Raw genomic sequence first — 72089 nt, 5'->3', positions numbered from 1 at the left:
CTCACATAATACCACAAACCATAAGAGATCTCAATACGAGTGCGAATAATCAAACCACCTCACAGCCCACTTGGTATAATATAGATTACACGGGATAGCTGACGACGGGAATAACATCGAAGGCCCGAAGACCCTTCCGAAAACAACGCTATGCTGAGATGAGCATATCCAGCCTGATATAGAGCCCACATTCACATTTAGATCCATCTAGGGACCTCAAACGATTCTGATCATACCATGCTTGGATAAATAGCCTCTCAAGGACCCACAATGACCTATTCACGACACATAAGAACAACCGTCAAATCCGGAACAAACTTCCATGTTCCTCAACCAAATGAACCGAGCGCCCTTCAGGCATAAATTCTCACATTAGCGATAGTACCACAATATCCATACTTAGTTTTAAATTTTTAATCAATCAAGTGACTACATGTCACACTTATACAATCTTTCCCTGGTATACACTCCCACGACTCTCCGCATCAGGTAACAAGTCTGCACATCCATACCACTGGTCACACTAATGTTGTAAAGCAAATCAAGAAGCTGCAAATCAGTACACAAAGCCTCTTACACAGGACACCGATCTCAGGTGATGCTAAAGACAATACCAGCTTACTCTAAACATCCGAATTCTTCCCTGATCATCCGAGCACGTGACATTCTTGTCAACACCGAACCGCAACCTCGATCCTTAGCTTCCAATTTCCCATGCTGCTCGCTGCACCTAACATGCCAATATGTGAGAGTGCCAGAATTCCATAATAACCCCTGATCCACTAATAGGATAAACATTTCATCATATAGAAACCTTTTACTTAGCTCATTTCGAAAGAACCAATGCAACATGCAACCTAATTCCCAAACCGTAGAAAATACAACCTCATGTCGTAATCTAAACTGCCATAACTCTTTCGGAAATCCCTTTACATAACAAAGCCATACGAATCGAATACCTCCCAAATCAATCAAGTTGTGGTGGCACTCAAGCCCAAGTGTACAACCATAAACTACATGTATAACTTCATGCTGGAGAAACTGGCCACTGCCATAATCGTGCTGATTCAACCATTACCAACCGAGCCACTTCTTCTAATTTACTCGGGACTTGCCCTAGAAATAATGATAGCTCCATTCAAAACATCATGAACCCAAATCCGTACTCATCCTGAGTGACCTTATTTCACGAGACCACGTTGTCTCCAAAACCCACAAACCATCTCATACCCTCCTTATGCGCAAATTTGCATCTTCAACTGGTACACCCATTCTGTAAACCCCTCTATGAATCCAAAGTTATTTTCTCTCATTCCTCAAATGACACACCGCATATCGACGATAATGTAGAACACCCCAAGCCACCTTTCATAATTCACTGCAAAAGCTCAAATACTTAATTATACTATTGACTCGAAATCCTTAGGTACCGCACTTTAACTTTTGAATCCACTAGGACCGTTGTTGAGATTCACCCACTCTGACTCGGTCCCAAATACGATCAACTCCAAGGCCCTGCTAGCACAGGTACACCCTCTCGAAAAAGCAACCGACTAAATTCTTTTTCCTTGTACATCACATCCTCACGAATAATAAATTCTGAGTCTTCTCAAAACCTAACATGAATCGATAAGGCTAATTACAACACACATTCCTCAAATCCTTTGCTCAAATTACCACTGATGTTCTCTTTCCTTAGTCATGATAACCCGCCAATACACCGATAACCAGAAACCGAACAAGTTGACAACTATGCAATCCAATCATAGAGGGTGGGGTTCTCCCGCTTAGCTTGAAGCTACCATTGCATAACTCTGGAACCCACCGAGATTCCTTATCCCCTGTTGACATGATCTTGCACAACCACCTCGCCAAATTCCTTGAAATCCTTATGTTAAACATTTCATGAATATTCTGAATCACTAGCCACATTCACATATTCGACCTCTCACTCAAAAGCCAATAAAATTCTTCGTAGAAGCTTCATAAACACCACGCAACCGCTAACCTGCTCACAGGAGATATCCCACCTATAGAAATTCCATGCCTTCATCCTCCAACAACTCTACACCAAGTACAATTACCACGAAACCAATAAACCATCCTGAGCCCGTGCTCATTCACCAGCTGTACAAGTCCGTTCACTCCTCATGGACATCAACTAAAGGTGCGACAATACATTCCAATCTAAAGTCATATTGTATCCTGCTTCATATTAAGTAACTCCCTCTAGTCACACCCAATCTTCCTCAATATAGCAGCCAATATTCCAAATTAAGCCTGTAGACCTAGTCACTGTCCATCATGAATCCCAAATCACTCTAACTTCCCCCAAGGTGTGTGGCTATCCTACCACAGAACTCATATGCTACTCTGCCACTTTGGTCAAACCCTCCACCTTTAGGCAATACTCGACTTTTGTTTTCTTACACTTGGCCTTCTAGAAGTTGAACCACCGCAAGACACCTCCCACATGTGCTTCCTCAAAAATGCCCAGTTGTGGCCGTAAATTAAATCCATCTCTATAGCACTTTGAACCAATAGATTGCTACCACTCTAACCCTCTCCGAAGATCATCCTTCTCAAGCCATCAACATTAGGATTACTGACTCAATTCTGAACCACAGCACACTGTGACATCTGACAGCCGCTTCCCAGGCACCATTCACAATACTCTTCCCCAAAGGCGATTTGAAGAAGGCCATAACACCAGCGAACTTAACACATTCGATCAAGGACGATGATACCACATCTCGAATGAAGATTCCAACACACTCGAAAATACCAAGTCTCTTTACTCTATCAATCTAACCTAAACATTCTTAGTCTGATTGCCTCGACGCATAGACAGGCATCCTACCATTACACAAACACGGTGCGATAACAGCGCACGAATCGTCATAATAATTAATGCCAAATCTCAAAACCATAGGAAGTACTGATGCTGAGCTAAAATGACAGGACGGCCTTCCACAAGGCGACAGTAATAGCCCAATCAAACACGTAGGTAGAGACATCCTGCACCACCTTCGTAGTACCATGACTATTTCTCGATTCCCAATCAATAACAAGTGCTTCTTGTCGCATGAGATTGAATAGGAAAGAAATAAAGGTACAAGCCTCAAAAGAATCAATTCGCACGATGAGGAATCAAGAAGGGAAGTGCTCCTAACAGCCTCTCGATGATAAGTACAGACGTCTCCGTACCGATCCGCAAGACTCTACTAGACTCGCTCATGACTCGTGAGACCTAAGTGAACCTAGTGCTCTGATACCATATTGTGACGACACAAAATCCATAAGGGTCGTGATGGCGCCGGACACCACTGTCAGGCAAGCCAACAATAATTACTTAATTTTATTATTTTTGAAATCATATTTCCCTTCAATTTAAATAGTAAAGAATGGGGATTTACATAGTAAGTAATAATACTTTTAACAAATTCAATACAGAACAACCCATAATCATCCCAAAACCCAGTGTCACAAGTGCATAAACATTAACTAGGAATATAAAATAAAATACAACAGCTGTCCAGAATACAAATTGGAAAGGAAAAATGTAAATACTCTGAAGGAGACTCTGCTGGCTGTGGGTCGACAAATGGAATGCAGCTCACCTAGGTCACCACATGTATACACGCCTCTGCTCTCACATGGCCTCTAGACATATATGTACCTGGATAAAAATGTGCAGCAAGTGTAGTATGAGTATGTAAGCAACGTGTACCCAGTAAGTATCTAGCCTAACCCCAGAGAAGTAGTGACGAGGGGTCGACATCGACGCTTACTAGTGGTCCAATAAGGCACATACAGTAAGAAGTAAAACAGATATGGGGCAGAACAAATACGCGAATTAAATAAATATAAATATGTGGTACAATCTTCCTCTCAACAATAAACTCAACTCTCGATTAGCAGTCACCTTCTCCCCCGGAGTACATATATATATAATGGACCTCACCAGATGGGTCGCCATAATTCAAATCAGGAAAACTCCCAGATACACTGGCCCTTTGTACAATTAATACGCACGATTGCCTAGAAGGAGTTTTACAGAAATACCGAGGCGTACGACCTGATCCCATCATAATCTGGTATATAACCATAGATACATCTATTATATATAATGTCGAGGCGAATGGCCCGCTCCCATGAGAGTATGGTGCATAATCCTGGCGAGGCGAATGGCCCGATCCCATAAAGTGTGCGCACTGCCGAGGGTCGAACAACACGAACCATAGATGTATCTATCCTGCCGAGGCGAACGACCTTCTCCCATTAGAATAAGAAAGCTTTGACGGGTCCTTGACCCCACTCACGAAGGGACGGGTGAGTTTTAGGAAAGTTTTGGGGAAAGCCCTTGGATGAGAACGCGTAACGCGGGGAAAATTTGTAAGAGGAGTACAATTATTCCATGGCAAGTCATAAAGTTCATCTGATCTCTACAATAATGAGTCTACCGCTCTACACAAGTCTAGTCTCATATTTTAACATGTAATAAGGAACCTAATAGGCAAGAGACAACTCAAATAATACAGTTATAGCATAGCATGAACCTGAGTCTACCCGGACAATAGCATGAATATAGCTACGTACGGACTCTCGTCACCTCGTATTTACGTAGCCCCCGCAACAAGTAGCAAATATCAATTACAATACCTAGGGGTAGTTTCCCCCTCACAGAGTTAGAGAAAAGACTTACCTCGCTCCGAAATTCCATAACCGGCTCGAAAGCCTCTCTAACACCTCAAACTGGTGCTCGTCGCTCCAAACTAGTCAATTAAGATGCAACCCAATCAAAATGTACTCTAATACTCATAATTAATCAATTTATAACAATTTCCAACTTCGCTCGAAAAATCAATAAAGCAACCCTCGGGCCCACGTGCCCGGATTCCGAAATTTTTGAAGATAACTATTACCCATAACCTCACGAACTCAACTATATAATTTATTTCCAATTCCATATCCAAATTCATTGTCAAAATCCAAAATACCAATTTTTTAGGTTTTGTATCAAAATCCCATTATTTCTACCAATTTTTATGTTAAAATCCACCCATAATCTATGTATTAAACTCATATTAAGTAGAAATTACTTACCTAACAAAGCTAGGTCGAAATCCCCTCCTTGAAAGCTCTCAAATCGCCCAAGAGTGAATGAAAATGTGATAAAAATGGCCTAAGTCCCGTATTAAATGAATCCTCACTGCCCAGCGATTTTCGCACCTACGGTACTTTGGGCCGTATCTGCGGTCCCGCACCTGCGGCAAATGCCTCGCAGATGCGCCTTTCCCTCACCTAGTCGGGCTCTGAATCTGCGGGCAGGGAGGGCCGCTTCTGCGAGCCTAGCCGCACCTACGACCATGTCTCTCGCACCTGCGCTCACGCAGGTGCGCCCAATCTTCCGCATCTGCGGATTCTGGGCTGCCCTCCATTTCTCGCTTCTGCGGCTCGTGGCTCACACCTGCGGCTGGCCAAGCGCATGTGCAATTATGACAGATCTGGGAGCTTCAGCTATTACTCCAAGCTTCCGACTTAGTCTGAACCTCATCCGATTGATACTCGAGGCCCCGCCCGAACATACCAACAAGTTTAGAATCATATAGCGGACTTGCTCGAACTCTCAGAATGCCCGAAATAACATTAAAACTAAGAATCGTACCCTAAAACTAATTGAATCAAACTTATGAACTTTAAGTTCTTATATTCACTCAAAATGCGCCGAAACGTACTTAGACTACTCGGATTGACGTCAAATTTTGTGTGCAAGTCGTAAATAACATTACGGAACTATTCCTGATCTCAGAATTCTATTTGGACCTCGATAACACCAAAACTCGCTCGGAACTAAATTTAAAGAACTTCAAAATTCTTCAAGAACCAACTTTCACAATAGGCGTTGAAACGCTTCCGGGTCATCCAAAATCCGATCCGGACATACGCCCAAGTCCAAAATTATCATACGAACCTGTTGAAACCTTCAAATCCCAATTCTGAGGTCGTTTACTCAAAAATCATCCAATAGTCAATTCTTTCACCTTAAAGCTTCGTAAATTAGAATTTTTCTTTCCAAAACAACTCCAAACTTCCCGAAATTAAATTCCGACCACGCGTACAAGTCATAATACCTTAAGTGAAGTTACTCAGGGTCTCAAACCGCTGAATGACATGCTAGAGCTCAAAATGACTAGTCGGGTCGTTACACATAGGGTCGGTTGTACTCATACTATACTTCTGTACCTTGCGTGCAGATGTTGGCTGCTGATGTTGCTGTGTTCGATGGGAGCGGGATTTGAAGATGCACCTGCGTCCCGGTTGTAGCTACCTCTTGTTCGTGGTAGCCTTAGATCTATAAAAATTCTGTTTATGTACTTTTCAAACAGACGATGTATTTATTTCATTTCAGCTTTGTAAACTCTATTCTTAGAAGCTCATGATTTGTACTACCAGTCCTTGGGGAATGTATAAGATTCAGATATTTCTTTAGTTAATCGCTTTATTAATTGTTATTGGAATTGATTAGTGGTTAATTGACTTACCTAGCGGGTTGGGTTAGGTGTCATCACTACTAGTGAATTTGGGGTCGTGACAATGATTGATTGATTATTTTTTGGACCAAATTTATTTTTCATTTTTCTTTATTTAATCTCTTTTTTGATATTTGTTTCATGAAATTTTAATTTAAAATTTGCGGTTCCCAACGTTCAAATTCGCGCCTAATAGTATTTTAATTCTGGCGAACAGACACCATTTCAAACAAACAGATATCTTGGCACCTGTTGAAACTCAAATCGTTGGCTATAAATACAGAGGAGTAGCCTCATTTTCACCACCAAAAAATTTGAAAATTCTTCCCTCTTCTGCATTGTTTTTTCAAAAGCAAAACATAAGCATCAGTGTGGTTTACTGCCGTTTGTTGAGTTCGACGAAGTTCTGTAATTTTCATTATCGGTATTACAGAATAATTGTTCTGTTCTATCCTGGGAGGAATTAATCCAATAACCTTGGGCAACAGTGGGGGGATAAAATTTCTTAAGGAAATACAGTTTTTGATTGGGCTTGGAACTTTTATTCTTCTGATTCTATTTCTATTTTGTTTCTGGTTTCGTTTTATTTTGCAGAAATTATTTTTCAAACACAGATTACTAACAAGCTTAAAGAATCTAAATATTTATTCTATGTTCATCTTATATTCTGATTTTGGGAGACTAAAATCCTAGCGATTTTCTACTCCCGCTTTAGAGATTAAAATCTTCGATTGTCTACTTCAGTTTGAGATTAAAGTCTTTGTAACTTTGTATGCAATCCGATATTAAAATCCTTGTGGTTTTCTACTCGTTTGTGTGTATACGGTTTGAAGATATAAAAATTTTACCGACTTACTAATTCTGGTTGTGTCAATTTCTTTTACATAAAAATGACAACAAATACGAAACAACAAAATGGTTATGTTGTGACTACTATTGTTACAATGGCTAATGCATCTTCAAGTCGCCATGCACCAGCGATGGCACCGGCAGAAAAGCCCGAAAATATTTTCGGCGTAGACTTCAAGCGCTGACATCAAAAAATATTCTTCTATCTCACCACACTCAGTTTATAACGTTTCATCAGCGAGGACATTCCAGTCATGGCAGAAGAAACTCTGGATAATAAGCATTTTGTGGTCACAGAGGCATAGAAGCATTCTGACTTCTTGTGCAAAAATTATATCTTGAGTTGTTTGGAATATGACTTGTACAATGTTTATCGTGTCATGGAAACTTCAAAAGAATTGTGGCACGTTCTTGAAAAGAAGTACAAGACAAAAGATGTTGGACTTAAAAAGTTTGTTGCCGCAAAGTTCTTGGACTTTAAAACGGTTGACAGCAAGTCCGCCATAACTCAAGTTCAAGAACTGCAAGTCATCGTTCATGACCTCCTTATTGAAGGTATAAATCGAATCAATATTTTTATTAAGGATATTGATTATATTATTAATTATAAATTTATGATTGTAGGTATGGTCATAAATGAAGTGTTTCAAGTTGCGGCATTTATTGAAAAGCTGCCTTCGCTGTGGAAGGAATTTAAGAATAACCTAAACATAAGTGCAAGGAGATGACACTTAAAGACCTTATTGTTTATCTACGGATTGAAGAGGACAACAAGGTTGCTGAAAATAAGTCCCGTGAAAACTCAACAATAATGGGAGCAAATATTGTTGAAGAAGCGTCTACAAGCAACAAAAAGAGAAAGAAGTCATCTGGACCAAAGAATTACCCGAGCAAGAAGAAGTTCAAAGGTAATTTCCACAACTGTGGAAATGTTGGACATAAGGTTGTGGACTGTCGTGCACCAAAGAAGGACAAGAAGAAGAGTCAAGAAAACATGGTTGAAAAGAATGATGAAATGCAGGACTTATGTGCCATGCTATCTGAATTCAGCTTGGTAGGAAATCCCAAGGAGTGGTGGATTGATTTTGGAGCCACTCGCCATGTTTGTGCTAACAAAGAGTTATTTTCGTCTTATGTTCCCACAGGGCCCGACAAAACTATCTTTATGGAAAATTCCGCCACAACCAAAATTGAATGACTTCGATCAAAGTTGTGACTCTAAAAACTATTCTCCATGTTCCTAAAATTCGCAAGAATTTAGTCTCTGCTGGACTTCTTATCAAGAATGGATTAAGTGTGTGTTTATTTCTGAAAAAGTTGTGACAATGATTGAATGATGAGTATGTAGAAAAAGGTTACCTAACTGAGGGCTTTTTCAAGTTGAATGTAATAACTATTGATATCAATAAAGTTCGAGCTTCTTACTTACTTGAGTCAAATAACCTATGGCATGCACGTTTAAGTCATGTCAACTTCAAAACTATACAAAAACTGGTTAACTTAGAAGTATTTCCGAAATTTGAATGCGATAATTCGAAATGTCAAATATGTGTGGAATCCAAGTATGTTAAACATCCTTATAAGTCAGTTGAAAGAAAATCAAATTCTTTAGATTTAATTCATATAGATATTTATGACGTGAAGTCAATACCATCTCACGATAGGAAAAAGTATTCCATAACTTTTATTGACAACAGTACTAGATATTGCTATATTTACTAGTAAAGATGAAGCAATTGATGTCTTCAACAATATAAAAACGAAGTTGAAACGCAACTAAACAAAAAGATCAAAATAATAAGAAGCGATAGAAAGTTAAAGGAGATGATGAATGTCTTGTTGATAAGTTCTGGTTTACCCCAGAACTTGTGGGGGGAAGCTATTCTTACAGCTAACCGAATACTCATTCGAGTTCCCCATAAAATGCAATCCATTCTATATGAAAAATGAAAAGGTAGGAAACCCAACTTAAAATATTTTAAAGTGTAGGGGTATTTGGCTAAAGTGCAAGTTCCTAATCCCAAAAGGGTAAAGATTGGGCAGAAAATTGTTGATTGCATTTTCATAGGATATGCAACAAATAGTAAGGCATATCGTTTTCTTGTTCATAAACTAGAAAATTCTGACATTCATAATAATACGGTAATCGAATCCGATAATGCTGAATTCTTTGAGAATATTTATCCGTATAAAAATGTGAGTCGTCTAGTGAAAAATCTAAGCTACCTCGAGAAGAAGCAAAAAAAGTACATTTAATGAGAAAAATTCAAGACGTAGTAAACATCAAAGGACAACTACTTCCTTTGGACTAGATTTTCTTATATTTTTGTTGGAAAATGAGCCTCAAATTTTTAAAGAAGTGATGTCTTCCTCGAAAGCACAATATTGTAAAGAGTGAGTCAATAGTGAGATAGAATCCATATTAAATAATCATACTTGGGAATTGATTGATCTTCCTCTAGGAAATAAACCTTTTGGTTTTAAGTAGATTTTCAAAAGGAAAATGAAAGATAATGGCACTATTGACAAATATACGGCAAGATTAGTTTTTAAAGGATTTAGACAACTAGAAGGTCTTGATTACTTTGATACATACTCGTCGGTAATGAGGATTATATCTATTCGGATGTTAATAGCGTTAGCCGTCGTGTATGGCCTTGAAATCCCTCAGATGGATGTGAAGACTGCCTTCTTAAATGGATATTTGGATGAAGAAATTTATATGGAACAACTTAAAAGTTCGTGGTTTCGGGGGAAAAAAAAAGTGTGCCAACTTGTTAAGTCACTTTACGGATTGAAACAAGCACACAAATAATGGCATGCAAGATTTGACCAAATAATGTTGGCAAATGGGTTTAATATTAATGAGTGTTATAAATGTGTTTACATTAAAAACACTCCAAATCACATAGTCATTGTATGTTTATATGTTGATGATATGTTAATAATGAGAAAAGACAATGCGGATATAAATGCTACTAAGCATACGCTTGCTAGTAAGTTTGATATGAAAGACTTAGGAGGTGCTGGTTTAATTCTAGGAATTAAAATTCATAGGACTCCTCAAAGTCTAGAATTGTCTCAATGTCATTACGTTAAAATAGTACTTGAAAAATTCAAGTATTTAGATTTCAAAGTTGCGAAGACCCTAATTGATGTAAATGTTGCTCTTACAAAGAATCTAGGTCAGAGCAGATCTCAATTAGATTATGCTCGAGTGTTGGAAAGTTTAATGTACATCATGAATTGTACACGACCTGATATAGCTTGTGCAGTAAGTAAACTGAGTCGTTACACAAGTAATCCCGACCAAACCTATTGGATAGCAAAACGAGTTTTGGGGTATCTAAAACATACCCAAGATTATGCTTTACACTACAGTAAGTATCATGCGGTACTTGAAGGATATAGTGATGCAAATTGGATCACGGGATCATCAGAAACAATTTCCATAAGTGGATATGTTTTTACCATTAGTGGAGGAGCAGTTTCTTAGAAATCATCCAAATAGACATGTATCGCTCGTTCTACAATGGAGTCTAAGTTTATAGCTTTAGATAAGGCTGGAGAAGAAGCTGAATGGCTCCGTAATTTTTTGAAAAAATTCCATTTTGGCCCAAACCAGTGGCTCTTATATGCATACATTGTGATAGTCAAGCGACAATAGAAAGGTTTTGGAGCGTTATGTATAACAGGAAATCTCATCACATATGACGAAGATATAACACTGTTAGAAAACTACTCTCTAGTAGAATTATAATAATTAACTATGTAAAGTCAAAATATAATGTGTCGGATCCGCTTAGAAAAGGCCTAACTAGAGAGGCGGTTGATAAATCATCAAAAGGAATGGGATTATGATCGAGGACAAGTCATTTTGGCGGTAACTCTACCTAGAAAACTGGAGATCCCAGGATCTAGGTTCAAGGAGATCATACAAAGTCACTAATGACGGTTCAACATTGTCAAATAAAACTTTGATCCATTCTCGTGATGAAGACAATGTTCAGTACCAAGGATAAAACATTAAAGCTTTTTAATAGTTTCTAAGTTTGATACGGAGAATATCAAATAGTGTATCTACGGGATAACACGTTTCGGAATCACCTATGTAAGTGTGAAGTGTAAGCCGCTTCAAGGAGAATCCTGTAAAGCCAGTTCTCTATGCACTTATGAATTAGGCGGTGTTCTTGGCTGAAACGAACACAACAATGAGAACCAAAGACAGTTAAAGGGTTGATTGTGTGACTTGTGACCGTCTAGGTATACACCAAAATTTGACAGATGTGATTAATCCTTGCTTGTAAATCGCACAGCTTTTCATGTAAGCATATTTTCAGATAGCCATTCCCTATTCATGTGGGGGATTGTTGTATTTTTATTTAAATTAATAAAGAGGTGTGAATGAAAAATGGAGAGAAAAGATTTGAAGGGAAATGAAAAGTTAGATGTGTTCCTTTTACTAAGACACTTTGTCCCTCATCAAAAAATAGAAAGGAAATTCTTGTGATTATATAGAGAAGCACATCTTCTAACTCTTAAAAGAGTTGAGAAGAAGTGGTGCCTCGAGCCGTCGTCGCTCGCTCGCTCGGCTCGGTTTCAGCTTCGGCTTTGGATTCGGATTCAGATTCGGTCAATTGATATGATTGATTGATAATTTTTTGGACCAAATTTATTTCTCACTTTCTGTTATTTAATTTCTGTTTTGATATTTTTAGCGAAATGTTAATTTAAAATTCGCGTTTCTCAATTGTCAAATTCGCGTCTAACAGAATTTTAATTCTGGCGAACAAACACCATTTCAAACGAATAGGTATATTGGCACCTGTTGAAACCTAAATCGTTAGCTATAAATATAGAGGAGTGGCCTCATTTTTCACCATCAAAAAATCTGAAAATTCTCCCTTGCTCTTCTGCATTTCTGCATCGTTTTTCCAAAAGCAAAACGTAAGCATCAGTGTGGTTTACTGCCGTTTGTTGAGTTCGACCAAGTTCTGTAATTTTCATTGGCAGTATTACAGAATAGTTATTCTGTTCTATCCTGAAATTAATCCAATAACCTTGGGCAACCGTGAGGGGATTAAATTCCCTTTGGAAACACAGTTTTTTGTTGGGCTTCTAATTCTATTTCTGTTTTGTTTCTGGTTTTGTTTTAATTTGCAGAAATTATTTTTCAAACAAAGATTACTAACAATGATTTCGAGAAATGGTTTGGGAGTCCTAAAGCATCATATGTAATGTGGACTAAACAAAACTAAGATGTACTTTAGAGATTCGACACATTCTTTGAAATTTTCCTGTGAGGTAACAAAGAAGCAACTTGCACACAGGTTTTGTCATTTAAAGATACAAGCGTTGTTTCTGTTGTTATTTTTATTTATTTATTTAAAAAAGAAAGACTACAAGTGGGCTTTATAACCATGCATTGAGGAATCACAGATACATGCTTCAAGTATTAAAACAGACCCAAGCTAGCCATTAAATATAAAGATGCAGTGTCAAGTATATCTTCAAATAGATCTGAAAATAATTTTCCAATATAGGACATATGTAAAACAGAAAGGAGTCAAAATCATGATTTACCTCTAGAAGGTGGAGTGCAATACGTACCAATCAGGATTAATTCCTAAAGCTTGATAACAAATAGACAAAACAAACATCACCAATAGAATTCTGGACTAAATGCACGTCTTATGGTCCAGTCTGCTAAACATCTTAAATTAAACCTTCTGAGATTCAAATGAATACATACGGTTTCAAAAAAAAAAACTATAACTGGTATGGATTTTATTCATTGTTTCCAGCCAAAAATGCAGAAACAGGCCAATCTAGAGCGTAAGCAATCCCGATCAGTTTCTGGATGTCCTTCTACAGGGATACAAGGAGAGAAATATTTCTCAGTTATATTCTGCATTAGCAGTTCTAGAGCAAGGAAAGGAACCATAGCAAAAGGATTGGTTGTTAACCTCGATTTGCTTGATTTCAGAAATTTATAAAGTAGATCAACATTACCACCATTCGCATCAACCTATATCATTAAGAAAGTTCAGCAGTTAGTACTACCACATATTGTTTGTTGCTTTTATTTTTAAAAGAACAGACTCAATATTATTCCTAGCAAAGCATTTCTTTCTGATTATACCCCCTTCAAATTTTTTAACACCCCCTCCCTTTTTTGTGTTATTTGAAGTAATGAACTGAGACACATCACTACAAGAGAAAATAAAGGTGTTTATGCTATTCCAACCTTATCAAATATGGCGAACTCAAACTTGAAGTGAGTGCAAACCATCTGCTTAAATCTTGATATCTTGAATGTTTCTAAACCTGTGTCACATGGGTATATTAACACGTTGGATTCTGCATAAATAACTATGCAGATATCTTTGTAATGTGAATGTTGTCAAGATATATGCCTTCATTGCTTGGGGATTAAATCAAGAGGACTGTCAATGACATAAATTTAGCATAACAACGACATAAATTTTGCATAATTGAAACAAACATTGATCCTTGTACGTAGTTCTTGTTTAATGCATCAGCGTAATTTGAATTTTTTAGGCCACTACATCAGAAAATGAAATCATGACGCTCATCAAACAACATCACAAAATAGTACTCTAGGATGAATCAAAAGGACGACATATGTTAACCATTGGAATTGTGGGCATGAAACCACTAAGTGAAAATAAACAGAAGTCAAGTCATTAGTATGTTGTTCTTTCACTTGATTGATGAATGATTGCTTGTCTATATGAACATCTACTCCAAAAACTTCCAGTCAGTTCAATGAAAAACCATACATGAAAACTTGACCAATTACAAAAAGGGACAAGATTTGCAAAAAGCTTCCGCTAAAGTCTCCTAATACAGAGAGAGAAGATTTAAACATATAATAAACAAAATACTTCTGAAGCATACCTTAGTGATGTGACAATGACATTGATGAATACGTTTCCCTTGATAAGATCCACATTCAGTAATAAGTAACAGAGGTTGTGAACGTTTTGAACATGGAATGGACTCCCCCACCCTTATTCTATCCAATTATCAACCCTAGTACGATCTAATCCTCATATTTATGGGATTGTTGCTTCTTTTAAGTTTATTACATACAAAGCAGAGGAAGCACAAACCAGACGGTAAGATAATGCCTAAGCAACTTCAAGTATCTCTTCCAGACTACCATTAAGGAAAAACCACCCCAAAATCATTCTTGGTCGTCGATCAACGTACAAAAATACGCATAAACCAAATTTTGAACTTCAAATCCTTTATTCCAAAGTACAAAGTCCTTGCCTTTCGAATCGGCTCCCGAACGAGTCAAATCCCAATCCAAAACATGAAAATCCTCTCAAAATCTCTCAAATCCGAGCTCCAATCTCAAAATGTGATAAATGAAATTAAACCCTCGCTCAAAAACTTTTGCTTTTGCGACTCATAAGTCTCTTCTGCGACACATCATCTGCTGAAAAACTATTGCAAGTGCGGAATCCATTTAAGTCCATATTCCACTTCTGTGGAAAAACACCTCACATCTGTGGAACCGCTTTTGCGGTCAAGAATGCGCATCTGCGCCATAGTATTTGCACAAGGTCCTTCGCATATGCGGACCAAGCTGCCTCCCTCCCAACTCCGCATCTACGGCCAACAATCTGCATTAAAATAACTTAAAGGAAATAAAAAATTAAAATTAAAAAAAAAAAGAACGGAGTCAGGGGAGGCTAATAAAGCCTTTGCTTTAGGCTCCACTAAATTTTAGGGTCCGAAAATATTTTTAGTTATGGATTTTCTATCTTATTTTCGTTTAGATTATCATAAAAAGAAGAAAGGAAAAACTACACTGTATAGCCACTCCCAAAATAACGACCGAAAAAATATACAATATATATTTTGTATATTAACATATAAATCTATATATTTTATATATAATCAATTTTTTTTTATATTTGACTAGTGGATGTAATTATTTAACTGACTAGCCAAATGTAGAACTTGCCCAAAAAGAAAAAAGTACAAACTCCTTATAAAAGTAGAAAGAAAAAATGCTTATTTTTTAACAATAAAAATATTTTATAACTTTGAATTAAGCTATTCAAATCTTCACAATGGTAAATAATATTTTTACAATAAAATCCAAGGTAACACATTATAAATATGTGGTTAAAATCTTATTAACTTGAATCTTCCATGGAAATCTTTGAATTTGTAGTAAGTGCTTTCGTTGTGCTTCTCAATTCAGTGTATAACATAATAATGTGTATATCAAAAAAGTATACTAAAATTTTATTTTCCTTCTTTGTATAACACATTTCAGATTGAAAACTCAAGTTCAAGACGACTCAACATGTCTATCCCTTATTGTATCCCATGTATATCTCTATATACATCAGTGATATCTCATGTATATCATGTGTATCTGTGTATATTCATGAAAATTTGTGTTATATATACGATATACAATGTGATACACACCGGAGTTCATAAAATAATTATGTTGTATACACGATATACAGACGTCCTTAAAAACCTATGTGTGATATACACTGATGTACACGACATACAACATGATATACACATGTCGTAGTTGGATTTTTAGGTCTGATTTTTTTACCTGAAACTATTCTAAATCACTTCTAATCTTGCTCAAATTTTGTATATAGCCTCGTTTAGGTATTTCTAACCAATTACAATCATACCCACTCGTTCAATCCAACCAAAAAAAAAAAGGAAGAGAAAAGAAAAACAAAGTTGAAATGCATTTTTTTCTCTCTTAGTTTTGCTTCTGATTTTTTCTAATGTGAGATCAACCTTACCTTTTCATCCACTGATTTTTTTGCATAATTTGCAAGAATTTTTGCTAAACTATGAGAGCGAAAGAGAACATATAGGAGAAGAAATACAAGGAGAGAAAGGGGGACTAGAAGAGAAGTGAACAACGGGGGGAGGGGGGGGGCAGACGGTTTGGGGCTAATTGTTTAAGAGAGAATATATAAGAGAGTAATATTTTTAGGATTTGACTATATAATTCTAATTGTTTGGGGCTATCTTTGCCAAACCTAATATAAGGATTAAAAATTATCAATTCCTGTCATGTGTTGTCACCTAGTGCCATTTTCTCATTTAAAATAGATGTTTAGGGGAATTAAATAGGCCCACGACAAAGAAGTGTATACTGATAGTCTGGTACTAGCATAGGATAGGACGTTAGAAGTAGTTGCCCAATTTTAGCATTTTTACTTATTGAGATCCAAATCGTAAGTGACAACATGTTAAAATATATTTTCCTACACAAAGATGAGATAATTTTCTTCTTTGGAGAGTTGCAAATATGTTGGGAAGGAACTGCTAGTTACGTGAATAGCAGCCGTAGATTAAAAAGTCAAGTTTCCTGTTTCAGCTTTCAGTATCATTTTCTTATCACGCACTAATAAATAGAAAATCATTATACTGCCCCTGATATTCTTTTGCCTTTTAAAGTAGTAAATATCCTACAATAATAAAATCATTACCTTTCCCAAAAATTGATCCCCCTTTTCACATTTGACTACTCTCCGTTCATTGGTTACTTTAACATGTAGAGCTGTTGAAATGCTGCTCTCTGACTATTTTTGGATTCCAGGGTTTAAATTTGCCTGATCAGTTTATTTTGCAATATACAAATGATATTAATTATCCCTCTATCAGCATGTCTAGGAGGAGACAAAGGTCCGTGTTGCTGTAGTTTATAATAATCTTCTCTCAGCAAGTTAAGTGTTCATAGTGGTCAGGTGAAGTCAGCTTTTTTATTTAGACATCTAGTGATCATTCTTTCCCACTTTACTGGACATAGGTGAAGTTAAAGGGATAATATTCATATTGTTGTGAAGCAAGATAACTCAAGTAATTTGTATGGGCCATATATTTGGACAGAGGCTGTTGGGCCAGGGGCTAAACCGCAAAGAGGTCCAAGATTTAGAAAGCCCAACAAGAGATTTGTGTGGTATCCCGGTTAAGGAAGCACATTACTAGGTGAATAAAAGGGGTTATCCTCTAGGTTTTGAAGACTAGGCAAATGTTATGTGAAAAGCTCTCTATTTCTTATCTCTTTCTGTCTAAGCTTCTCATCTCCTTCTTCTATGGTGTATTTCTGTCTTCTCATCCCTCTCTGTTATCTTTCAATTATCCTTTTCTGTTTCATTGCAATTTTCAGTTATTTGTAATTCCGTTCAGTGAATCAATATAGCTAGTTGGTTTGGTTGTTATTCGGTTTGTTTCAGCTTGGAGTATAAGAGACCAATAATTAAACAATTAAATGAAATGTGCAATGCAGACATATGATGGTAGTTAACAACTCAGGTTGTGATGAGTCGATGCTGATTGTATATGCATTACTTAATGTTGGTTCGCGTCCTGAGTTTGATATTGCTTCCATGACATTTAACTTCTGGCACAATCTTCGGATGATTTTGACTGAAATGTAAGCCTCTTCAGTTATTAATCAACTTGAGGTGCTTCAGAGCAAATTTTGCATCTCTTTATTTTCATCATTCAGAGAGTCGTATAGAACTTTCTGCAACGAAACATACACTAAGGCACATAGAGATTGCAGTTTGCAGGTTTTCCATTCATCATCAACGGTTTTTTTGGCTTGATGCTGATATGAGTTGAGCTTGAAGTGAGAATTCATATCGCCTACCCCAACTTTGTTTGGGACTGAAGCGTAGTAGTAGTTGTTGTTGCATCAATTGTTTCTTTGATGAGGTCCTTGCAATAGGGAATTTGCTCATTTCCCTTTCCATTTCAACATGCAAGTTTATAGTTTTTTAGATGCTTATTCTGCAGGGCGTAATATCTTTGAATTAGTTGCACAATATTAACAAAGGAAACAACCTCTAACTTTTCACCCATCAATGAACAAAAGAAGCTGAGGCTTTGCTCGGAGAAGGGAGAGATAGAGACAAACAGTTGCATTTTGAATGTTCATAGTCATGGCAAATAATCAGTGTAACTAGTAAAAACGTGTTTATTTAATAATTTACTACTACATTAATACATGAAAAAAACAAAATTATCTGAAAAACTTTCAGAAACCTGTGTACAATACCAGAACATGAAAACTTTCCCAAATATACTCACACTCATTCTCCTCCATCCATTACCAGCTTGGTAAATAAGAGGAGAAAGGGAGCTGATCGACTAACTCCTACAATTTTCAGCTACTACTATTTTTTGCGCTTATTTATTGAGGTTGAAATGCTTTAACAAGGCTTCCCCTCAATGCAGTTTAGAGAGCCTGAAAATCGTGTCAGGCTGCTCACAAATGATCCTGGCTTGGAGCTGATCATATCAGGACTCCTCAAGAATGCATGATTTGGATTTCCAGATTCTACAAAGAACGCCCCGTTCATCATAAGATCTCCCTGTGATTTCCATACCCAGTTCTTCCACACGCTCTCAGGTGCATAATCCCTTTTGGTCACCTACACATAATAGGAAAATCTTTTGGGATCAGTCTTCTATTGCTGTTCCAAATATGCTAGTCTCTCGATCCATTTCATTTTATATGACGGTGTTTGACTGGATACGGAATTTAAGGAAGAAAACAAAGGCTTTTGGCAAGTACCAAAAGAAAAACTGTTTATACAAAATGAATTTTCTGAATGGTTTAGTGAGAAAATTAATAGTTTTTTCGTTTACCTCTTTGGCGTTTGGATTAGGGGGAGCGATGAAGCGATTTCCCTGGCTAAGGATGGTAGGATGCATGCTTCCTCCAATGGCATACATTAGCCAGTGTGTGTAATCGTTGTTGACAGCATGAACAAATCCCCATCTCACTCTTGGCATCCTTTGCCTCAACCCTTGTCCAAAGTGATTGAAAGCAAGTGTGATTTGCATAATAGAGTCCCTTGAGGAACTATCACTGGCTCCAAACAACATGACCTACAAAAATTTAAGCAAATAAATCAAACGTTTGTCTTCTGTATTCTCATTAATTAGAAAGCAATTTCAAGTGTGTAGAAAACTTGGAATTTCGAGCTAAATATTTACTTCATTATGTTTAGTGAAATGGCAGTTGGAAATGGTAATGGCTGTCGAAGCCTCAACAGCATCAATGAGACCATCTTGACAATTGGACATGGAGACGTGGTCAATCCAAACATTTGTGGATCCAAAGATTGAAATACCATCACCATCACTTTTCGTTCGATAACCATAATGATTGACGGAGTCTCTAATTAGGCCACCATTACCAGCCTTAGTATCATGAATTCGAAGGTTACTAATTATGACATTGTGTATGAACTGTAACATAAGGCCACCACCATGAGCAATGTGCACTTGCTTTCCTCGGGCGTCAATTGTCTTGTTGCTGGTCATGATTAGCTCCTCGTTTAACCTAATTACCATGTTCTTGGCAAATATAATCCAAAGTGGCTGCGGCTGGATCACGGCGTGGCGTAAAGTTCCTGGCTTGGGATTAACTAAATCGTTGTCCGAATTGTCAGTTACTACGTAGCTTTTTCCACCTTTGCCTCCGGTTGTCTTGCGGCCAAAACCAAGGACGCAATCTGCTAGTTTCATTCGGTTTCGAGCCCAATTTGGATCGCATCGCCAGCACTGGTCAATTGGGTTCGTCGCCTTGCATTGACCATTGTACCTGTGCAGGTCCCTTCTTCTGCTATTGCTGCCTCGTACGGCCCTTGAGATACAGAGACAATTTCAAAATTTAGAGTCGGTCGATTCAAAATGTATATAATCTATCATATGTAAAAGACAGTCTAGTGTACTAAGCTACCGTTATGCGCAGGGTCCGGGAAGAACCGGACCACAAGGGTCCATTGTACGTAGTCTTACCCTACACTTCTGCAAGAGGCTATTTTCATGGCTCGAACATGTGACATTTTGGTCACATGGCACTAACTTTACTAATTAGGTCAAGGCTCGCATATGTATGCAGAATTCAATTGTAAGCAATGAGTTCAGTTGACTACATATTTTATGTTGTGGACTTCTGTTCAGATTAATTAGATTAAAAAGTTGAGTTCAACTTGTGCTCTTAAATTTCCTACTCAGCTCCAACTAAAAAGTGAAAAGAAAGAAAATTGAAAGGAAGAAATGAGAGGGAACTTACTTGTCAACTTGGTTGTTAAGATGATCGGCTACAATCTTAGGATTAGGATGATAGGCATGGCGAGCGGCCTTCTTTGCTTGCTGGGCTCGCTTCCGCCACACCTCATCAAACTCCCCAATGTGTGCCTCTATGCTAAGAACTAGAACAAACATAACAAACAAAAACAAATTATTCTTTGTGAATTCCATATTTGATAATTATATATTATATCGTACAAATTATGTTTCTCTTGTAAAATTCTCTCTGTCTCTGTCTCTCTCTGATTGTCTTGTTTTAGCATCCTTTAAAGGGATGATTTGTAATAGAAATGGATAGAGTTCAGTTTAATATATCCTCCACAGTTATGAGGCAATTAGAGCAGAGGAAGTAAATTAAGAAGTTGAGAGGGAAAAGTGGAGAACCGCTTTCACTCTTAACGGTCAACAGTTGGTCTATTTGTTCTAATTTCTTTGACATAATATTATATCCCCCATCTAAATTTGTGATCTTTTTTCATCCCATTCACGAACTAAGAGCGCACAAGCGGTTATAAAAATTCCACGGGAGAAACTCTCTGTTTCTGAATATTGTTGTCTGTAATTCCTTAATATCTACATATGTAAGACCTATGTGAGCATATTGGAGGGACTTTTCGTTTTAATTTTTTAAATTTCTTTTTAAAATTAACTTTGGTAAGCGTTTGTGAGAAATTGCCATCATTACATGCTTATGGCAATAAAATCCAGAGTTACCCGCACTGTCTTCTTTTGTTAATTTGATTAGGCTTTTCTGGAATTATAAAAGCTCGTGTCCACTATTACATATGTTACCAACAATCATAAATTTACAGTTGGAGGGTGGGAAGCTATAATAATACATCTTCAACGCTTATTAGTAAATAGGAAAAGGAACTGGAGTACTCCAAAATAAATAAAAAAAAGAAACACTAGCGTGGAGGGAAACTATTTAGGACGAAACTGTTTGAACAAAGAATATATCACTTGGTTCAAATAATTAAATTTATGTGATTATGAGTTAAACCTAATTAATAATAATATTCCTAGATGTGACTTCCGAAAGCGTAACAGTGTTAAAAAGATCGGGCAGAAAAGTGATAACAATATGCAATAACTATTCCAAGAAGCGTGAGCAATAATGTAGCATTTAACAACAATGAATAACACTAAATGATATTTAAGTAAATAGGAGCAGTGATTCACCCAATAAAGGATGAATTATGGGTGTTTAACGGGCCGGGTTGACCCGGTTCCGGACCGGACCGGTAGGTAGGGGGTCGGGGCAGGGCTGGGTTCGGGGGTAAGGGGTAAGGGGTTAAGCCGGCCAGCTTCGAAATTCCGGTTAACCGGACCGGTCTAAACCGGTAAAGTCAAGGGTGAACCGGTTAACCGGACCGGTCCAACGGCTATTTCAGAATTTAAAAAAAAAATTTAACATGACCGTTGGCAACGGCCAGCTTCCAATATGACCATTGCCCAACGGATATTTTGCAAGAATAGCCCTTTTTGGGACATTTTTTAAAAAAAATAACACTTTTAGTAAATACTAATTTAGCCCATTGAAAAACTATAAATACACCCCTCCCCCCCCCCCCCTCCCTTCTTCAGTTCTTCACTCATCCCTCATTTCTCAAACTCAAATTCTCAATTGTCATTCTCTCATTCTTCACCTAAATTGCAATCAACTATTTGGCTCTCATTTTTTTGGAATTTAATTGATGGTATTATTTGAACTTTGAAAAATTGACGTTTCTTCGTGGTAACATTGAACTTTGGAGTTACAAAATTCAATTTCAAATATTCAAGACTTCAAAAATCATCAAGTGTTCAATTTATCAAGGAATTCAGTGCACTCCCTCCAACTCTTTCTCTTATTTACTATTTTATTTGCATATTTAAATTTTGTTAGTAGTTAAATTTTCACAATATGTTTAATGCTGCAAAAAGAGTTTGTAATAAGGTTGTTAATCGGGGTAATCGGAGAAATAAAAAAAGAGGTACTACTTCAACTTCTAGTAGTAATTTAAATAACTTTACACATGTTTCTGAAACATCACATGATAATAATATAGATTATGAACAATTACAGGAAAATTTCGGTATAGAAGATAATGAATTAGATATTAAAGATGAGACACCACTTACACCTAGTAGTGTTGGAGTTGGTAGCATGGGTGGTGGTTGTGGTGCTAGTAGTAGACCACCTGTGGCCCCGACTAATAATCGAAGAAGGAGAAGTAAAGTTTGAAAATATTTTGAGGAAATAGGATAAGCTGAATGTATTTAATCATGTCATTGAAAATGATCAAACTCTCTCAATTATTTTTGCCTTTTAGCCTGAAAAAACACACAATTCTTCTACCAATTAATGCATTACCCTTTCTATCTCCCCTTGATTGGAATTTCCCTCCATATATTTATATTTCTCTTCTATTATTTTCCTTCCAGATCCTTCATCCTTATTAAAACTAAATACACTCTTCTTCTTTCTTTGCAAACAATGTTAGGTGAAGACAGTAGCAGCAGAAGCGGAAAAGCAAAGGCGCCTACTCGTTTACTAACTTTCATCGTCTTTTATGTCACGACCCCAAATTCTCTCCGTAGGATGTTGTGATGACACCTAGTCTCTAAAACTAGGTAAGCCTATCAATGCGGAATAATAATAAATATCTGAAATAAATAAACTACAATTCAAATAATTTCAACTCCCAAAACCCGGTAGAAATAAGTCACAAGTTTCTAAAAATTTATTCTCTATGTCTCTATACATTAGAGTCTAAAGCAAATAAGGAAAATAACATAGTAAGATAGAAGGGGACTCCGAAGTCTGCTGACGCTGGCAGATATACCTCGAAGTCTTCTCGTACAGCTAATTTACTGATGCGTGGTCTGATAAGATGTACCTGGATCTGCACAAAAAGATGTGCATAAGCGTAGTATGAGAATACCACAGCGGTACCCAGTAAGTGCCAAGCCTAACCTCAGTAGAGTAGTGACGAGGTCAGGTCAGGCCCTACTGGAGAATAAATAATGGCATGGTAAAATATTTAAACAATATTATAAGATAAAATGATAATGTAAATGAATCAAGTAGTATGTCACATTTAATTACATCAAATAATCGAAATTAAATACCTCGTGGAAACAAAACAGAATTATTTCCAACTTGAAGAAAATCACAACAATAATCAAAGGCAACTGCGGCCATAAATCATTATCAACAAGGGCACTCCTGAGGTACCGCCTCGTAGTCCCAAATCATAAATAAGTTCACAATATCTCATTTTTTTATCTCACTGCGGGAGCCTTCACAATTTATTTTAAAGAAAATATTTTTTTCGAAATAGCATCCCGCGTTTTAGCCATCCTTATCACACCGCATGACTTCTAGTAGTTCCTCTACTAGCCACGCGTATCAAGCCACCCTTATCTCACCGCATGCGTTTCAACACCCAGACCTTATACCACCGCATGCGTATCAATATTATAATATATCACAATTTGCAACTCAGGTGCTCAAATAATTTAACTTGCCAAAATAATTCAACAACAATATTTTTCCACAATAAAGAGTTCACGGATCATGTCTTAATAATTCAACAATAATATTCTTCCACAATAAAGAGCTCACGGCTCCATCACAATGAGTATAAAAATATTCAGGAGTAAATAATTTAGGAAAATAATATTTCAAAATCTTTAATACGTTGCTTCAATATCAAGTTTAAAAATGTCAAATACTTCATATTAATAATATTTAATTTAAAGAAAATCAACCTTGAAATAATACACAGAATAAAAGAAACCAGGTTTCAACTAAATAGGTAAAATAATTAGTAAGAAAAGATCAAACAAATTTGAAGTATATATCTCAGATCAATGATGAAGAATATAACAAGATAAAATAATTTAATAAATGCGCAACAGTGATCTACATAATTTAAAAATATAATCTTTCATAATTTAGCCCGAGTACACACTCGTCACCTCGTGTACACGACTTTCAACACATTTCAATAATCACATTAATATCAATTCTAGGAAAAATTTCCCTCACACAAGGTTAGACAAGTCACTTACCTCGACTTGCTCCAATTTAACCAAGTATTATGCTTTTTCCTCGATTTTCCGACTCCGATCGACTCGTATCTAGTCATAATTAATTCGATACAGTCAAGAAAAATTATAGTAATCAATTTCATAAGAAAATATTATATTTTCATTAAAATTCGAAATTAGCTCAAACTTTGCCCGTGGGGCCCACATCTCGAAATCCGGCGAAACTTACAAAATCCGACAATCCATTCAATTACGAGTCCACCCATACCAATTTTACCAAAATCCGATAACAACTCGACCTCCAAATCTTAAATTTTCGTTTTTGGAAAATTTTGCAAAAATCTTGATTTTTCTTCCATAAATTCACGGATTCATGATGTAAGTGAGTATGGAATCATGAAATATAATCAATATAGGATAAGAAATACTTACCCCAATGTTTTTTCGTGAAAATCGCCCAAGAACCGTGCTCCAAAAATCCAAAACGAAATGAACGAAATGACCATTTTTGGTCCTTAAGTTTCAGCCAATCCGTCACTAAAAGTCCATTTTCCGTCACTAAAAGTCCATTTTTTCCGTCATTAAAAGTCCGCCAGAAACTGATCTACCAGCCTTCCTTCAATTGATCATAACTTTATGTACAAATATCTAAATAATAAATGGTTTAATGTTCTGGAAACTAAAATCAACCGAATACAACTTTCATGTTTTGCAACTTTTCTGATTCCTTATGAATTGCAAGATATAAGCTTCCAAAGTCGGCTCCATGCATCAGAATTTCTGGCGAAACTACTCTACCAGCCTTCATTCTATCCATGATAACTTTCTGTACAAATGTCCAAACAATAAATGGTTTAACTTTCTGGAAACTATACACAAACGACTACAACTTTCATGTTTTGACAATTTTTCGATTCCTTATAAATTACGAGATATAAGCTTCCAAAGTTGGCTCCACACACCAAAAATTTCGCCAGAAATTTCTGCAAATTTCCAGCAACCTTCTTTGTCCGAAATCCATTCCGTTTACCTTTCGAATTCCACCCGAGACCTTCAGGACCTTAACCAATTATTCCAACATGTCCCAAAATACAATACGAACTTAGTCGAGGCTTCAAACCACATCAAACAACATCAAAATGACTAATCGCACCTCAAATCAAAATCTATGAACTTTGAACTTTCAATTTCTACAAATAACACAGGAACCTATCAAATCCAGTCCAATTGACCTCAAATTTTGCACGCAAGTCATAAATGATATAACGGAGCTATAAAAATTTTTAGAATCGGATTTCGACCCTGATATCAAAAAGTCAACCCCTCGGTCAAACTTCCCAAAAATTTAACTTTCGACATTTCAAGCCTAATTCCACTACGGACTTCCAAATAAAATTTCGATCACGCTCCTAAGTCCAAAATCACCATACGGAGCTGTTGGAATTATCAAAATTCTATTCCGGGGTCATTTGCACATAATTCGACATCCGGTCACTATTTGAACTTAAACTTTAAATTTTTTATCAAAATTCCATATCTCGGGCTAGGGACCTCGAAATTTGATTCCGGGCATACGCTCAAGTCTCAATTCACGATACGGACCTACCGAAACTGTCAAAATACTGATCCGAGTCCGTTTGCTCAAAATATTGACCAAAGTCGACTCAGTTGTGTTTTAAACATCTAATTCATATTTTAATCCATTTTTCACCTGAAAACTTTCCAGAAAAATTTTTACGGACTGCACACGCAAGTCGAGTAATGGTAAATAGTTCTTAGATCACATAATTAATCATTAAATTTAAAGATGATATTTTGGATCATCACATTCTCCACCTCTAAAACAAACGTTCGTCCTCGAACGAAGTTAGAAAAAGTACCTGAGCTGGTGAATAAGTGTGGATAACAGCTGCGTAAACCATGCTCAACCTCCCAAGTCGCCTCCTCGACCGGATGACCCCTCCACTGAACCTTCACGGAAGTAATGTTCTTTGACCTCAGCGTTCGAACATACCTATCCAAAATAGCCATTGGTTCCTCAACATAAGATAGATCCTTGTCCAACTGAACCGAACTGAAGTCTAACACATGAGACGGATCGCCGTGATATTTCTGAAGCATGAAAACATGGAATACCGGATGAACCGCAGAGAGACTAGGTGGTAGTGCAAGTTAGTAAGCCACCTCTCCAAATCTCTCAAGAATCTCAAAAGGCCCAATCTACCTAGGGCTCAAATTGCCCTTCTTCCCAAACCTCATCACGCCCTTCATAGGCGAAACCCGGAGCAATACCCGCTCACCAACCATGAATGCAACATCATGAACCTTCCGATTCGCATAACTTTTCTGTCTAGATTGGGCAGTACGAAGTCAATCCTGAATCAACTTAACCTTTTCCAAGGCATCCTGAACCAAGTCTGTACCCAATAGCCTAGCCTCGCTCGGTTCGAACCAACCCACTAGGGACCGGCACCGCCTACCATACAAGGCCTCATACGGAGCCATCTGAATGCTTGACTGGCAACTGTTGTTGTAAGCAAACTACGCAAGTGGTAAGAACTGATCCTAAGCACCCCCAAAATCTATCACACATGCACGAAGCATATCCTCCAGTATCTGAATAGTGCGTTCGGACTGCCCGTCCGTCTGAGGGTGAAATGTTGTACTCAACTCTACCCGAGTACCCAACTCACGTTGTACTGCCCTCCAGAACCATGATGTAAACTGCATACCCCGGTCAGAGATGATAGATACCGGTATGCCGTGAAATCTGACAATCTCGCGAATATAGATTCGAGCCAACTGCTCGGAAGAGTAGGTAGTCATCATAGGATTGCAATGAGCTGACTTGGTCAATCTATCCACAATCACTCAAGCTGCATTGAACTTCCTCTGAGTCCGTGGGAGCCCAACAATGAAATCCATAGTGATCCTCTCCCATTTTCATTCTGGAATCTCTAACTTCTGAAGCAATCCACTCGGTCATTGATGCTCATATTTCACTTGTTGACAATTTAGACACCGAGCTACATACTCCACTATGTCTTTCTTCATCTTCCTCCACCAATAATGTTGCCTCAAGTCCTGCTACATCTTCGCAGCACCCGGATGTATGGAGTACCGCGAACTGTGAGCCTCCTGAAGAATCAATTCACGAAAACCATCTATATTAGGCACACATAGCCTGCCCTGCATTCGTAATACACCGTCATCTCCAATTGCGACTTCTTTGGCATCACCGTGCTGAATTGTATCCTTAAGGACAAGCAAATGGGGGTCATCATACTGACGCTCCCTGATACGATCATAAAGAGAAGACTGAGAAACCACACAAGCCAAAAACTCGACTCGGCTCGGAAACATCCAATCTGACAAACTGGTTGGCCAAGGCCTAAATATCCAAGGCCAAAAGCCTCTCTGCTACCGGTAAATATGCTAAGCTGCCCAAACTCTCCGCCTTACGACTCAAGGTATCGGCCACTACATTGGCCTTCCCAGGATGATAGAGAATAGTGATATCATAATCCTTAAGCAACTCCAACTATCTCCGCTGTCGCAAATTAAGATCCTTCTGTTTAAACAGATGTTGTAGATTTCGGTGATCGGTGTAGACCTCACAATGGACACCGTACAAATAATGCCGCCAAATTCTTCAAGGCACGAACAATATGTGCTAACTCAAGGCCGTGGACCAAATATTTTTTTCTCATGTACCTTTAACTGTCTGGACGCGTAGGCAATCACCCTACCGTCTTGCATCAACATCGCGCCGAGACCAATACGCGACGCGTCACAATACACAGTATATGACCTTGAACATGTAAGTAATACCAACGTTTGTGTCGGAGTCATAGTGATCTTGAGCTTCTGAAAGCTCAACTCACACTCGTCTGACCCTGTAAATGGGGCACCCTCTTGGATCAATTTGGTCTTAATAGTTGTTCATAATCAATTACAGAATCGTCATTTAACCTCATGTTAACAAAAATCTCGTTGGGAGCCTTCACAATACTGATAACTAGATGCGAGGCATGAAGACTTCATAATTATTTACCCGAATTAATGAGTCACATTTAACGCCACCTAGGTGGGCACCTACCTCGTAGGTTAAAAATTAATAATTACAACACGAATTTGACAACTATGCACAGAGGATTTCATATAAGTATTTTCAAATAAGTCTAACAGGCATGACTCCCTATTAGTACTATAGTACAAATTAAAATTCACAAGGGAGAACTTAAACACAAGAATTTTCCTCACAAGGATCTCGTCCTTATATAACTTCCATCGCAGCTCGTAGCCCGGTTTAAACATATCAGTTTATATTAAATGCGAAGATCTCGTCCTCAGTTCTGAAATATAAGTAATATGCACATTGTGCCAATTGAAACTTTTCATTTGCTCCTTCTAAATAATTTCCGTTAAATAAAATCACAACACATAATGAACCCCACACCGGTAGGGCATATAATTCACAATTTGCAATTAATTATTCAGAATTTACATCAAAACTTACCGAAATGAGTAACATAAAGCCACATTTAGCCTCGCAGCTCTTATTAGTGACCAACAAGAAATGATAGGCGTAGTTATCTCTATAAAATCTCCCAACAGGGGCAAACACATAAGTAGATTATAGAATTATGAAGCTCACTCATAAGTGGAGCACAACAAGAGGACTCGTTTCGATATTGAGAACCGAATCAAGTTAAGAAAATTATTCCTTTATATTAAATCGAGGTCGTACCTATAACGACTCCATCTGATATAGCGACTTCCGCCATACCGTAAAACAAATATATCAATGGCTGGGTCTCCACCTCTAGGACGCCTTCTACCTGCCTGTCCTCCACCCCTAACTAGTCGTGTGGGTGGTGTAGTAACTTCAATGGGGCACGTAGCCTGAGTGCTTAGATGAAATATGTCTCTCCCAAGTTTGGGACAATTTTCTCATGATGTGCCTAGTATCACCGTATTCATAACAACCCCTTTGCGGGTTAGGCTACTCATATTGAGTTTTTTTCAGATAACTGGAATAACCATTGTAGGAACTCATGTCGGTGGTATATTAAAAGAACTTACTGGAGCACCTTGAGTAATCCGATGTGCGGACTGGGTTGGCCGACTGCCCGAGCCCCCTCCATAATGATTTATACTTGCAGAGTAGAATCCACTGAATCCCCCAGAACCTCGAGACGTCTTGGTCTCCTTAGTTTCCTTTTTTCCTCACCCCGAACACATTCTAATATCTTGGCAATTTGTACAACTAGCAGAAATGAAGTATCAGCTTGTAGCTCCCTAGTCGTACAAAATTTTACGATCATAATTGAGTCATTTAATGAGTTTGTGGACTCGCCCTCTGGCTGTAGGAAGCAAAGTAGGAGTATGACGGGCTAACTTATTGAACTTGATGGCATATTCTGACATCGTCAATGGTGACATGATGCAACCGTTCAAACCCTATGCGCCACGCATTACGGAGAGTCCGGGAAACAAACTCTATCAAAAGCGTTTCTGAGAACTAAGCCAAGTGGGCGGTGTTGCATTGGCTGGTCTGCCCTCTTCATAGGCTTGCCACGAACACCGGTGGAGAATTATCTCTCCCAAGGCAAATTTCTTCTTTTGTTATGCTGACTCAACACTGTTGAGCTGACCCATTTCTTAACATACTCTATGATTCTTCTTTGGGATAACCCTTACCCCTATTTATACACAACGATCACAAAAGTAGAGCTCCATACAGACAAATCTTGCCACGAACCACATAGTCCAAACTCTCGTCAACAAGTGTACTTCCTCCGAAGCACCCCAAAATCCTTTGTAACGTCCACGCTGAGTAGACCTTCTGCAAATTTAGAGTTGTTTCTATAACTCCTTTGGTACTGAAGTACATGATTATTAAGGAGGCAGACATACCACAAATCCCAACCTTATCCTCTACAAAATCTCAGGCCTTAAACATGTGTAAATTTTAGGGAACCTTTCAGTACCACATATATACATTTCAGGGCAAAACTGATATAACATATGACCCCGCAATCCACCCATTGGTAGTGGACTCCCCCCACTTGGTGCGAAGTCATAGGTTACAATGTCTGATGATCCACAATAATAACCTTCACAGCTCGTATAAATCAACTATACGCCAACGTCCGTTGTACCCCCACATGATTCACTAGGTGATCTCTCAATACACCTACATCTTCAGTCGGAACAACACGTTGAGGCAATGTTTGAGCATCTCTGGCTCCCTCGTAGTCCATCTGCGGCATCACGAACTATCGACGCACAACTGATACTAAGTGCGCAATGTCATACATGAGTGGATACAAAGGAATATAAGATATATGTTTCAAGCTAAATCAATGTCGCACGATAAGGAGTCAAAGAAGTGAATATTTCCTAACAGTTCCATAGCCTCTCGAAGATAAGTACAGACGTCTCTGTATCGATCCGCAAGACTCTACTAAACCTGCTTGTGACTCATGACACCTATGAACCTAGAGCTCTGATACCAACTTGTCACGACCCCAAATTTTCTCCATAGGATGTCGTGATGGCACCTAGTCTCTAAGACTAGGTAAGCCTATCAATGCGGAATAATAATAAATATCTGAAATAAATAAACTACAATTCAAACAATTTCAACTCCCAAAACCCGGTAGAAATAAGTTACAAGCCTCTAAGAATTTATTCTCGATCTCTATACATTAGAGTCTAAAGCAAATAAGGAAGACAACATAGTAAGATAGAAGGGGACTCCGGAGTCTACGGACGCTGGCAGATATACCTCGAAGTCTCCTCGTACAGCTAATTTACTAATGCGTGGTCTGATAAGATGTACCTGGATCTGCACAAAAAGATATGCAGAAGCGTAGTATGAGTAAACCACGGCGGTACCCAGTAAGTGCCAAGCCTAACCTCGGTAGAGTAGTGACGAGGTCAGGTCAGGCCCTACTGGAGAATAAATAATGGCATGGTAAAATGTTTAAATAATATTATAAGATGAAATGACAATGGAAATGAATCAAGTAGTATGTCATATTTAATTACATCAAATAATGGCAATTAAATACCTCGTGGAAACAAAACAGAATTATTTCCAACTTGAAGAAAATCACAACAATAATCAAAGGCAACTGCAGCCATAAATCAATATCAACAAGGGCTCTCCCGAGGTACCGCCTCGTAGTCCCAAATCATAAATAAATTCACAATATCTCATTTTCTTATCTCACCGCGGGAGCCTTCACAATTTATTTTAAAGAAAACATTTTTTCCGAAATAGCATCCCGAGTTTTAGCCATCCTTATCACACCGCATGACTTCTAGTAGTTCCCCTACTAGCCATGCGTATCAAGCCACCGTTATCTCACCGCATGTGTTTCACCACCCAGACCTTATACCACCGCATGCGTATCAATATCACAATATACCACAATTTGTACCTCAGGTACTCAAATAATTTAACTTGCCAAAATAATTCAACAACAATATTTTTCCACAATAAAGAGTTCACGGCTCATGTCTTAATAATTCAACAATAATATTCTTCCACAATAAAGAGCTCACGGCTCCATCACAATGAGTATAAAAATATTCAGGAGTAAATAATTTAGGAAAATAATATTTTAAAATATTTAATACGTTGCTTCAATATCAAGTTTTAAAATGTCAAATACTTCATATTAATAATATTTAATTTAAAGAAAATCAACCTTCAAATAATGCACAGAATAAAAGAAACCAAGTTTCAACTAAACATGTAAAATAATTAGTAAGAAAAGATCAAACAAATTTGAAGTATATATCTCAGATCAATGATGAAGAATATAACAAGATAAAATAATTTAATAAATGCGCAACAGTGATCTACACAATTTAAAAATATAATCTTTCATAATTTAGCCCGTGTACACACTCGTCACCTCGTGTATACGACTTTCAACACATTTTAATAATCACATTAATATCAATTCTAGGAAAAATTTTCCCCACACAAGGTTAGACAAGTCACTTAGCTCGACTTGCTCTAATTTAATCAAGTATTATGCTTTTTCCTCGATTTTACGACTCCGATCGACTCGTATCTAGTCATAATTAATTCGATACAGTCAACAAAAATTATAGTAATCAATTTCATAAGAAAATATTACATTTTCATTAAAATCCAAAATTAGCTCAAAATTTGCCCGTGGGGCCCACATCTCGAAATCCAGCGAAACTTACAAAATCCGACAACCCATTCAATTACAAGTCCACCCATACCAATTTTACCAAAATCCGATAACAACTCGACCTCCAAATCTTAAATTTTTATTTTTGGAAAATTTTGCAAAAATCTAGATTTTTCTTCCATAAATTCAAGGATTCATGATGTAAATGAGTATGGAATCATGAAATATAATCAATATAGGATAAGGAACACTTACCCCAATGTTTTCCCGTAAAAATCATCCAAAAATTGCCCAAGAACCGTGCTCCAAAAATCCAAAACGAAATGAATGAAATGACCATTTTTGGTCCTTAAGTTTTCTGCCAATCCGTCACTAAAAGTCCATTTTTTCCGTCATTAAAAGTCCACCAGAAACTGATCTACCAGCCTTCCTTCAATTGATCATAACTTTATGTCCAAATGTCCAAATAATAAATGGTTTAACGTTCTAGAAACTAAAATCAACCGAATACAATTTTAATGTTTTGCAACTTTTCTGATTCCTTATGAATTGCGAGATATAAGCTTCCAAAGTCGGCTCCATGCATCAGAATTTCTGGCGAAACTGCTCTACCAGCCTTCATTCAATCCATGATAACTTTCTGTACAAATGTCCAAATAATAAATGGTTTAACTTTCTGGAAACTATACACAAACGACTACAACTTTTATGTTTTGACAATTTTCCGATTCCTTATGAATTACGAGATATAAGCTTTCAAAATTGGCTCCATACACCAGAAATTTCGCCAGAAATTTCCGCAAATTTCCAGCAACCTTCTTTGTCCGAAATCCATTCCGTTTACCTTCCGAATTCCACCCGAGACCTTCGGGACCTTAACCAATTATTCCAACATGTCCCAAAATACAATACGAACTTAGTCGAGGCTTCAAACTACATCAAACAACATCAAAATGACTAATCGCACCTCAAATCAAAATCTATGAACTTTGAACTTTCAATTTCTACAAACAACACCGGAACCTATCAAATCTAGTCCAATTGACCTCAAATTTTGCACGCAAGTCATAAATGATATATCGGAGCAATAAAAATTTTCAGAATAGGATTTCGACCCCGATATCAAAAAGTCAACCCCTCGGTCTAACTTCCCAAAAAATTAACTTTCAGCATTTCAAACCTAATTCCACTACGGACTTCCAAATAAAATTTCGATCACGCTCCTAAGTCTAAAATCACCATACGGAGCTGTTGGAATCATCAAAATTCTATTCCGGGGTCATTTGCACATAATTCGACATCCGGTCACTATTTGAACTTAAACTTTAAAGTTTTCATCAAAATTCCATATCTCGGGTTAGGGACCTCGGAATTTGATTCTGGGCATACGCCCAAGTCCCAATTCACGATACAAACCTACCGGAACTGTCAAAATACTGATCCGAGTCCGTTTGCTCAAAATATTGACCAAAGTCAACTCAGTTGTGTTTTAAACATCTAATTCATATTTTAATCCATTTTTCACCTGAAAACTTTCCGAATTTTTTTTTACGGACTGCACACGCAAGTCGAGTAATGGTAAATAGTGCTTAGATCATATAATTAATTATTAAATTTAACGATGACATTTTGGGTCATCACAGTTTTCAATATTCATGTGGTTGAGTAGAATTGTAGGGTCGCTAAATAGAGAAAAATGACCCTACACTTCTCTCAACTATACGAATATCAGAAACGCTTGTCGTTAATGGTCTGTTTCTACTCCTAGTAGTATTTTTTGTGTCTGTATATCTCTGTTTCATGAATGACTAAATATATAGGTCTTTGTGTGTGTGTTTTTCACCTGGAATGTATGTGTGTTTACTCAATTTCCATTATCTTTATGATTCAATATACTGTCTATTCTATGTATATGTACTTATATAGAGAACGCATAGTTTGTTGAATCACAAAGATAATAGAAATTAAAAAAAAATTCAAGGAAAAGAAAAACACGCAAACACACAGGAAATGGTGTCAATTAAGTAGTAACCAATAAAATTTTATAATTTAAATATCCAATAAAATAGGCTCCGTGAGATCAAAGGAAAGATGACATTCAAAGCTCAAAACTTAATTTCATCTTAAGATCCATCTATTCTCATATTTTATGTTAGAGACTTTATAATACAGTTTTTTAAGGATAAAAAAAAAGAAAAAAAAAGACCGAAACAATTAGCAAACAGAGATCTGGATAGAAGAGGGGAGAGAGGAGAGAAAAAAGGAAAATTGTATAACTAAATCTCTTGATTGAAGAGACTAATAATGGATTGGGAGCCTTTTAAGGTGAATTGTAGCTAAAACGTGTTTAGATCGGGTAAATACAAAAATTTAGTTATTTTTCGTAATAAAGTTTCGAATAGTATATAGTAACGAAAAAATCCCAAAAATCAAACTCGGCTCCAATCCCTAAAATAAGAAAGAGAATTAAGATGTATGTTTAACTAAAAAAAATACCAATGAAATAAGTTGATCACTACTATGACGTACAATGACATACTTTTTTTGGCTAATATTTAATTGATAATTCTAGTGTCGTTGAAACCTAATATTCTAGTTATAATCGTGGTTAAAAATTATTTTGATACTAGGTTTCTTATAACTCTTTGAGAAAACATGTGAATAAGGTACATACCTAGTGGATTTTTCTCTAAATAGGTATAAATTTCAATATTTTTTAAAATGGATATTTTCGGGTAATTATTTTTAGTCACATGAGCATTCCCATTAATTTTCCCTAAATTACATTCCGTTGCAATAATTGATATTATAAAATAAAAATTACAGAAAATAAAATAAATATATTAAAAAAGTTAGGTAATTAAAATCGAAATTGGAGATGATATTACAAGATAGAATAAAATGAAAGAAGTTTATTTAATTTTGACAACAAAATTTAAGAAAAATACAAATGGAGGGCTAAACGGAGCGAGACGGGTTGTAACTGGAGTAGAGTTAAACAGGACAAAGTAGTCTCCTCTCTCTCTCTCTCTCGACCACGACGGCCGTTCCCACGCTGCTTACCAGCCGTTGCCGGTTTACGACTGGTTATCATACCCCCCCCCCCCCCCCGCCTAACATTTGTAGATAAGGTAATGTGATTTTAATTGTATAAATTGGTACCAATGTTTTCTAATTTAGTTTAGCTCTATGGTAATAATTCTGTGTTGATTTTTCAATGTGTGCTTTGGTTGTGTGATACTGATAATTTAACATGGAGAAAAACGAAAGGCAAAAACAATAGGCCAAATAACTAGCTTTTGAGGGTCGTACTGTTAACTATCTGTCTTTAGTTTGATTACTTTGATTTTAGATTGTTAGTTTAATTGTTCTAAATGTAACTGAATGTTGGAGAATTAGATTAATTTCCTGAAAGTATTAGTTTGATTATTTAAATGTCTGTTTTTTTGTTTGTTCATTGTTATCTGTATAAATTATGCGATCCTGAATTAACTTAAGTCAGGTTTAATTTTTAACCATCGGAATATTTGATTTCAATTGCCTCTTTAATCCAAGTTAGTCTACCTTAATGAACCTTTGAGTTAAGATGAGTCTGTTAGACAACTTGATAGTTAACATCTCACAGATTCTGTAAAAGTAATTTTCCGTCTGCCCTGCATCTTAATTGTTAGGAAGTGTATTGTCTCCTCCTAAATTCCTGTTGTATCGCTGATCCTTATCCCGTCTTCTGTTATTAATTCCGACTTCTAGAGCTGAAGTCCATCAGTGTTTCGCAAAATGGAGAATAAAACAACGAAAGATTCTGAATCCATCAAACCAGATCGGAGGGGTAACAGTAGCAAAAAGGGTGAAAGGGGCTTGCAGATTGAAGGATACTCGTTAGAAGGAATATCAATAGCAGGTCATGAGACATGCATAATAGTCCCCTCGCTTAACTTAGCCTTTGATATTGGCAAGTGCCCTCAGCGTGCCATCTCTCAGCAATTCCTTTTCATCTCCCATGGCCACATGGACCACATTGGAGGACTGCCTATGTATGTTGCGACCCGCGGCCTTTACAGAATGCAACCTCCTACTATTATTGTACCAAAAGTTATCAAAGAAAGTGTTGAGAAGCTTTTTGAAGCTCACCGATCTATGGATCACTCAGAATTGAACCACACTTTGATTGGTTTGGATGTGGGTAAAAATCTTCTTGCATTGATTATATAGCTCACTCAGTTAGTTACTACAGAAATGGAATTAGCTCTTTTTTCACAATTGAAGTGAATGGAGCTTTGTCCATATGCAGGAGAAGAATTCTACTTGAGAAAAGATCTTAAAGTTAGAGCATTTAAGACTTACCATGTCATTCCTAGCCAGGTAAGCACTTTCCCTTAATGATCTGAGCTCTTTACTGCTCATTTCCCCTTACCCCCACTTCTTTTTGGCCAGTTCAAAGTGGATTATGTGAAGTACAAATCTGCTTCGTGCTTTCTGCAAGAGTAAGCTGCTGATATAGTAGGACGCTATGGTTTTTATATTGTCATCTTTATATTTATTAATGGTGTCTAATATGAGGTTTTAATCGGATTGGTTTATTGTATATTGCAGGGTTATACAGTATATTCAGTAAGGCAGAAGCTTAAGCAAGAATATGTTGGGCTTCGAGGAGATGAGATTAAGATGTTGAAGTTATCAGGTGTGGAGGTCTGTCATGATATCATAGTCAAATAGAAATTTTATCCGATTACATTTGTTTCTCAATGTTGATTTAAATTGAAGCCCAATGTATCATGGATCTTAGAAGCCATTCTTGGTGGATTTCAATTTGTAATGGTTTGAGAAGATCAGTTGTTTGCATTGCTTTCTCAAAAATCTAGATCAGTAATTGCTTTAGAAGAACTGTATTGTGTTTGCAAATCCTTTACATAAACATCCATCTAAATTTTAGACTCTTTTCGTTGTCCAATGGATCTGCCTCTTTTCCATCTTTTTATCCTTTCTGTATATCTTATTGGTTCCGGTAAGCTCCATGATGTAGTAGCCTTTGTTTGCTGGGCTAAACAACTCAAAAAATTTTGTACAGTGCAAAATAATCATTCTCTTTCCCGTACCAACTAAGGCTAAGATTACCTATTCATTGGGATGACCATGTTTACTTCAAAAACTTTTGGACGCATTTGAGGATTTAATCCTTTTTGCCCTTTATACTCTCAAAACAGTTTGTGTGCAAACATTGAGCAATTTATTTCAGACACAGGTGCAGCATGGTTTAGTACATAACCTTGCACAAGAATGCATTGGCAACAAACTTCCTGGATATCTGATGTATGACATAGATTAACTTTGGATTTTGACAGATTACCTACACAACAATAGCACCTGAAATTGCGTTTACAGGAGATACAATGTCAGACTTCATAAAGGATACTGAAAATGTTGATGTTTTGAGGGCAAAAATCCTCATTATGGAGGTAAATTCCTTGTATTTAACACTTGTTAAAATAATGTACCTTGTCTGTAACATGATGCTCAACTTCTGTGTCTCCTTGCAGTTATTTTTATTTCTCCCTTGGAAGAACTAGTTTGACTTCCGGTCTATATCTAATTTACTTTCTGGACTTTTATTGATATTAGTTGATCCTTCTTAAATTTTAGCAAATGCTGCAGGGACAATGACGTGTGACACTAGGGACTGCTATTTGATCTTTTACGTTCTGTTATTACTTATCTTGTCTCCTTCAACTTTAGACACTTTGCTGAGTTATTTTTAGTAGCTCTCCTGAGCCTTCTTTGCATAATCCAACTATATCTGGAGCATGAATTTATCAACTGATGGAGGACATAGTCAGAGTTGTTACATCTCCTTTTTGGCCGCAAAAGAAAATATTTATATATTAAAGGGAAATATTTCATATCGTAGCATCATTACATATGTAGTTATGCTTCTAGGATAAGTAGTTAAAAAGTCACTGACTAGTACGTATCATTTATCCTTATGATGATGACACAATTGGAGTAAACTTACTAATGTTTTAATAACTTCAGATAGGAGAAGTATCATTCTACTTGCACCAATCCCAAAGAAAAATAAACTCTCTTATGCAAGTTATAGTATCATAGCCGTACAATAAAATTAGCAATGTTAAGATCTATTGTTCAATTTGCCTTCTCAACATTACTGGTTCTCAGACATTTTAATTCTTCGACAGAGCACTTATGTGGAGGACAAAACAACCGCTGATGACGCAAGAGAATATGGACATACTCATCTGTCTGAGGTGGTTCTTTTTGCATAATTTCCTGATATTCCTTTTTATTAACCCCAAGATTTCACTAACACTTGGAAGCTAAAATTCTGAATGTGTTGTAGACTGATTTAGGAGTCTGATATACGATTCTTTATGCTTTGATGACATGCTACCAGATCATCAATTTCGCAGACAAGTTTCAGAACAAAGCAATCATTTTAATCCACTTCTCAGCCCGCTATCAGTTGGATGTAAGCCCCCCCTCTCTCTGTCTGTCTGTCTCTATCTCTTATTTTTGTTTGTAGAAAGCTGGTTTCTATTGAAATGGAATCCAACTGTCTTTAATTTTTTGTCTGGCTTTACTTGTTGGTTGTAACTTTTCACCTTTGTGGTCTTTTCATTCTCTTAAAAAGAACTAATGACAAACCACTTAGTATTGTTGTCATTTGTTTTTCACAACAGTCGTACCTAGGGACAGCGTTTTGGAATCTAAAAGACTATCAGGAAAGAATGGCTTTTTTCATTTTCATGTTCCTAGTGTATACCAATTAATCTTTTTCCCCTAATAAAGAGAGGATCTAATTCTAGGACTAACTTGTTTCTTTCCTTTTGTATCACTCCAACAATTTTTTTCTTATCAGGTTATTCAGCAGGCTATTTCTGCAATACCTCCGCCTTTGGCAGGCAGAGTTTTTGCACTTACTGAAGGTTTTTGACGCAAAGCTCAATCCACGCATCAGCTACTTTTGAATCTCTCCCTTGTGTTTTTTAGACATTTCCTTTTTGTTCACCCTATCGTTTGACTCATTGCACGTAAAGCACTTATAGCGAAGGAAACTTTTGCCATAGAATTTAGCTAGATATTTTTTGCTTATTCCTTGCATTATGTTGGGATTAACACTTTTGGTAGGTAACCAATACTGGCAATTCACCATATCACATGCTATGTCTGTGCCGTAGAACAGAAACAACCATGGAAAGCATGTTTTACTTTTAGGCGCAAGCTTGGAGTTGTTCTTACTAAAATGATGTTGAAATTAATCTTCAAATTATCTGAAGTCCGTCTGGGAAATTTGAGATCAAATTTAGATCTAACATAATCCTTTCTATAATCTAGTTTACAATTAAGCTGGATCTAGCATAATCTCATCTGTACTGATGGAATTTAATATTATCTGACTCGAATCTCTATTTGAAATATTTTGATATGGATTATTTTTTTTATTTTTTATTTTTGCATGCTAGCACATTAGGTATAAGTAGTGCGACTTTGAAGCAACAAAATTTCGAACGCTTTTAACGAGCCAACTGAATTAACGAATTAAAATTTCGAACATGCCTATGTATGGTATATGGCCTTGAGGTCTTAAAATTAAAATAAATATACAAGTGGAGGAGAAACACAATTGAATTCTAGGCATGAAAAAATCATTTTTGACGTAAGTCATGAATAAGAATTATACAAGCATAACCCAAAATAAGAAAGGTATGTAAACGGTACATGTGTGAATATGAGAATTGCTACAACATATTCTAGCATCCGAACCGACAAAATTGAAATAAAATTTAAAATCAAGATATTAAGTATGAAACTCATTAGTCATAAGGTGTGCGGAAGTCTTAGAAATTAAAAGTGAAAGCTGTCGATTGATGATTAGTACATTTGTTTACAAGGGGAGAGACCATTCCAAATGGATAAAAATTCACAATCTGGTGTAGCACATAGTAATGGTTTTGCGTGGCCCCTGGTTTTGTAACATTTGACTTCCATAAACTGAGTAATATAAACGTAAAATCATACTATAATGCATCCTCGTCATTTTACAGCTATCAAACAACCCCACCACCTGGCTGGATATTTTCACCAGCCCCCAACATATATTCCCATCAAGATTTGCAGCAAAGTATTGGGAGGATCAGCTAACTATAGCTAGGTAGTATACTTGTTATTTCCTGCATGAATATTGGGAGGATTTTGCTAACTAAAAAGAGCCTGTTGACAGGACGACGTTATTCTCATTTATCGAAGAAGATGAAGAAGAAAACGAACAAGGAATCTCAAAGGAGAAAGCTAATTAGAAAGAGATCATCAAAAGAGAAGAATATGGTTCAAAAGTTGTATGATACTTGCAAGGAAGTGTTTGCTAGTGGTAAGACTGGCTATGTTCCTCCTCCCTCCGACATCCACCGACTAAAGTCGGTACTCGGTATGTATATATATACACACTACTTTTGCTTCCTTATAAATTTATCAACATTGAGATCTATGAAAACACAAAACAACAACTTCGTCTCTGTCGCTAATACAACTTACCTCTCCATATATTTTACTCCTATCCCTTCTTTCCATTCTCTTGGTCTTTTGGTTGTTCTACTAATATACTTTTTGCTCTACTACGTTTTATTTCCCCATGACCTTCTCTTGTATGGCACTTATATTAATGATCTTTCAAATCAAATAGTATATACTTAGAAGAAGGATAACTTGTTGTGACGATTAATTTATATATATGAAATACGTCTTCTTCAGCAAAAACATATGATTTATCTACAAACTGTATATATGGAATTCACAAGCCGTTAATTTCCTCTACTTGCTGACAATCCTTTCTTTCAAAATTTAATTAATTCAGATTTCTCTACGTGACTTTACATGCCATAACTAACTTGTACGTACTAACGGCAGATAGTCTGGAACCAAAGGATATCAAGCTTACAGCGCCAAGCTTGGAATTTTCAAGTAGAAATGGAACTGAAGATGAAGCTCCTCTTGTAACCTACATTAAGCTTCACGAATGCAACAAATTTTCGGTATATATATATATATATATTGTCCCTTTTCATATTTTAATAAAACTAATAATGGAAAAAAATGCTTGTTGGTGCAATGGAAATTTAATTACTTTTAATTCATGATTTTAACTCATGTGTAGATAGGGATCTTCTGTTTGCCACCTTGTGGGGTAATTCCTCTTCATAATCATCCCGGCATGACCGTGTTCTGCAAGCTTCTAGCTGGAACCATGCATGCCACGTCATATGATTGGGTGCAGAATCACCAACAGTTTAACCATTGTAAGAAATCATTTAATTTTAATTAGTGCATAATTGATACTAATTGAGCACACGCTAATGGTGTAAATTAATAATATTTTCACCATCAGTATTACAGTTTTACTTATGTATAGCAAGCTACCTCTCTCTTAATTTCACTTATTATCGGCAATTGCCTGAAAATATTTTTTATGACTCTGATATTGTAAAATTCATTTACATTGTAAAGAAGTAAAACTCAGAACATTTATTAAACAATTATTGGGTACAGGCGAGAAGCAATTAGCTGGGATTCGGCTGGCAAAGGTTCATTTTGACGCAGACTTGAGTGCACCGTGCAATGCATCAGTTCTATTCCCGGAATCAGGAGGCAATTTGCACTGCTTCAAAGCTCTAACGCCTTGTATTCTACTAGATGTTTTAGGTCCACCTTACTCCGAATCAGAAGGCCGTCGCTGTACACACTATCAAGATTTCACTTATGACTGTTTTTCTGGTATATATGACACAACTAATAGTGTCTGTTAAGCTACATATATACAATAGTTTAAATTTTATTAGTTAATGGATTAATTGCAGATGTTAAAGAAGTGGAGGCGGAGGAGGATGGCACAAGATATGCGTGGCTACAAGAAAGAAACGAGCAGTTTGTGGTGTTAGGGGGAACATATGACGGTCCTACAATTCAAATATAAAGACCTTAGCTTGTGTATATATATAACTCTTCTAAGTAGCCTTTCTATGAGCATACAAAGAAATTTCATTTGACATTTTTCAACTAGTCATTAATTTCTTCCTCTATTTATTTGGTGGTTGAAGGGATCCTTTGTTCCTTGGTTTTTCCGTATCACTTTTTGGAATCCACGGTAGCGAAGCTAGAGTTTTTAATTTTATGGGTTCTGCACCATAATTATTTTTACTTACTGGGTTTTAGATATACTATTTATATAAATTAAATTTAATGAATTTTTCAATACAAGTACGTACCAAGTTCTGTCCAAGGCTAATGGGTTATTCCGAAACGGTTAATTTTCCATTTATGAGGCACAGGAGTCAGGACCTACATCATATATAATTTTATTGTTGTTGTTGTTGTTATCTTTGCAACAAAAAGGCCAATATGATATACTGCACGTATATTTGTGGGGGGGGGGGAGGAATACTGCACATCTAGGAAAATTACGAAATAGGTAAAATAATCAGATTCAAGAATGTAATAAAATTTGGTCATGTTTGGATAAGAAGTGTATGAGCATCACTTTTGTCAAAACTTCTTATTGGGCAGCTTTCGAAATGTTACACCCAATTTGAGTCGTGTACGCTTCGATGAAGAAACCCGAAAAAAAAAAATGGAATTAGCACAAATAATCATCCACCCAATCACTTAAATTAAATATAGCTGACGTATATATAATATATATATATAATTTATATGGCTGCTATTTGTGTAACAATCCCAAAAAAAAAAGCGTTGTCTTATTAGACAAGAAATGGAATGGAAAACTCGACTATCTACTATAGAGCCGTGACATAGTCTGTAGAAATGACACCAGGTAGCCACTCTAAAGAAAACTTTGCTATTTAGGAATTAACCCATGTGTAGTTAATTTTAATTTTTATGTTTAATTGTTGTGGACACAAATGTCCTGAACTGTCCTAAATATAAGATTTTTAGTTCAAATTTTCAAGATAAAATAAATATTGGTTAATCCATGAATAGCAATCCTAGCTGTTTGCGTACTTCCCCCAAACATCTCCAACTACGAGGCCCAAAAATGAATGGACCTACTTGCTTTATGCTTGGCCCATGGGCTTGTAGCCTTGTACATTGATGGACTATATGAGGGATTACACATTTCGTTTAGCGATACTCTTTTAAGTAATCAAATTTATATATTTTAACAACAAATACTGTCAGATATCTCTATAACAACATCACTATATAACATCAATTACTATAAAAGTCAAGTTTTCGTTAGAACCGATTTTTTAAATTATATTTTACCTCTCTATAATACCTTTTTACCTATAACAGCAACAACCATATTTATAGCAGAACGCTCTTTGTAAAATTATCCCTCTATAACAGCTATATAGAATCTTTAAGATACTAATAATAATTCTAAAAATATGCACACAATCTTTTTCATTGAACAAAGTTTCTATCTTGTATAAGACATAAGATTTGAAGATCTGCACATGATATATTTTCATTGGATATCTTTTTGATGAAAATTTAGACAAGAATTTTCGCCAATTCAAGCGCTATGTCGGTAGTAAGAGAATGAAATCTATGAACAACTACAATTACAAAGTTCTTCCATCAATCTTGAAATTTGTTTTTCCTAGTAGCTTTAAAATATGTGCCTTAGAGTTTAAATCTTTGTACATTTAGTTATGAATTTGTTAATAATGTATTAGCTTTCTTCAATATATACCGAGTGAAATATGCATATCTTCTGAGATTTTAAATTTGAAGAATTTTCTTATCTTTTATAAGTAACACTAAAGAAAGAAAAATAATGATTTTTGGATAAGTTTTATCTATAATAGCCAAAAAAAATATTTAAACGTCAAATGTTATTATAGGTGTATAGCAGCCATTCCCTATAAAAGTCAAAAAAATCGGAACAAACGAAACTGTTATAGAGTGGTTTGACTGTATATCTAAATAGCTTATGAACAAGATTTTTAATCTATACAAATCCAATGAAAAAGATAATATAAATTCTAAAACTAGCACTAATAAGTATAATTATTCATGTATTTTCATATGTAAATAATGTATACGGCCGAAATATATTTTGGCCTTCCTATGTTCGATCGAGTTCGAATAGTAAGCAACCGAAGTGAGATTTTGGGATGAGTCCCGAAGATACAAACGAGTCCCGAGTTTCGAAGACTAATCGAGGAGTCGGCTCGATACTATTATCAAGCCCATGTCCAAATCGACCCGCAAGGCTCGATACTACACCCACCCCGAAGGTCGAACTCAAGCCAAAGCCGAGGGCTCGACCCAATAATGAGTTCGAGCCAGCATCGAGCTCGCAGACAAGAGCCGTTACAACCGCACCAAGGGAGAGAATCTTGGCGGGAATCGAGGAAGAGACAATTCATCATGAGTCCTCCACTATATGTTTTGTTTTATTATAAGTAAAGTAGGATCCCTCTACTATAAAAGTAGGAATCTTTGTAAGCGTACCGGCAGCTCATACACTGAGGGACAAAAAAATCACTTCTCAGATTGAAAGATATCCCTTTGTGTTTGCTTTAATTTATCTCATTCATTCTTATTGCCCACTATTTGCATTCTCATAGTCAAGAATATACGTATCTCTATTTCTCTACACAATTTATATCGAATTGTATCGCATATCCTTAGAACCATACACAAAATCTAACGTTATCCGATTTTTCCGGTAAACAGTTTGTCGCCCACCGTGGGGCTAAGGGTAACGGTGGTTGTTTAATACAAATCTGCAATACATACCAGTTTACAACTTCAAATCAACAATGGCAAACCCTCGATTGATGGCTTTACCTATCGACCACGAAGCCGGCTTTCAAGATAAAACCAACAACTTGACACCCAGGTCCGGAAGGCAAATTAACGATGTCACCGAAGCTCGAGTCGAAGTACCGCTAGATCTCAATTCACAAGTGTCTCTTGAGATGAACCAACGTTCTGAGCCGGAAAAAAGCATTCAGGGCGGTACTCGATCCGTAGCTCGAGACACCCATAACGTGGAGGAGATCAGAGTCATCTTACGGATGATCTTCGAGATGTTTCAAGCCCAGCAAATAGCGATATCTCAGTTACAGAGCCAAACTCAGGTACAAAGCAGGCCGGAGCCCAATTCGCTTCGAGAAATCACCCACAGAACGGAACCATCCATAGTGAAGTCGAATGAGTAAGAATCGGGGACTACTCCCGAAATTACTAAATTGCTCGAGGAACTCATAAAACGAGTCGAAGCCAATGATAAAAAAGTAGAAACATATAATTCCAGGGTTGATCAGATCCCAGGAGCTCCAACAATTATAAAAGGGCTAGATTCGAAAAAATTCATTCAAAAGCCTTTTCCCTCGAGTGCAGCCCCAAAACCAATCCACAAAAAATTTTGTATGCCCGAAATACCCAAATATAACGGAATGACCGACCCCAACGAGTACGTCACTTCTTACACGTGTGCCATCAAGGGCAATGATTTGGAAGATGATAATCTGTATTATTGAAAAAATTCGGTGAAACCCTGTCAAAGGGGGCAATGGTATGGTATCATAATTTACCATCTAACTCTATTGATTCTTTTGCTATGCTTGCAGATTGCTTTGTAAAAGCACATGTCGAAGCCATAAAGGTCGAAACCAGAAAGTCGGACCTGTTCAAGGTAATACAAAAGGATAAAGAGATGCTAAGGGAGTTCGTAGCTCGTTTTCAAATGGAACGAATGGATCTGCCACCAGTCATAGACGATTGGGCTGTTCAAGCTTTCACTCAAGGTCTAAACGAACGGAGCTCGATGGCTTCACGGTGGCTGGAGCAAGATCTGATCGAGTACCCAGCTATTACTTGGACCGATGTGCACAATCGATATCAATCCAAAATAAGAGTCAAAGATGACCAGTTAATTTCTAGGTCCGTTACAAAAAAGCAAAAGTCGACTAGAGATCGATACCAACCATATAGCGGAAACGATACTACTGCTGAGTATCCGAGGCCTCTTTAAAATCAACCTCATATATTGGGGGGCTTTATCATTGAACGCATCTGTGATGATTATCAAGTTCGGTGCAAAGGAAGTTACTTCGTTATTTCATGACAAAAAGTGTCTCAACAGGAAACGTTGTAAGAGCCAAATGATCAAAACGAACCATGCTTATGTAGTTGGCCCGAGCCCTGACGCAAAACATGAACCCATGTATAATGACTTGCAAAGAAAGCCCTTTTCTTTACCGATATTCTATGTTCAAGATGTATTATGCAAACAGAATCGAGTTCGAGCAAGCGCTCACTCGACCATTATGCCTACGGGCTATATTATTTTGAGTTCGAATCATTCACTCGACTATTAAGCCTACGGGCTACTTTTATTTTGAGTTGGAGCAAGCACTCACTCGACTATTACGCCTACGAGCTACATTGCATCGAGTTCGAATCATTCACTCGACTACTAAGCCTACGTGCTACTTTTATTTCGAGTTTGAATCACTCACTCGACCATTAAGCCTACGGGCTACTTTGACCATTAAGCCTACAGGCTACTTTGACCATTACGCTTACAGACTATATTATTTCGAGTTCGAATCATTCACTTGACTACTAAGCCTACGGGCTACTTTTATTTCGAGTTCGAGCAAGCACTCACTTGACTATTACGCCTACGAGCTACATTGTATCGAGTTCGAATCATTCACTCGACTACTAAGCCTATGGGCTACTTTTTTTTTCGAGTTCGAATCACTCACTCGACCATTAAACCTACAGGCTACTTTGACTATTACACCTACGGGCCACATTATTTCGAGTTCGAATCATTCACTCGACTACTAAGCCTACGGGCTACTTTTATTTCGAGTTCGAATCATTCACTCGACTACTAAGCCTACGGGCTACTTTTATTTCGAATTCGAGCAAGCACTCACTCGACCATTACGCCTACGGGCTACATTATTTCGAGCAAAACTACGCATTTCTTCGAATTCAAATTAACATTTGACTATTTAAGCTGAAGGATGTTCGAGCCCGATAAAGCAAAGGGGACTACCCACAAGGCCCGAAGGCAACAAAGATTAAAATTCAAACTATCTATTTAGTTTGAAAGGTTATTTTGCCTCAAAAGGAAGAAAGATTTATATTTACAATTATTTTTGTACAAAGGCGGCTACTCTGCCAAAAGGAAGTTCTTTATACAAAAACCGAAAGCGGTATCAAAAGAACGCAGCAAAAGACCTAAGACCCTAAATGACTCAATCTTCATCGGAGGCCGTATTCTCAGTATCGTCCTCATCTTCAAACTTCCCCGAGTCATCGGAGTCCTTCTCAGGAAAGGCCAACCTCCAAGCTTTGTTCTCCTCCGCCCTAGCGACTTCAATCTCGGCCCTAATTTCGAAGCCCTGAGCTCTGACCTCCTCGAGAGCCTCTCTCCGAGCTTGCCATTTTGTATGTTCGACCATGCTCTCAGTTTTGGCTTGGTTAACCTCGACATCGATCCTGAATTGAGCCACTTTGGCATCACCTCTTTTATTGGCCTCGATCACCTCAGATATGGCCACTTCAAGTTCTTTGGCCAAGTTTGCTTTATCTGAAGTGGCCAAATCCAACCGATGCTGAAGCTCTTTTCGATCAGCCCCAAAGCATTTTCTTTCGCAGATCGAAGTTGGGCATCAGACAGCTCCAGCTGAGCTTCGACGACTTCCTTTTTCGAGGCAAGGACATCCATACACTTTTTAAATTCTTCTGCCTTAACAAGTAGCGCATCTACCTATGAGTTAAGCCGTCCAATCCGCTCGATCCTATGTCGAACCTGCAAAATCGGATCATTAGTGGTTATCTCTTTTTCATCTTCACTATCATGGAACATTCGAAATACCTGCTCAGCCATCTCCTCATGCTCTTCCCGAGCCACTATCAAATCTGCTCGAAGTTTTTCACTAAGGAGATTGTACGAGTCACTCTTCTCAGTGAGGCTCCGAACCTTGGCATCATGCTCCTCCCGGATTTGAAAAAAGGCCTCGTGATGCAACACCGAAGCCTGCAAACAAAAGAATAAACATGAGAATTACCTACAACTCTATGTGTAAAAGAAGCAACGAAAATGCCATCAGAGTTACCCGATTCAAAGCATGTTGGGCCTCGTTGAAGAGACAGGCGGGCCCCACCGTATTTATCACTGATTGATCTTATTCGGTCACCAGGGACTGTAGGTAGCTGGCAATCCCCACAGGGGAAGAAAAAATTCGGGTATCCGCAGGTACGAAGAGCACTATCTTCCGCCTTCGACCGGGATCGATGCTAGGGGCCCGAAATCGGTCCACTAGTTTATGAATCGATGAAGGCTCGATAGAACCCGACCACGATGCTTTTTTGGGTACCGGCATTCCACCAAAACCGGTAACCTCCTCCGAGGCACCTGACTCGATCCCCTCCTGAAAACCATGGATATCGGCCGACTCCTGAATACCCTCATAGGACCGATCCTCCAACATGACGGCCTCTCGAATCATGGCATCCGAAATCTGAGGGGATCCGCCAATGTCGACTATCCCGAACTCATCCCTTGAAATATCTTCTACTGCCCGAGAAGATCCACCCTCGGTATCCATTTCAATCGTCTTAGTTCGAGAAGGGATAATCTCGGCTTCTTCTTGTTCTTGGATTATGGCCAAGGTTCCTTGATTTGCTTCCACCAAATTGGAAGACTATTGAATCACGACATTAGCCCGTACGCAGGCTAAATTCTCCTCTCCTTCTTCAGGCTCGTCCCTCAAATGGCGGGCCGCTTCCGAAGTCATAACACCAGAGCCCCCTTCGGCTTTCAAGATATCTTAGCCGATTGCTTCTTTTCCAAGCTCGGGGAGCCCGATACGTCTTTTCTTTTCCATATTCTCGCCACCAGCAGGTCGAGATGAAGAAGCGGTCTCTTTTTGCGGAACAGTTTTAGACGTTTTTGCCATTTAAAATTTCGTAAACAAAGAACGGAAATATTTGGTATTTTAAGAAAGAGTTTGCAATAAAACTCACAGATTTACAGGCAGAAAGCTCAGAAGAGACGATAAGGAACTTAGAAAATTGGAAGATTGAAGACGTAAAGTATGAATGATGGAAGGAAAGGCTATTTATAGATTGAAGCAATGACGGTTCAATATCAGATGTGGCCGACCACCGTCTGACACATTAAATGCCTTGGTAAAACCTAATCGATGGGACAACTATCATATACGTCATGGTCGAGATCGATGTAAACATCAGTATATATTTGATCGAGTTGTTGGAAAATCATATCGTTTCTCGCCACATCCTTTTCCGAGAAACGAGGGGACTATCTGTATACGGTCGAAATAGATTTCGGCCTTCCTACGTTCGATCGAGTTCGAATGTTAAGCAACCAAAGTGGGATTTTGGGATGAGTCCCGAAGACAATACAAACGAGCCCCGAGTTCCGAAGACTGATCGAGAAGTCGGCTCGATACTATTATCCAGCCCATGTCCAAATCGACCCGCAAGGCAACGTAGGGGTGGTCGGAAATGCGCTACACCCACCCCGAAGGTCGAACTCAAGCCAAAGCCGAGGGCTCGACCCAATAACGAGTTCGAACCAGTATCGAGCTCGCAGACAATAGCCGTTACAACTGCACCAAGGGAGAGAATCTTGGCGGGAATCAAGGAAGAGACAATTCATCATGAGTCCTCCACTATATATTTTATTTTATTATAAGTAAAGTATGATCCCTCTACTATAAAAGGGGGAATCCTTGTAAGCGTACCGCCGACTCATACACTAAGGGACAAAAAAATCACTTCTCAGATTGAAAGATATCCCTTTGTGTTTGCTTTACTTTATCTCATTCATTCTTATTGCCCACTATTTGCATTCTCATAGTCAAGAATATACGTATCTCTATTTCTCTACACGGTTTATATCGAATTGTATCGCATATCCTTAGAACCATACACAAAATCTAACGTTATCCGATTTTTTCAGTAAACAAATAATTAATTTTTTTTTATAAAAAAAAGTGAATAATTTATATTTATTCTCCTATAAGTACTAACAAATCTTGCCGGGAAGGATTATTTAAAATAAAAAAGAAAACAAACAAAAAGAGAAGGACGATGATACTTTGCTGGTGCATCAAGAAACCAAAGGAAGAGTCATGTCATTATTGATGCAACACCAGCTCTTGTTGTTGTGACAATGAAGAAGAAAAGATATAACAATTAGTGTCGCGACGATAACATTTATTGTTGCAGCACAATGAAGAAGAAAAGTTAAACTAATTAGCGTCGTGATGACAATTATTACTGTCGCAACAGAGGATTAGTTTGCCTGCAATTTTTTCCTATAAATATGGCCTATCTATGTAATGCAAAGGCACGCCAGAATAGTAGAAAAGAGTCAATCTCTTAATTGGATTCTCTAGCTTAGATTTTGGCAGTTAATATTTCTTTCTTTTTTTAGGAAGTATTCTGTTTCTTTATCTTCTTTCCATAATGGAGTAAATTACTCCTGTTGGGATACTTGGAAAATCTTGTTAAGCTATTATAATATATATATTCAGTTCTATGTGCTCTTGTCCGAGAAGCTGTCCAAATCTCCATCTTTTAGTACCAAAGTAATAAGGTGTTGATTATTTAATATTGTTTAATCTAACTATTCTATTTTATAACTACCGTTGTGCTAATTTTGTATTCGGAAGAAGCAAAATAAGTTGCAGTGAATAGTTATAAATAAAATAGTAATTTGACAAATTAATATAAGCACAGCTACTTACAAGTGTCTTTAGTCTTACTTATTTCAATCTTTATTCGGAAAAGAAAGTGATTTGATTAAGTCTATTGATCTAACGAGAACTAATCGGAAGACGTTTTTGTTATTATTGGTACCACTCAGGCAAGATAATATTTCTGTTCTTATCATCACTAATTATAAAATATTTAATTTCACTAATCGGAAGAGGTATTTTTAAATAGTTACTTTAAAGTGAAAAAATATAATTGTATTAGGAATAAGCAGTTATTCTTTTGAAAAATAAGTATTAAAGTTTGAATCATATTATATTAATCTTATCAAGTGACTTCAAGGATTCCCAACACTTTCTTATTATTTCTACTCAATTAGTTCTTTGCCTTTAAAAATCTGAAAACTTTCACTGACTCATAAATTCGATTCTCCTAAATATCAAGGAAGATAATCTAAATCCGTAGCATAGATGTTCCAATCTCTCTGGGACGATATCTTAAACTGCATTATAATTTGACAAAGCACGAGCAAGAATTCCTATGCACATTGGCCTCGTCAAAGTTTTGCCGTCGTTGCCGGGGATTGGCAATTATCTACTTCAGATTAATTATCCTCCTACTAATTTGGGAAACCATTTTTTTTTTCTAATGCTTATTTTATTTTCTTTCTTATTATCAGGAATTTCAGCTAGTTTGTGACCAGCTCTTCTTCTATAGAGTTGTTTGAATACGATCCTGAAATTGAAAGATCTTTACGATTGTGCAGGAAAGGACAAACTTCAACTTTTCATAGCACAACTAGCAAAGACGGAACAAGAAGAAGGACTTCTCAATGTCACGAGCCCAATTTTCCTCCGTAGGATGTCGTGATGACACCTAGTCTCTAAAACTAGGTAAGCCTAAAAATTTGCGGAATAACTGAATATAAAATTGAATTCAAATCTCAACACATGAAATATAATTAGAAACTGCGATTCAAATTATTATAACTCCTAAAATCCGGTAGAAATAAGTCACAAACTTCTAAAGAGAAAATACTAAGTGCCTCTATACATTAGAGTCTAAAGAAAATAAGAAAAATAATATAATACGGATAGAGGGAGACTCTGAGGTCTGCGGACGATGACAGATATACCTTGAAGTCTCTACAGTCCAGCTCACTGGTATCTAGCCTGGTAGGAAGAATCTGGATCTGCACAAAAAGATATGCAGAAGTGTAGTATGAGTATGCCACGACGGTACCCAGTAAGTGCCAAGCCTAACCTCGGTAGAGTAGTGACGAGGTCAGGTCACGGCCCTACTGGAATAAAAGGAAATGAGGCAGAAAATATAATAATACAATGAAATGACTGAAATGAACAACGAGAAATTACAGAACGGTAACAACACAACAATAGAGGTAAACAATATGGGCACTTCTGAGGTATCGCCTTATAGTCCCAAATATAAATACACAATAGGGGGATCTCCCGAGGTACCGCCTCGTAGTCCCAAAAGTAAATATGCAATAGGGGATCTCCCGAGGTACCGCTTCGTAGTCCCAAAAGTAAATACACGATAGGGGGATCTCCCGAGGTACCGCCTCGTAGTCCCAAAAGTAAATATGTAACAGGGGGATCTCCCGAGGCACCTCCTCGTAGTCCCAAAAGTAAATCAACAACTTATAACCTATGGAACAACGAATTTACAGCAAGGAATCATACAGTTAAAGATTGAATACAAAATCACGAAAGCACGTAATTCAACTAAGCATGTTGCACATATTTCAAGTAAAGGTGAAGACATGTAGACATGCGATACGAGGCTAAACATGACAGCTACACATGCTAAGGCAACTCAATTAAGGAATTTAAAAGAAAACTACTCAGCAAGAACCGAAATTTCCATAATTAGCCCGTGTACGTACTCGTCACCTCACGTACACGGCGCTCGCATATCACAAATTATTACAACAGAACCAAATCCTAAGGGGATTTCCCCCACACAAGGTTAGACAAGTCACTTACCTCAAATCTCACTCAATCAATCGATAAGAATGCCATTCCCTCAATTTTTTGACTCCGAAAGGTCAAAATCTAGCCAAAAGAAATTACATACCATGAATATAACTACAAGAAACTAATTTAAATAATAAATGTACGACTTTAGCAAAGAATCGAAAAATCGCCCCAAAACGTCTACCCGAACCCACATCTTAGAATCGGGTAAAAGTCACAAAATGCGAACACTCATTCGACCACGAGTCCAACCCTACTAATTTTACCAAAATCTGACACCAAGTCACCACTCAAATCCCCAAATTAAGCTTTCCAAATCCCTAGCCTCAAACTCCCAAATTTCACCTTAAATACATACAAACTAGGTGGGAAAATCAACGGGGAAATAATATTATTGATCAAAAATAAGTACAAGAGACTTACCTCAAGAAATCCCTCGAAAATTCTCTTAAAAATAGCCAAGACCCGAGCTCAAAATGTTTAAAATGAAGCAAAATCGCGAACCCTTGTATTTAAGTGTTCTGTCCAGCACTTCCGCTTCTGCGAAAACTTAGCCGCATTTGTGGCATAGCAAAAGCGACAACATACCTGCTTCTACGATTCCCATCGCTCATGCGGTCAACTCTTCCGCACCTGTGGAACTTCCGGTTCTGCGAAACGAAGATAGCTTCTGCGGAGCCCCCATGTCAGGTCCCTTCCGCTTCTGCGCTGCCTCCTTCGCATATGCGTTCTCACAGATGCGGAACTTCCCTCGCATCTGTGATCTCTACCCACACTGCTCCAGCCCACTTCTGTGATCAACATGTCACTTCTGCGGTCGCGAACCTGCGACCATTCCCATCGCATGTGCGATTGCACCAGAACTTTTCCAGAATTCCTGCAAGTCTAAGTTTTTATCTGTTAACCATCCAAAACTCACCTGAGGCCCCCGGGACCTCAACCAAATATACAAACTAGTCCTAAAACATCATACAAACCTAGTCGAGCCTATAAATCCCACCAAACAACTCTAAAATACAAATTGCACATCGATTCAAGCTTAATGAACTTTAAAACTTCAACTTCTACATCCGATGCTGAAACCTATCAAATCAAGTTCGGTTAACCTCAAATTTTGCAAACAAGTCATAATTGACATTTTAGACCTACTCCAACTTCCGGAATCAGAATCCGACCCTGATATCAAAAAGTCCACTCCCAGTCAAACTTTCCAAAAATCATCCAACTTTCTAATTTTCGCCATTTGACGTCAGAACGACCTACAGACCTCCAATTCAATATCCGAACATGCTCCTAAGACCAAAATCACTCTACGGAGCTATTGTAACTGTCGAAACACCATTCCGGAGTCGTCTTCACGCAATTAAAAGTACGGTCAATTCCTACGACTTAAATTTCCATTTTTAGGGACTACGTATCCCATTTCACTCCAAAACCAAAATCAAATCCTCCCGGCAAGTCACGTAACCACAAAATAAAATAGAGGGAGAAATAAATAGGGGTTCGGGGCTAATACTATCAAAATGACCGGCCGGGTCGTTACATCCTCCCCCTCTTAAAACAACATTCGTCCTTGAATGAGTATAGAGAAATACCTGTCGTGGTGAAAAGATGAGGATAACGGCTGTACATATCATGCTCGGTCTCCCAAGTCGACTCCTCGACCAGATGATCCCTTCACTAAACCTTCACCGAAGCAATGTTCTTCGACCTCAACTTTCGAACCTGCCTGTCCAAAATGGCCACCAGCTCCTCAACATAAGATAGATCCTTGTCCAACTGGACTGAGCTGAAATCTAACACATGAGACGGATCGCCGTGATACTTCCGGAGCATGGAGACATAGAATACTGGATGAACTACAGAGAGACTAGGTGGCAGTGCAAGTCTGTAAACCAGCTCTCCAACCCTCTCTAGAATCTCAAAAGGCCCGATATACCTAGGGATCAACTTGCCCTTCTTTCAGAACCTCATAACACCATTCATGGGAGAAACCTAGAGCAAGACCCGCTCCCCGACCATGAATGCAACGTCGCGAATATTCCAATTCGCATAACTTTTTTGCCTGGATTGGGCTGTACGAAGTCGATTCTGAATCAATTTAACCTTTTCCAAGGCATCCTGAACCAAGTTTGTACCCAATAGCCTAACCTTGCCCGGATCGAACCAACCCACTAGAGACCGACACCGTCTATTATAAAAAGCCTCATACGGGTCCATCTGAATGCTCGCCTGATAATTGTTGTTGTAGGTAAACTTCGCAAGTGGCAAGAACTGATCCCAGGCACCCCTAAAATCTATCACATACGCACGAAGCATATCCTCCAATATCTGAATAGTGCGCTCGGACTGCCCGTCCGTCTGAGGGTGAAATGTTGTGCTCAACCTTACCCGAGTACCCAACTCACGCTGTATGGCTCTCAAGAACTGCAATGTAAACTGCGTACCCCGGTCAGAGATGATAGATACCGGTGCACCATAAAGTCTGACAATCTCGCGAATGTAAACCTGAGCTCTGAAGAGTAAGTAGTAACCACAAGAATGAAATGAGCTGACTTGGTCAATCTATCCACAATCACCTAAACTGTATCGAACTTTATCTGAGTCCGTGGGAACCCAACAACGAAATTCATAGTGATCCACACCTATTTTCACTCTAGAATCTCTAACTTCTAAAGCAATCCACCCGATCGCTGATGTGCATACTTCACCTGCTGAGAGTTTAAGCAACGAGCTACATATTCCACTATGTCCTTCTTCATCCGCCTCCACTAATAGTGTTGCCTCAAATCCTGATTCATCTTTGCGACACCTGGATGAATGGAGTACCACGAATTGTGAGCCTCCTGGAGAATCAACTCCCGCAAACCATCTACATTAGTCACACATAGCCTACCCTGCATCCGTAATACACTGTCATATCCAATAGTAACTTCCTTGGCATCACCGTGCTAAACTGTGTCCTTAAGGACAAGCAGATGAGGGTCATCATACTGACGCTCTATGATACAATCATAAAGAGAAGACTGAGAAACCACACAAGCCACAACTCTGCTCGGATCGAAAACATCCAATCTGGTAAACTGGTTGGCCAAGGCCTGAACATCCAAGGCTAAAGGCCTCTATACTACTAGTAGATATGCTAAACTATCCAAACTCTCCGCCTTGCAACTCGAGGCATCGGCCACCACATTGGCCTTCCTGGGATGATAGAGAATGGTGATGTTATAATCCTTAAGCAGCTCCAACCAACTCTACTGCCACAAGTTAAGATCCTTCTGTTTAAACAGATGTTGTAGACTCCGGTGATCGGTGAAAACCTCACAAGGGACACCATACAAATAGTGCTGCCAGATCTTCAAGTCATGAACAATAGCTACTAACTCGAGGTCATAGATATGATAGTTCTTCTCATGCACCTTCAGCTTTCTAGACGCATAGGCAATCACCCTACCGTCCTGCATCAACACTGCGCCGAGATCAATGCGCGACGCATCACAATACACCATATAGGACCCCGAACCAGTAGGCACCACTAACACTGGGGTTGTAGTCAAAGCAATCTTGAGCTTTTGAAAGCTCTCCTCACACTCCTTGGTCCACCTGAATGGAGCCTGGGTAAATCTGGTCATAGGTGCAGCAATAGACGAGAAACCCTCTACAAATCGACGGTAATACCCCCCTAAGCCAAGAAAACTCCGGATCTCCGTAGCTGAGGACGGTCTGAGCCGACTCTGCACTGCTTCAATCTTTTTCGGATCTAGCTTGATCCCCTCACTCGACACTACATGACCCAAAAATGCCACTGACTCTAGCCAGAATTCACACTTCAAAAACTTTGCATACAACTTCTTTTCTCTCAAGGTTTGAAGCACAATATTCAGGTGTTGCTCATGATCCTCCCGACTCTGAGAGTACACCAGAATGTGGTCAATAAACACAATGACGAAAGAGTCAAGAAAGGGCTGAAATACATTGTTCATCAAGTGCATAAATGTTGCGCTGGCGTTGGTCAACCCAAAAGACATCACAAGAAACTCGTAATGACCATACCAATTCCTGAAAGTAGTCTTCGGAATATCCAGCTCCCAAATCTTCCACTGATGATAGCCTGAACGCAAGTCGATCTTAGAGAATACTCTGGCACCATGAAGCTGATCAAATAGGTCATCAATACGTGGTAGTGGATACATGTTCTTCACTGTAACCTTGTTCGACTGGCGATGATCAATACACATTCACATAGAACCATCCTTCTTCTTTACAAACAAGACAGCCGCACCCCAAGGCAATATACTAGACCGAATAAAGCCCTTATCGAGCAACTCTTGCAATTGTTCCTTTAATTCTTTCAACTCTGCTAGGGCCATATAATAAGGTGGAATAGAAATGGGCTGAGTGCCCGGTAACAAATTAATACCGAAGTCAATATCCCTGTCGAGCGGCATGCCCGGAAGATCCGTCGGGAATACATCTGAATAGTCCCTCACTACAGGAACAGACTCGACGGTAGGAGTATCAATACTAGCATCCTTCACATAGGCCAGATACGCATCAAACCCCTTCTCAACCATTCGCTAAGCTTTAATAAATGAGATAACCCTGCTAGAAACATTATCTAAGGTACCTCTCTACTTTAGCTGCAGTAGACCTGGCATAGCCAACGTCACCATCTTGGCGTGATAATCAAGAATAGCGTGATAGGGCGATAACCAGTCCATGCCCAAAATAATATCGAAATCCACCATATTGAGCAATAATAAATCAGCTCTGGTCTCAAAACCACTAAGAACAATCAAACACGACCGATACACACAGTCAACAACAATAGAATCACCTACGGGTGTAGACACATAGACAGGTGAACTCAGAGAATCACGGGATACACCCAAATATGGAGAAAAATAAGATGACATATAGGAATAAGTGGAGCCTGGATCAAATAAGATTGATGTATCTCTATGATAGACCGGAACAATACTTGTGATGACAGAATCAGATGCAACTGCCTTCGTCCTAGAAGGAAAGGCATAATATCTGTCCTGGCCTCACCCCTCTAGGGCGACCTCTACCTGTCTGACCCACACCTCTAGCTGGCTGTACAGGTGGGGTGGTAGTTGGTGCTGTAATCATAGCTTGAGGACCCTGTGAAACACGCGGTACATGAGAAATATGTGGAGGTGTACCCCTCCTAAATCTGGGGCAATCCCTCACCATATGGCGAGTGTTACCATACTCAAAACAAGCTCTCGGAGGACATGGCTGCTGCGACTGGCTAGGGCCTGATCGACTGGACTGACCATTGAAAGAACCCCGTACAGGAGGTACGCTAGACACTGGCGGTGCATAATAGGGATCCTGGGTAGGGGTGGGCATAATACCGGTTGAACCGAAAAAACCAGCCAAACCGTAAATTTTAGTTTTTCGATTTCGATTTAAACAGTTATTAAGTCGGTGTGCGGTTTTTAAATTATTAAATTTCAATTTTTTGGTACAATTTACGATTTTGGTATTTCGATTAAACCGAAAAACCAAAATTTTGGACTCATACCCAAAATTTTCGGCCTCCAGACTTACGCTACCCATACCTATCTGAAGCCCAAGTTACCCAAACCCATCTGTACCTAAGCCTATTAGCCTATTAGCTTATTAGTCTTACTAAGCCCAAATGCCCAAATTAGGTGTTAGTCTTTGGTTCTTTGAGTTGGGAAGTTGCATTTGCAGAATGCTCTGTTGTTTGAGATTTGCAATCTTTTCTGCAATCTTTTTTCCGTTCTTTTTTATGCACTGCGAAGGCTTAAAATCTAGTGGTATAACTGGTGTTTCAAGAGTGTCGGACTGCCAACTAGAAATAGTGAAAAAATTTACTATAATTAAAGATCCGTAGTCTACATCGGATATAAAAATCTTGAACCGTTAATAATCGAAAAACTAAATCGGAAATAACCGAACCGAACCTTGAAAAAAATGCACCGAGCCGTAAATACTTTGGTTTGATTTGGTTATTAATATTACAAAACTGAAAATCGATAAACCGAACCGTACTTTCATAATAACCGACCGAACCGACCGATGTCCACCCCTAATCCTGGGGCCTAGGAGTGGCCGGAGCACCATTGGCGGCTGGAAGTGCTGAATAAACAGGGCGACCCATATAGCCCCTGCCCTGATGGCCTGTAGTTGGGGCACGAGTACTACTATATATGCCAGACTCTCGAGACCACTTGGCCTCTCTCTCCTCTCTTTCCCAAATCAGCATGCCCTCCAACCTCGTAGCAATCCCTACTACTTGCTGGTACGCAATATCCATCTCCAACTCTCGAGCCATGCTAAATCTGATATTGGGGTTAATCCCCTCAATAAATCGACGAACCCGCTCCCGAATAGTAGCAACCAAGGCTGGTGCATGCCTAGCCAAACCACTGAATCGGACTGCATACTCTGACATAGCAATAGAACCTTGGCACAACTACTCAAACTCTATGCGCCATGCATCTCTGAGACTCTGGGGAATGTATTCCCTCAAGAATATATCTGAGAACTGAGTCCAAGTGAGTGAAGATGCCTCGGTCGGTCAACCCAACTCATATGCACGCCACCACTGATAGGCCGCTCCTCTAAGCTGGAACATAGTGAAAGAAACCCCACTAGTCTCCGAAACACCCATAGTACGAAGGAAACGGTGGCACTCCTCAAGAAAACCCTGGGCATCCTCTAAATCCAAGCCACTGAAAGTAGGAGGGTGGTACTTCTTGTACCTCTCGAGCCTGAGCTGCTCCGCCTCAGAAACTGCTGCCCTAACCTCGGGCTGAACTAGAGCTACCGACTGCATCGGTATGATCTCTGGAACCTGGTCGAACTGGACCCGCTACTCTGGGGTACTGGCGATGGGAGTCTGTGTCCTCCCCCGGCCTGAGATGTGGAAGGACAAAGTGGTATCAATCCTGCCTGACCAAGGTGCTGAACATGCTCAGAAACTGGGCTAGAGTCTCCTGGAGGACTGGTGCAATAACAAGCATCTTAGGTGCCTGCCCTCCAACTGGAGCTACTGGTGGCTCCTATGTAGCAGCTCGTGCGGGTGCTCTGGCTGCACCACATGGATGTCCTCGGCCTATATCCCGGCCCCGGCCCAGGCCTCTCGCGGCTCTAGCAAGGGGTGCGGGTGTCTGGTCATCTGATCCAGTTGTACATGTCCTCACCATCTGTGAGAGAATAGAAAGATAAAAATTTAGAATCCGCAGTCAAAATATCGCACGATAAAGATTCAAGGGAGTGAAGCTTTTCCTAACAGTTCCATAGCCTCCCGAAGATAAGTACAGACATCTCCGTACCGATCCACGAGACTCTACTAAACTCGCTTGTGACTCATAACACCTATGAACCTAGAGCTCTGATATCAACTTGTCACAAATCCAATTTTCCTCAGTAGAATGTCATGATGGCACCTAGTTTCTAAGACTAGGTAAGCCTAAGAATTTGCAGAATAACAGAATATAAAACTTAATTTAAATCTCAACACATGAAATATATTTAGAAACTGCGATTCAAATTATTACAACTCCTAAAATCCGGTAGAAATAAGTTACAAGATTCTAAAGAGAAAATACTAAGTGCCACTATACATTAGAGTCTAAAGAAAATAAGAAAAATAACATAATACGGATAGAGGGAGACTCTAAGGTCTGCGGACGATGGCAGATATACCTTGAAGTCTCTACGTACAGTCCAGCTCACTGGTATCTGACCTGGTAGGAAGAACCTGGATCTGCACAAAAAGATATGCAGAAGTGTAGTATGAGTATGCCACGACGGTACCCAGTAAGTGCCAAGCCTAACCTCGGTAGAGTAGTGACGAGGTCAGGTCGGGGCCCTACTGGAATAAAAGGAAATGAGGCAGAAAATATAATAATACAATGAAATGACTGAGATGAACAATGAGAAATTACAGAACGGTAACAACACAATAATAGAGGTAAACAACATGGGCACTTCTGAGGTATCGCCTCATAGTCCCAAATGTAAATACACAACAGGGGATCTCCCGAGGTACCGCCTCGTAGTCCCAAAAGTAAATATACAACAGGGCATCTCCCGAGGTACCACCTCGTAATCCTAAAAGTAAATACATGATAAGGGAATCTCCTAAGATACCGCCTCGTAGTCCCAAAAGTAAATATGCAATAGGGGGATCTCCCGAGATACCGCCTCAAAGTCCCAGAAGTAAATATGCAACTCATAACCTATGGAACAACGCATTTACAGCAAGGAATCATACAGTTAAAGACTAAATATAGGATCAGGGAAGCACGTAATTCAATTAAGCATGTTGCACACATTTCAAGTAAAGGTGAAGACACGTAGACATGCGATACTAGGCTAAACATGACAGCTACACATGCTAAGGCAGCCCAGTTAAGGAATTTAAAAGAAGTCTACTCAGCAAGAACCCAAATTTCCCCCAATTAGCCCGTGTACGCACTCGTCACCTCGCGTACACGACGCACGTATCGGAATCGGGTAAAAGTTACACAATATGAACACCTATTCGACCCCGAGTCCAACCATACCAATTTTACTCGAATCCAATACAAAATTCTTAATCAAAACCTCAAAATTCGGCCCAGGGATTCTTCCACCCCTTTTCACAAATTCATAACCCAAATCCTTAATTAAAGGAAGAATAATTTATATCTTATGGGGAATTAATCAAAAACAAGTCAAGAATCCATACCCAAATATTTTCTTTGAAAAACCCTCAAAAATTCGCCTCAATCCGAGCTCTCTAGGTTCAAATTATTACAACTCCCAAAATCCGGTAGAAATAAGTCACAAGCTTCTAAAGAGAAAATACTAAGTGTCTCTATATATTAGAGTCTAAAGAGAAAAAGAAAAATAACATAATACGGATAGAGGGGGACTCCGAGGTCCGTGGATGCTGGCAGATATACCTTGAAGTCTCTACGTACAGTCCAGCTCACTGGTATCTAGCCTGGTAGGAAGAATCTAAATCTGCACAAAAAGATGTGCAAAAGTATAGTATGAGTACGCCATGACGGTACCCAGTAAGTGTCAAGCCTAACCTCGGTAGAGTAGTGACAAAGTCAGGTTAAGGCCCTACTGGAATAAAAGAAAATAAGGCAGAAAATATAATAATACAATGAAATGACTAAGATGAACAACGAGAAATTACAGAACGGTAACAACACAACAATAGAGGTAAACAACAGGGGAGCTCCTGAGGTATCGTCTCATAGTCCCAAATATAAATACATAACATGGGGATCTTCCGAGGTACCGCTTCGTAGTCCCAAAAGTAAATATACAATAGGGGATCTCCCGAGGTACCGCCTCGTAGTCCCAAAATAAAATACACGACAGGGGGATCTCCCGAGGTACCGCCTCATAGTCCCAAAAGTAAATATGTAATAGGGGGATCTCCCGAGGTACCTCCTCATAGTCCCAAAAGTAAATATGCAACTCATAACCTATGGAACAACGGATTTATAGCAAGGAATCATACAGTTAAAGAGTGAATACAAGATCACAGAAGCACGTAATTCAACTAAGCATGTTGCACATATTTCAAGTAAAGGTGAAGACATGTAGACATGCGATAGGAGGCTAAACATGACATCTACACATGCTAAGGCAACACAATTAAGGAATTTAAAAAAAGACTACTCAGCAAGAACCGAAATTTCCACAATTAACCCGTGTACTCACTCGTCACCTCGCGTATACGGTGCTCGCACATCACAATTTGTTAGAACAGTACAAAATCCTAAAGATTTTTCTCCCACGCAAGGTTAGACAAATCACTTATCTCAAATCTCGCTCAATCAATCAATAAGAATGTCTTTCCCTCTATTTTCCAACTCCGAACGATCCAAATCTAGCAAAAAATAATTACATACCATGAATACAACTACAAAAAATTAATTTAAATAATAAATCTCCGACTTTAGCAAAGAATCAAAAAATTGCCCCAAAACGTCTACCCAAACCCACATCTCAGAATCGGGTAAAAGTCACAAAATACGAACACTCATTCGACCACGAGTCCAACCCTACTAATTTTACCAAAATCTGACACTAAGTCACCACTCAAATCCCTAAATTAAGCTTTCCAAATTCCTAGCCTCAAACTCCCAAATTTCACCTTAAATACACACAAACTAAGTGAGAAAATCAATGGGAAAATGAGATTATTGATAAAAAATGAGTACCGGAGACTTACCTCAAGAAATCTCTTGAAAATGCTCCCAAAAATCGCCAAGACTCGAGCTCAAAATGTTTAAAATGAAGCAAAATCGCGAACCCTTGTATTTAAGTGTTTTGTACAGCACTTCCTCTTTTGCGGAAACTTAGCCGCATCTACGGAGTCGCAGAAGCGACAACATACCCGCTTCTATGGTTTCCCTCGCTCCTGCGGTTAACTCTTCCGCACCTGCGGAACTTCCTCTTCTGCGATCCTAAATCCTCTTCTGCACCAGAACTGGAAATACTTCCACAATTCCTTCAAGTCGAAGTTTTGATCCGTTAACCATCCAAAACTCACCCGAGGCCCCTGGGACCTCAACCAAATATATCAAACAGTCCGATTAACTTTTACATCCGATGCCGAAACCTATCAAATCAAGTCTGATTGACCTCAAATTTTGCACACAAGTCATAATTGACATAACGGACCTACTCCAACTTTCAGAATTGAAATTGGAACCCGATATCAAAAAGTCCACTCCCGATCAAGCTTTTCAAAAATCATCCAACTTTTCAACTTTCGCCATTTGACGCCAGAACGACCTACATACCTCTAATTCAATATCCGAATACATTTCTATGACCAAAATTACTCTACGGAGCTATTGAAACCGTCAAAACTCCATTCCGGAGTCGTCTTCACACAAAACTATGGTCAATTTCTATGAATTTCTATTTTTAGGGACTATGTGTCACATTTCACTCCGAAACCAAAATCAAATCCTCCCGACAAGTCACGTAACCACAAAATAAAAAATTGAGAGAGCAATAAATAGGGGTTCGGGGCTAATACTCTCAAAATAACCGGCCGGGTCATTACACTCAACAATCCACCACAAATAATTCCACCAATTCCAGAAGACCAATTTAATGAAGTAGCACCACGTCCAACTAATATGATTCCGAGGGATTATGCTAGAACTGATCAATTTAATTGTGAATCAAGTGTTAGAAGGCTTCCTGTGCAGCTAACAATTTTGAAATTAGGAATGGTTTGATCCAAACAATTCAACAATCTTGTCAGTTCATTGGAGATCCCAGTGAAGACCCACATAGTCATTTGATTGATTTTCTTGAGCTTGTTGAAATAGCTAAGTGTAATGGGGTATCACCAGATGCAATTAGGTTAAGGCTTTTTCCTTTTTCTCTGAAAGGTGAAGCTAAAACTTGGTTACGCAGCTTGCTTAGAGGATCCATCACAACATGGGATCAGATGAATCAAAAATTTCTAAATAAACATTTTTCTCCTGTTAAAACAACAAAAATTAGACAAGATATTAATATTTTTTTTTGCAAATTGACATTGAGTTAGTTTATCAGGCTTGGAAAAGATTAAAAGGTTTATTGAGAAAATGTCCTCATCATGGAATTCCTGATCATATGTTTTTATATATTTTTTATCACGGGTTAAAATCCTCATCGAGAAATATTATAGATGCAGTTGCCAGAGGTTCCATAATGGGAAAAACTACTGATGAAGCTTTACAATTGTTAAATAAAATTTCTGAAAATGCAATGCAGTGGCCATCTGATCGTGTTACTATAAAAAAAAAAATAGCAACTGTGAACCAGATAGATGCTCTGAACACCTTAACTCAACAAATTGATTCCTTAGCAAAAAAGTTTGAAACCTTTAAGGTAAATCTACAACAATATGAAGATTGTGATATTTTTGGTAAGAATCATCTCAATTATGAATATCAAGCCACGAATCAGAATGATGAACAAGTAAACTTAATTGGCTACAAAGCTTACCCCTATGGAAGTCCCATGACTCATAAACATCCGGGATTCCAATGGAGTAACCCCAATGGTGCTGAAAACTCATATTTTTTAAAACAACAGGTACAAGGACCACCAGAATTTCATAATTAGAATAGGCTGCAACAAAGTTTCAGACCTTATCAGCCTAAGCCACAACAATCTCATGCACCTAGCCTTGAAGATTTGATGTACAAATACATAAAGGCTACAGATGAGAAAATGGAGAGTCATAATTCATCGTTGAAAAATATAAAAATTTAGATAAGTCAATTGGCAACTCTTTTGTTAGGAAAAATTCAAGGACCATTGCCAAACAACACTATGAAAAATTCGAAGGAGCATCTCAAAACCATTGCGTTACGATTAGGAAATAACTTGGATGACCCATATCCAAATCGACAAGGCAGAGTACAAGAAGAAAAATAGGAAAAAGGTGACCCCACCGATGTAACATCTGAGCATCCAGAAGAACAAAAGAAAAAAAGAAAAGAAAGAACAATTTCACAAGAAAATCCTCCCTCTGAGGACATTCCTTTTCCCCAAAAAATGAAAAGAGAAAATCTTGATAAACAATTTTCTAAATTTCTTGAAATTTTGAAACAACTTTACATAAATACTCCATTCACTGATACTTTAATACAAATTCCCTCCTACGCCAAGTTTTTGAAAGATATTTTGTGAAGTAAAGGAAAATTGGAAGGAATCTCTGTAGTTAAGCTTACAGAAAAATGCAGTGCTATTCTTCAAAATAAGCTTTTACAAAAACTTGGTGACCCAGGCAGCTTTACAGTTTCTTGTACTCTTGGAGGTGTTCATTTTGAAAAAGCATTTTGTGATTCTGGCGCTTCAATAAATATGATGCCTTTCTCAATTTTTAGAAAATTAAAACTTGGGGAAATGAAAAATACAATTGTTTCTTTACAGCTAGCTGATTTGAGTACTAAAAATGCTAAGGGAATTATTGAGAATGTACTTGTTCGAGCTGACAAGTTTGTATTTCCTAAGGGAATTATTGAGAATGTACTTGTTCGAGCTGACAAGTTTGTATTTCTAGTAGACTTTATAGTACTTAAAATGAAAGAAAATAGTGATGTACCTTTGATTCTGGGTAGACCATTTATGGAAACTGGTAGAGCAATCATCAATATTCATCAAGGACAATTGATATTAAGGGTCAGTGAAGAGAAAGTCATCTTTGACATGCAGAAAATAATGACATATCCTGAGGATGCGTCATCATCTCCTTATTTTTATATTGACTTATTGAATGATCTTGTAGATAACTACAAAGATAATCAACTAATCTCTGACTCATAAGAAAGATGTCTGGCAAATTCTGGCACTACAAATGATGATGACCCAAGAATTAAAGAAGAAGCTGAAACACTAGAGAATGGACCACAAAATGAGGAAGTTTTATCAGAAAAAGTTCAACAAAAAATTGAACTTAAAACTTTACCTTCTCATTTAAAATATTTTTTTTTGAAGCATCACAATTTCCCATGATCATTTCCTCTTCTTTAACTGCAGAACAAGAAGACAAATTGATTAGAGTCTTGAAAGAACATAAGAAAGCTTTGGGATGGACTGTATATGATATCAAATGAATCAGCCCAGCCATTTGCATGCATAGAATTCTCATGAAAGAAGATTATAAACCAATAGTCCAACCTTAAAGGAGACTTAACCCAACAATGTAAGAGGTAGTTAAAAAAGAAGTGGTGAATCTTCTGGCAGCAGGTATCATCTACCCCATATCTGACAGCCCTTGGGTAAGTCTTGTGCAAGTGGTACCAAAAAAGGAGGTATGACTGTCGTAAAAAAAATAAAAATAATAAACTCATACCTACAAGGACAGTTACAGGATGGAGAGTTTGTATCGATTATAGACGTCTCAATGACGCTACTAGAAAAGATCACTTCCCTTTACCTTTCATTGACCAAATATTGGAAAGAGTAGCAGGACATGGTTTTTACTGTTTTCTTGATGGTTATTCAAGTTACAACCAGATTCTAATTGCACCAAAAGATCAGGATAAGACAACCTTCACATGTCCCCATGGAGCGTATGCTTATAGGAGAATACCATTTGGTTTGTGTAATTCCCCTGCTACATTTCAGCGTTGCATGTTAGCCATTTTTTCTGACATAACTGAGAAGTTTCTGGAGATTTTTATGGATGACTTTACACTTTTTGGCAAAACATTTGAAGATTGTCTTCAGCACTTGACCTTAGTTCTTAAGAGATGTGAAGAGACAAATTTAATTTTTAATTGGGAGAAATACCATTTCATGGTCACAGAGGGTATTATTTTAGGACATAAAATCACTACTAAAGGGATAGAAGTTGATAAGGCAAAAATTAATTTTATAGTAGGATTATCCCCTCCCACCACTGTTAAAGGCATTAGGAGTTTTCTAGGACATGCAGATTTTTATAGAAGGTTTATAAAAGATTTTTTAAAAGTCTCAAAACCTCTAACTAACCTACTAATGAAAGATGTAAAGTTTGATTTTATAGAGGATTGCAGAAAAGCATTTGAAAGTCTTAAGGAAAAATTAGAAAATGCTCCTGTTGTTATCTCACCAGACTGGAACAAACCTTTTGAGATAATGTGCGATGCAAGTGATACAGCTATTGGAGTTGTAATAGGACAAATAAAAAATAAAATTTTTCGTCCCATTTACTATGCCAGTAGAACTTTGAATGAGGCTCAGCTAAATTATGCCACAACAGAAAAAGAACTATTGGCAGTAGTATTTGCTTTTGATAAATTTCGTTCTTATTTAATAGGAACAAAGGTTACATTATTCACTGATCATGCATCATTAAAATATCTCTTGGCGAAGAAAGATGCAAGACCGAGGTTGCTAAGATGGATATTATTACTACAAGAATTTGACCTTGAAATTAAAAACAAAAAAGGAACGGAAATCAGGTAGCATATCACCTTTCCAGGTTGGAAAATCCACCAATTGATACAGTGGATATCCGAGAAGAATTTTCGGATGAACATATCTTCTCCATCACTGCTATTGTTAACCAACCCCTTGGTTTGCTGATATTACTAACTACCTAGTTGGAAAATGGATACCAAAGGAACTCTCTTATTAGTAAACGAGAAAACTCATGACCGATGTAAAATATTATTTTTGGGAGGATCCTTACTTGTTTAAATTTTGTGCAGATGGAATTATTAGAAGATGTGTTACTGAACAAGAAATGACAAAAATTCTTAATCAATGTCATGATGGACCAGTAGGTGGGCATTATGGAGCAACTCGAACGACAACAAAAATCTTGAAAGCAGGTTTCTACTGGCCATCACTTTTCAAAGATGCAAGACAATGTTCAATCCTGTGATCGATGTCAAATAATGGACAATATTTTAAAAAGGGATGAAATGCTTCTTAACACCATTCTTATTTGTGAGATATTTTGTCACGACCCAAAATCTAATCATGGTCGTGATGGCGCCTATCGTGTTACAAGGCAAGCCTATTTACAAAAATATTACTACTAAATCGATTATAAGAATTTAATAAAACAATACCAATATTTGAATTTCTCATAAAATAAATCAACTCTAAATATAATATAGAAAATACGGAAACGAGCCCCAAATATCGGAGTGTTACTAAGTCATGAGCATCTAAAACTATGAACTAAGATATATAAACCGTGTAACTGTCCAAAAGAAGAAATGACAAGAGGAGTAACAAGGTCCTGCGGACGCTAACAGCTGCCTTGCAGTCTCCAGAGATAGCCGGCATGAACTCAACGATCGCCGCCTTCTAACTCACCTGGATCTGCACATAAAGTGCAGGGTGTAGTATGAGTACAACCGACTCAGTAGTAACAGAAATAACTAAGGAACTGAGCAGTAGTGACGAGCTAAGCAGAATAATCCAATTATTATTTTCATAATTTAAATTATAACAACACAAATAAATATAAATAAATGCAGCAACAACACAAATAAATATAACCTCACAACAGTGTCACTCCATCACTCATCACTCGCACTCAACACTCAAAACACTCAACACTCTGTGCTCACTGGGGTGTGTACAGACTTCGGAGGGGCTCCCAAAGCCCAAGCGCTAAGCACGGACAACTCACGTGCCATTATATCAATACCTGGATCCGCACGGTCAACTCACGTGTTACGCGGACAACTCACGCGCTATGGTGTCAATACATGGACCCGCAAGGTCAACTCACGTGCTATGCGGACAACTCATGCGCTACGGTATTAATATCCTCACAACTAAGCCCTCGGCCTCACTCAATCATGTACCTCACTAGCCTCACCATCACCAACAAATAAGGAAATACAACCCACATCAAGTATCACAACATATTAGCAAATAATAGAGACTGGGGTAAATATGTACAATAATGTTTATGACTGAGTACAAATAATGTGAGCATGAATAAAGCCTAAGCATGATCTCTAATATAAAGGCAGACAAGTTCAACAACAAGTAACTACGTAAACACAGATGATGGCCATGAGGCCTCACGGAACGGACCAAGTCTCAATCCCTCGAGGTATACACCCACACGCCCGTCACCTAATATGGGTATCACCTCCAAACAGTCACACGATATCAAATTCTTCGGGTTTATACCCCCAAAGCCAAAATTAAAACTGTTACTTACCTTAACAACATAAAATCTTACTCCGGGATGCCCTCGTCTCTGGACACGATCTCCAAAACCTTCAAATCTAACCATAATCAGATTAATACCATCAACATAGGCTAACGAATCGAATTTCACAAAAAAATTACAAAATATGCCAAAAATCCGAAAATGGCCAAAACTCACCCCCGGGCCCACGTCTCAAAATCAGTCAAAAATAGCAGAATAATAAACCTCGTCCTCTCCCGAGTCTAACCATATAAAATTCATTAAAATCGGACTCCGTTTGGTCCCTCAAATCCTCACTTAAACTCTCCAAAACTCAAACCCTAACTCCCTCAATTTCACTTTGAAATCATCAATCAAATCCCAAAAACGAAGACGGATTCATGAAATATAACCAAAACTGAGTAGAGAACACTTACTCCAATCCTTATGGTAATAATAGCCCCCAAAATCGCCCAAATCCGAGCTCCCCAACTCAAAATATGTTCGAATTAACAAACCCTCGTTTTATATATTTTTCTGCCAGTTATTCTGCCTCGTTTCTCATGCCAAACTATCTCGAAACTCACTTTTTATGCCTCCAATGGATTTTTTGTAAAATATTAGTCAAGTTAGGCTTTTGAATCACTCAATTTGACCTTATAATGAAAGAGATATGTAGGTTTTAATATTTGCAAATTGTGCAGATTTTTAAATACGAATACAGTGGCAATTTTGTAATTAATCTGAATAAATCTGACAACCCAATTCTTTTAGTAAAATGACCATAAATTCCTCATACGATGCCCAAATTTGACGATTCTTTTTGCTATGGCTCCATAATTATTATACGGATAAAATTCTTCAATCAAAACGAAAATCAGAGCTCATTTGCTTAATGTGGTACCATTTATGCTTGAAGAAACGACGTCGAAACATAAGAAAAACGAGCGCAACGCAACCCAAACCTATCCGAAACTCACCCGAGCTCTTCGAGACCTCATACGAACATACTAACAAGTCCCATAACATAACACAGACCAACTCAAGGTCTCAAATCATGCATAACAATATTTAAACGACAAAACGCGCCTCAAATCAAATTAAATGAACTTTCGAACTTTCGACTTCCAAAAACTACTCCGAACCTAAACCTACCAACTCGATATAATTTAACACAGCTGAACAACATAATAAGAAGCAGAAATGGGAGAAACGGGGCTATAACTCTCAGAACGAACGACCGGGTCGTTACATATTTGATGTATGGGGCATTGATTTCATGGGTTCCTTTCCTTCCTCCCATTCTTTTGAATATATTTTGATTGTAGTTGATTATGTGTCAAAATGGGTAGAAGCAATAGCTACCAGAACAAATGATGCAAAAATTATGTGCAATTTCTTGAAAAAGAATATTTTTACACGATTTGGGACTCCCCCAGTAATCATCAGTGACCAAGGTACGCATTTCATGAATAAACAATTTAAACTCCTATTATCTAAATATGGAGTCACACATAAGACAGGTATACCATATCATGCTCAAACAAATGGCCAAGTTGAAGTTTCAAATAGGGAATTAGAAAGAATCTTGGAAAAACTGTTGGAATATCTAGAAAAGATTGGACATTAAAACTAGATGATGCTTTATGGGCTTATAAAACATCATATAAAACACCAATAGGCACATCACCATATAAGCTTATTTTTTAAAAAAGCATGTCATCTATCGGTCGAACTAGAGTGTAAAGCTTTTTGGGCAATTAAAGTACTGAACATGGAACCAACAAAAGTTGGTAAACAACGTTTGTTACAGGTCAATGAACTAGATGAATTTGGATTAAGCTCATATGAAAATGCTTATTTGTACAAAGAGAAATTGAAAAAATTGCATGATAAGTTAATGAGGTACAAGGAATTCAAAGTAGGGGACAAAGTTCTTTTGTAAGCCTAA

General features: G+C 38.0%; 3 protein-coding genes and 1 long non-coding RNA gene across 10 annotated transcripts; 2 read left to right on the top strand and 2 right to left on the bottom strand.

The window, feature by feature from the left end:
- The first annotated feature begins 10329 nt into the window (after window positions 1-10329).
- LOC138908376 (secreted RxLR effector protein 161-like) lies at window positions 10330-10878 on the top strand. Its single transcript, XM_070199038.1, has one exon. The coding sequence runs from the start codon at window positions 10330-10332 to the stop codon at window positions 10876-10878; it is 549 nt and encodes a 182-aa protein (XP_070055139.1).
- Window positions 10879-12897: 2019 nt separating this feature from the next.
- LOC138908806 (uncharacterized) lies at window positions 12898-15029 on the bottom strand. 2 transcript variants are annotated; one of them, XR_011415221.1, is made up of 5 exons: window positions 14304-15029; window positions 13888-13947; window positions 13630-13709; window positions 13349-13410; window positions 12898-13250 (listed from the first exon to the last, which is right to left on the bottom strand). It is a non-coding gene; the product is annotated as an uncharacterized lncRNA (long non-coding RNA). The 2 variants fall into 2 exon arrangements; XR_011415220.1 differs by lacking the exon at window positions 13888-13947.
- Window positions 15030-18369: 3340 nt separating this feature from the next.
- LOC104108263 (probable pectate lyase P59) lies at window positions 18370-20797 on the bottom strand. Its single transcript, XM_009617252.4, has 4 exons — window positions 20497-20797; window positions 19413-20064; window positions 19062-19304; window positions 18370-18844 (listed from the first exon to the last, which is right to left on the bottom strand). Exons 1-4 carry the CDS (start codon window positions 20682-20684, stop codon window positions 18623-18625), a joined length of 1305 nt encoding a protein of 434 aa, XP_009615547.1. The 5' UTR covers window positions 20685-20797; the 3' UTR covers window positions 18370-18622.
- A 14893-nt stretch (window positions 20798-35690) lies between these two features.
- On the top strand, window positions 35691-42788 carry LOC104118624 (nuclear ribonuclease Z-like). 6 transcript variants are annotated; one of them, XM_070197497.1, is made up of 11 exons: window positions 35695-35862; window positions 36482-36914; window positions 37023-37093; window positions 37325-37420; window positions 38074-38187; window positions 38926-38994; window positions 39141-39215; window positions 39606-40898; window positions 40968-41171; window positions 42290-42514; window positions 42580-42788. In XM_070197497.1, exons 2-8 carry the CDS (start codon window positions 36509-36511, stop codon window positions 39678-39680), a joined length of 906 nt encoding a protein of 301 aa, XP_070053598.1. In that variant the 5' UTR covers window positions 35695-35862; window positions 36482-36508; the 3' UTR covers window positions 39681-40898; window positions 40968-41171; window positions 42290-42514; window positions 42580-42788. The 6 variants fall into 6 exon arrangements, with proteins under 6 accessions (XP_009628198.1, XP_070053598.1, XP_009628199.1 ...); XM_009629904.4 differs by lacking the exon at window positions 35695-35862 and having other exon boundaries at window positions 35874-36914; XM_009629903.3 differs by lacking the exons at window positions 39606-40898; window positions 40968-41171; window positions 42290-42514; window positions 42580-42788 and adding an exon at window positions 39427-39599 and having other exon boundaries at window positions 35691-35862.
- The last annotated feature ends 29301 nt before the right edge of the window (window positions 42789-72089 follow it).

This window comes from Nicotiana tomentosiformis, chromosome 3, assembly GCF_000390325.3.
Source record: "Nicotiana tomentosiformis chromosome 3, ASM39032v3, whole genome shotgun sequence".
Lineage (NCBI taxonomy): Eukaryota > Viridiplantae > Streptophyta > Magnoliopsida > Solanales > Solanaceae > Nicotiana > Nicotiana tomentosiformis.
Note: the sequence above shows the minus strand (reverse complement) of the source record. Positions and strands in the feature narration are given on the sequence as shown.

What these genes read in the sequence shown, in the direction of transcription:
- LOC138908376 (XM_070199038.1), top strand. Translation starts at nt 10,330, where the DNA reads ATGAGAAAAGACAATGCGGATATAAATGCTACTAAGCATACGCTTGCT.
- LOC104108263 (XM_009617252.4), bottom strand. Translation starts at nt 20,684, where the DNA reads ATGGAATTCACAAAGAATAATTTGTTTTTGTTTGTTATGTTTGTTCTA. An exon ending in CTTAACAACCAAGTTGACAA is followed by an intron (nt 20,065 to 20,496) that starts GTAAGTTCCCTC and finishes CTGTATCTCAAG; the next exon opens with GGCCGTACGAGGCAGCAATA. An exon ending in ATTTCACTAAACATAATGAA is followed by an intron (nt 19,305 to 19,412) that starts GTAAATATTTAG and finishes AAATTTTTGTAG; the next exon opens with GTCATGTTGTTTGGAGCCAG.
- LOC104118624 (XM_009629903.3), top strand. Translation starts at nt 36,509, where the DNA reads ATGGAGAATAAAACAACGAAAGATTCTGAATCCATCAAACCAGATCGG. An exon ending in TTTGATTGGTTTGGATGTGG is followed by an intron (nt 36,915 to 37,022) that starts GTAAAAATCTTC and finishes GTCCATATGCAG; the next exon opens with GAGAAGAATTCTACTTGAGA. An exon ending in GACATACTCATCTGTCTGAG is followed by an intron (nt 38,995 to 39,140) that starts GTGGTTCTTTTT and finishes ACATGCTACCAG; the next exon opens with ATCATCAATTTCGCAGACAA.